The sequence below is a fragment of the Ascaphus truei genome, chromosome 2 (genome assembly GCF_040206685.1).
Source record: "Ascaphus truei isolate aAscTru1 chromosome 2, aAscTru1.hap1, whole genome shotgun sequence".
Classification (NCBI taxonomy): Eukaryota; Metazoa; Chordata; class Amphibia; order Anura; family Ascaphidae; genus Ascaphus; species Ascaphus truei.
In genome coordinates, this window is record NC_134484.1 from 80842843 (window position 1) to 80914931 (window position 72089).

Here is a 72089-nt window from a genome sequence, read left to right on the forward strand (position 1 = left end):
AGATATATTTTAAACTGATATGGGTAAAATCCTTTGATATGATGACCAAAACATAGAAGGAGAACAAAAGACCACTAACAAAAGAAACAATCAAAAAAACTATTCAGAGAGTGCGTTTTCCATAAAAAATATCTGATTATTTATTATTAGTCATGAAGATAAAAAACGGAGGTGTCACCCCACCTACGCGTTTCACGCCGGGGCGCTTTATCAAGGTGTCATTGATATGATGACCCGCCTGAACAAACATTGTTTGTGGAGATAATCACAGAAAGTAACTCTTTTCTTCTCCAAGGCCTCATTTGCCATCCAAAATGAGGGGGCGTGCAACATACTAAAAGGGAAAAATTGTTAGAAACTGCTGACAATTTGAATAAAGAAAAAAATATTTATTATGCAATGATGTGGATAAAGAAAAGTAGCACAACGTTTCGGGGTTAGCCTTCATCAGGTTAAAGAAAAAAAATGACACAGAGCAGTGTCCTTAAAAACCTTCACCTTACATGTGCTAATGTGTCAACTGGAATTCAATTTGCTACTGTACATAAAGGATGTTTGTACAAATGTAAGTGAGCTGTGTATGTTACGTTGTTTTGATTTTTCACAAAACACTACCATGTTACTGATGGGTCCCGCCACCATAGTCACATACAGGCCACCGACAGGGGAGGGGGGCAATCGGAACAAGTGACCAAGGCCTGCGGCAACAGGAGGGGGGAAGGGGGGGCGGCGGCCATGGGTATATTAACATATCTGCCGCACTTAGGCACTTGCCTGTGTCTGCCGCCTGCTCCTGCCGCCCTGCTTCTCCTTCAGAATCCAGAGTCAAATGAGGCCGTGGACACTACTCATTACCATGGTAACGCAACGTCATGACATCATTTGATGTCTCTATGTCATGGTTGCCATGGCAACGAGGCACCGTGTGACATTGGTTGTGACTTCTGCTGCGTCATTTGACACTCGATTTTGAAGAAGAAGCAGGGCGGCAGAACCGAGGTGGCCGGTACAGATAAATAAGTCCCTTCCCTTTACTATAGGTCCATAGGCTGCCCCAAAATGTTGCTGCCATATGCCCGGGCCTAATGGTAAATCTGACACAGGGCCAAACTGTCCGGCGCTGGAAGTTGGGCAGGGGTCTGCATCTGGCCGCTGGGCCCCTGGTTGCCACTGGGCCCCGGCTCTCCCTAGCTCCTGTGGCATCTCTTTTTTGCTGGTGCAAATCAGCTTCCGGCACACACCGGCAGGAGAGAGAGGCCCAGCGTTGGGGAGAAAGGCAGGCCCAGCAGGAGGCCCAGCATGGGAGAGAGGCCAATAGCAGCTGGAGAGAGTTGGGGCACCAGAGGCCCAAGACCACCAGAAAAGTGGTATTTTGTGTGTGGGGGAGTATTGTATTTTGTGAGTGAAGGGGGGGCATTATATTTATGGGATGGGGGGATTGAGGGAGGGGGATTGAGTGAGAGGAGGGTAATTAAGTGAGTGGAGTGGGGAAGAGTGAAAGGAGAAAGGGAGTGGAAGAGGGAGGTGGGGGAGTGTGAGAGTGGAAAAGGGGAAATTGGGGGAGAGTGAGTGAGAAGGAGAGGGGGGACGAGTGACAGAAATACATGGGAAAAGGAGGAGAATAGAGGAGGTGGCTCGCAAGGGCTTGCAAGGTCGCTGACACAGGAGAAGGAGGAGAGTGGTTGAAACTCTAATCCTGGCCTCCAGGAAATCTGTTGGCAGCCCTGATTATATACCCATTAGAATGTATTACTCACAAAACTACATTGAAGATGTATTTAACAAAACTATTACTGTGAAGCAAGTTACTATCTATATGAGGTGATAATGTCATGGTTATGCTAATAAGGTATGATGTCACAAATACATTACTTTTTGAGCCTTTTGTGATAGGTTGGAGGAATTTCACCTGCAGGGTGAAAGTTTTTATGGACACTGTTTACACACCTGATGAAGGCTAACTGTGAATTCTTATTTGATATTTACAGCATATAAAATTTAGCAACGTACAGATACTGTAGACATATAAAACAATCAGAGTAGAGTTTATACTTTAGAGTGTATTATACATTTCAATCTACAACATTATACACAGCTAGGCTACATTTTCTGAGATACACAACAGAAAAGCACAATAGTTATTGTACATTACTGAAATGTATTTTTTTTAAAAAGCAACTCCCAATATTGTACATGGGGTGCGGGAGTCTTGCATACAATCAGGAACCTTTCCCAATTATTCCCCCTCCAACACAGAATGGCAGATCTTCACTCTGCCTCATACTGACAATAATCACAGTAAAACCCTTCTCAGACAGACATGTATAATACAGGAACTGGGTTTTTCTATTCTTATTCATTTTGTTCCTGAAGAGAGATTTGCATACATTCTGCTGACATTACATTAGTCGTGCCTGTATGCCGACACAAGATCCACTGATACTTATTGAATACAGGCATACCCCGCATTAACGTACGCAATGGGACCGGAGCATGTATGTAAAGCGAAAATGTACTTAAAGTGAAGCACTACCTTTTCCCACTTATCGATGCTTGTACTGTACTGCAATTGTCATATATGTGCATAACTGATGTAAATAACGCATGTGTAACAGGCTCTATAGTCTCCCCGCTTGCGCACAGCTTCGGTACAGGTAGGGAGCCGGTATTGCTGTTCAGGACGTGCTGGCAGGCGCATGCGTGAGCTGCCATTTGCCTATTGGGCGATATGTACCCTACTCGCGAGTGTACTTAAAGTGAGTGTACTTAAAGCGGGGTATGCCTGTACATGTGTTTGCCAAACTTCAAAATGGAGTTATATGGTTCAGACATAATGCCTCAAATTTTAATTATTGAAATGGTTGTTGCAGTTGTAATTATCAATATAGATTATAGAAATAATAAGTGTGACAATTTATTTATTACATCAGTGGACTGTAAACGTTTCCTTGAGTCATGTTAGATGTATTTCATGTATCCGCATTGTTTGCTCCGTCCCATGTGGCAAACGTATCTGGAACAGAATGCATTAGCGAGGAGAAGATGGCTACCAGAAGTAGGCACCTGAAGCGAAAGAGAGAAAGTGCACAAGGACATGTATGTATATAAATCTATACTATTAACTCATTCAAACTCTCGTCTTGCACTGATAATATTGGTTGTGACAAAGAAAAGTTGGCAGTAACACTAAGAACATTAGTTACTTGCACATGATATAAAAATAGCCAAGATGGGAACAGAAAAATTGCTGTACTCAGTAATTCTATTTTCTGAGTGAATGCATTAAAGTCTGCACTCAGTATAACATTTCTTTGAAAGTCAATTAATAACTGCCGGAGGGTAAGAAATGTGTGCTTTTTTTACATGCTTTAAGAAAAGAGGGGGACAAATAAATGGTAGATTAGTACATTAGCTAGCCAGAGGCTGCAAGCAAACACAGAGAAGAACAGTAACAAGCAGCAAAGGACAATTGCAGTGAATCAGATACACATAGTTACTAAAGTGGGAACGTAGCATGACATTAGGACTGTATTATGGTCCAAACGTGACAGAATGGAATCCTGAGAATGCTGCTTCTATTAGATGGTACGCAGTGCATTGTCTTTGTTCATACAAGAAATAGTCAAAACACTGAGGAATGATGAATAATGGGTGAAAAGACCATCATGATAAACATTTATGATTTTAAAAGGAATGATGCAAAATGTGTACATGGCCATATGCTACAAACATTATTTATTAACAAAAAAAAATGATATAATACAAAATGTGGCAGCCGAACTTATCAAGGAATTTCTCCTGAACCCCTTCGCTGAGAGTTTCTCCTGAACCCCTTTGCCTGCAATGCATTGCAAATCGGTGGCAGTGCAGGGATTAAATGGCAGATGCGTCAAAGCAGGGTGGTCAAAAGAAAGACGCTCTAACTTTGCGGTCCTTGACTGGCTGTGCGGGGCGGTGATTTGTCTGCATGCAGCAGGACTCCACTCCTTCTGCCCCAGTGGTGCTCAGAAGACTGCGAAACTTGGCGAGCTAAGTAAAGAAAGAAAATATTGTCAGTTTTTTTTTTTTTTTAAATGCATTGGAAAATAAAAAAAATATTTAGTTGCTCTGGATTTATTGTTTTCTGTAATATCTGGTTACTGATATAATTGCAATAACCTTCACCTCTAATAGTATGTAGTGCCTATTTTCATTGGATGGCAAACAGTTAGCCAGTAAATCACAATCCGGTCAGATTAAAGTATTCCCATTGGCCATTAGCGGAGATGGCTGTGAGTCATTAGAACATTCAATCACTAAAGTGTGAAAAATAGAAGGTAGGAAAGCCGGAGTTAAGAAGTTTTATGGTTCACAAGCCATGAGTGTGGAGTTCCATAATATAAAAATGGCAATAACATTTAATCCATGTTGCCATTTAGAATTGGTTAGATTTTATCATGTACAGTATAACTTAACCAAGAACTACTGTAGAACGTTTGAAAAAGTAAGAAAAAAGTTAAATGTATTGCTTTTAATTTAATTACATTTAATGCCCTCCTACTGTCTCTGCACGTTCTTCCTACCTACCAATTAGATTGTAAGCTCTTCAGAGCAGGGACTCCTCTTCCGAAATGTTACTTTTATGTCTGAAGCACTTATTCCCATGACCTGTTATTTGTATTATTTGTTATTTATATGATTGTCACGTGTATAACTACTGTGAAGTGCTATGTAAATTAATGGCGCTATATAAATAAAGACATACATACATGTCCCTTTTAATAGAAAATGAAAATATGTCATCTCCAAAGGTAGAATATTATGTTTTAATTGCACCTACCTGTTCGGAGCTGACAGAAATTGGCTCCTTTAGGACAATCCATATCACACTCTCAAAAAGTGGTGGGACAGTGAGTGACCCGGGATAGGTCCAGAAATCCAAGCAGTCGGGAAACAAACATGAAGGATCAAAGTCTGTAAAAGATGACTGCTTGCCCTATAAATATACAAAATGCAGTTACTATCTAGAAGACACTGGTGGTGCCATTCCTTATAGCCCATTGACTAGGCCATAAAGTGTCTTCTGGTGTCGGAAGGTGAAATTCTAATTTTTATTAAGGTGCGTGGCCTAAAAATCATACATAATATGATGAGAATCACATAGCAGTGAATAGTGAATACGTGTGATTGCTTTCATAGATCTCATTGTAACATGTTTTTCATTCTGCTGTTTCCTTGCATGTGAAAGTCACGATAAATTCTAAATTGAAGCAAAGCCTACTTAGATTATTTATTGTTAAAGCAGTAATACTACATTCCTCTCCCCCCCCCCCCTTTTTTTTTTCTTTTCTTTCTTTAAATGTAAAGCATGTGGCAATGTATAATTCTACATTCTTACCTATGCTGGCAATCGTTTGGTGCTCCTGTATCCATGTGTAAAAATCCTGATGGCGTGACTAACATAATGTCTGCTTCAGGCAGTGTAACTCAGCAGCTACAATGTATCCTTATTTTACTAAGGTAACATTATCGATTGTAACAATTTACAGCTCAAACGGCTGGGAATATTGGCAACCCATTATTACAAACAGGAAAGTGTTTAAAAAATCTTACACTGCTTAGGAGGTGGGCTAAAACCTGCTATAGAAAACATAGGATGCTTTAAAACTAATTAAAAAATGGCATTAAGATTTGAATAATATTTTTTTAAATGCAGAAAGTATTACCTAATACTACTGAACTGATTTATTTGAAGGAAAAAAAAAAGATATACGATTTCACATGTTTTGCTGCCTAAAGCCTTTAGACTCCTAAAAAAACCTAGTGCACTAGGTGTGTCAGCATCCAAATTGGCAATAGATTGATTATAATAGAAAAGAGTATCCATCTTCGACAGTACATACCTTCTGAATATTTTGGAAATAAATGGAGTAGCTCTACTGGTTTCAATACAAAGCACAAATATAATACAGTATAACATCACAGCCTATTCTTCTCCTATGCTACCTTCGATTTAATGGCATCCAATGCATCTGTAATTCTCGCAATATTTGTATTATGTTCACCAATCTAAAAATGAATAGATATAGAAATTACATTTTTACTCAAGAAATAAGACATCTGGATGCTTTCAATAAGGTTCCATTCAAAGGAAATGCATGCATATTTAAAATGTTATGTCTTTTGAAATGTAAGAAAAAACAAATGCATGCCTGCTAAATGTCTTATGGGTGAAATTAATCTTAGTTTGTAAAAAATATCAATATTTTGGAGAAAAAAAACTTAACATTGTCATTTTTATCTTCCTTAAACATATGTAATCATACAGAGAAAAAGCAAAAATGTAGGTGTTTTGGTTTCTTTGGACATTTAAAAGTATTGTATTTTCATATGGGGATTGAGGAGTGCCTGTCAATCAAGTGTGGACTCAACCTCAAGTCCACCTTGCACCTGTCAGAGGACCAATAATGATTACAGGGAAGGAGAGTGATTTCTCATAAAAAGGCAGTAGCTAAAGTAAATCACTACCTTCCATGTCTCTGCTCCCCATATTAATAAGCTAAATTAAAAACAAAATACTTAAATCTTAGAAGGGAATGCCCCTTTACTTGAGTAATACACAATGTATTGGGAGACCAATCCAGGTGTAGCCAGGTATCCCCTGGGCTACTAATCTGCCCTGCCTAACACAAGCCCTGGTACCAGCGTAGGCAGTGTTAGGGTTAAATCCATGCTCCTTGCTGCTGCAGTAAACAACTCCCTTGAATGACAGGGGGTGGGCCTAAGGCCTGGGTACGGCCCTATCAGGGGCTCAGTCCCAGGACCCTTCCCTGGGTACAAAAGGGTCTGTAGCCTAAATTTAGTCTGGCTGTGCAGAGTTGGAAGTGTGGAGCCAGGGCTCTGGTTCACCTTCCTTCTCCTCCTTCAGGGGAGTGGGATCAGCTACCCCACATTCCCCCAGGGAGTGTGGGAGTCAGAGATAGACCTTTGGGGCCTCAAGCCCTGGGGGTTGAGTTCAGGGACCAAAGTAAAGAGTATGCTGATATTTATGCTGTGTACGGCTGTACTTTCTGCAATAAAGAACTGTTCCTGTTTTTATACTCCTGCCTGAGGCTGCAGTTTCTTCAGGGAGGGAGTGAGTGTTTTCCACAGGGGATAGCGCCTATTCTTATAGGCCCTGTGGGAATGGAGGCACTGCAACACCGAGCAAGAAGCTGTAAAGATCCCTAAAAGCCTGTCCTGATTATCGCCAAACAACACAGGCGGATGCTCAGAGCCTCCTGTGAACCACACAGGTAGCACCATCACCAGGTAACTGCAGGAAAGCTTCCTTAGGTTGAGGGAACATGGGTTACACAGGTAAAACTACTAAATGTCCTGATTTACCATCCTGGTTTGAAAAAGTCTTGACAAAAGTACAAAATATAGTGGAAAATATAGAGTGAAGGATGGAAGAGTTAGAGAGAAGGGTGCGAAAGTTAGAGAGAAGGGTGGGAGAGTTAGAGAGGAGGTGTGGGTAGAGTTACAGAGGAGGGGGAGAGAGTGTAGGTGGGCCATTAAACAATGTTTGCAAGGGTCCCAAAAATTGTAGTTATGCCACTCAACAGAATATGCCCTTAAAAGTGAGGAGGAGAATTTTGTGAGTAAACGAGATTTAATAGGAAGCCAGGAGAGGGTTTTCAGCCGCAAATATGCTGAGACAGATTTAGGAGAGAGTAAAAGGATTCTAGCAGCAGCATTTAGGATAGATTATAGCAGCGACAGGTGAGAGGCAGGAAAGCTGGACATTAGTAGGTTACAATAGTCAAGATGGGAGAGAATGAGGTCCTGCATTAAAATTTAAGCAGTAGAGCGACAGAGGAAAGGGCAAATCTTTGCAATATTACGTAGGAAAAAAATGGCATATATGTCAAGAAGCTTGTAACATATTTTGAAGAGAGGAGCTACAGTGCATAAAGATCCAATAAGAGTGAGAAATTGCAGACCAACGTCTAAGAACATAAACCCAGGGAGGAATTTAAAGGGATTAGAGCTACCAAGGGAATCTACAGTATTTATACAGTTTATGGCAAGTAGCCAAAAGGCTTAGCCATTCTGTCAGATGTTGTCTAGAATATGGATAAAGAATAGATCAAAATTCTAGCTTAATCTAAGACTCTACCCTGAGTATCAACCAACTGCACACCCTCATAAGTGCAGTGCGATACTGAGAAGTTTGGGGGCCCAAGTGACCCTTGGTGGGTGAAGTTGGGTTTTGATTTATGAAGATTTTTTAGGACTATATTTTTGTGATTTTCCCAATAAAGACTTTGTTTTAGTTTTTTAAATAAAAGTCCCTGGTTCCCTTTTGAACTTTACCAATCCTCCCCTGCTCGCCTCCCTGCCCAATAATCTCTGTAGTCATTTATGTTCCAAAGACCAGTCAGTCTCGCAGGCACTAACCACTAGACCACCCTGTGAGTTGCTCAGCATTGACCAAATCCCCCTGGCTGGGTGGTCTACAGAAGATTGGCATCAGGCAGGGTATAATGCTACATGTAGAGTGTACAGAGGGTAACTGGGCATAAGAGGGAAGTAGTCAAATAGATTAAAGAGCAGAAGGGGGAAACTGAGAAGGCGAGACAATGGGGCACGAAGGGAGAAATGGAATATGAAAAACCTTGAGGAGAATATTACATAGAGCGTTGAATACTAATCCAGGATCTGTGTCGGTCACATGGAACCAAGCTTTCAAGATTTGTTTCAACATAAAATGCTGTTATGTACAAGTATAAAAATTGCTGAAACCTCACTGAGCCTAGTTAGTAAGAATCTTGCTACAACAGGGATTAGTGAGCAGGGTCCTATTTAAATCAGTCATTCACCAATGCTGTAAATTCAGTAGTCTCTAGGACTTGCTGGCAGTTTTTGTTTCTACAAGGAAAGGTACCTTTAGTTCTCACCTTCAAAAATACTCCCAGTACACCAAGTCCATCTGGCTGATGAGCGGCCTCCACAAAACTGGAATACTTTTCTGAATTCCAATGAACAATATGCAACTGGAAGGGACACAAAGTCACTTGTATTGAAACACCTACAGTATGTCTTGACATATATGCTAAATACACATTGGGGCAAAATAAATAATGTATTATCATTGATTCATAATTGTTTTAGAATGATATGGTGGCTGAGGAGTGTATTGAGCTAAACGCCAAGTCTCACAGGCCAACTCTATGACCGATAAGAGCTTTTTTTATGATGACTGTGATTGCATTTACAGCTAACCCATTTTGTATCTAACAATCTACGAAAATACTACACTGTATGCTGTACGCTACTGTCTTTGTTTCCATTTACAATCAGATATTGGCAGGATACAAAAACACATAAAATTAAGACACGAACCTGAAGATGATATTCACTTTTTAGAAGTTCCCATACTTACCTTTTTTCCAAAAGTACTACACTATAGTATATATTTTGTTTTTTTTTGTTTGCAAATATAGTATGGTTACACTACAATTCCTTGAAGAAGACTTTCTGAACTGAATGTGTGGTTATTTTGATTGAAAACAGTTTACAGTAGCGAGAAAAAGTTTGTGAACCCCAATGATAATTACGGAAATGTCATAGTTTTTCCATAATAACCAATCAAAATCAGTCTTTTCTTAAATATCCAAAAGACAATTCCCTGTATTTTGACACAAAATGATATATGAATTAGAGAAACAATGAGTAATTAAGAGTCAGGGTATGTGCAAAAGTTAGTGAAACCCTAGTTTTTTCAGCTAAATTAAAGGGAATAATTAGAATCAGGTGTTTAAATAATTATGTCAAACTTCAGGTTTGAGATTAGGAGGCCCCACCCTATTTAAAGAGCAGAAACTTTGCGAGTTGTCTTCACCATACAGGTGTGTTGAAACATGTCATGCCAAGATCAAAATAAATCATATCTGAGGACCTCAGAAAAGCAATTATTGATGCTCATCAGTCTAGAAAGGGTTACCAAACTATTTCTAAGGATATGGGGCTCCACCAATCCTCTGTCAGAAATATAGTCTACAAATGGACAGAAATAGAAGAAATTGGTCTAAAGAAAGACCAAAATATCCGGAGCTCTAAAAACAGTAATAGTGGTATCACGCTGGAATCAAATGCTGTAATAAAAAGACATATGTCCAGTACTTGAAGGGTCTATGATGAAAGTCTGCAAGTGCGTGGTTTGTAAGTGCTTTTTTCATGTGCTTTTTTCAATGTCTCAAGCAAAATGGCAATAAAGGGTTAAATTCAATAACCACTCGTGTACAGCAGGCAATGGTTGCTTTACTCACGCAACTTCAGACCGGTAAGACCCAATCAAACCGGAGCCTCGATCCTTCACATTTGGTGGCGGTTCCCCTGCGAAGATCCTGGAGGTAGGTAAGCGCGGCGTCACTCGTGGTAGTATTCACCGGGTGTTGGTCAGGCGATCACGCTGACTCCATGTCACCCTGTGTGATGTTGTCGCCGTCCATATGCGTGTCCTCCTCAGCTCAGGAATCACCGAAATCCTCCAATGGGTAGGATGACGTGCACCAAAGCAGCTGGAGTGGGGTGTGAACAATAAGGCTAAGGCCCTGTTGCACGCGTCCGCACGGCTGTCTTGCTTGCCGGCGGCGCGTGCAACTCACTGCACCGCGATCTGCGGTCTGCAGGCAACTTTTTTCGGAGCGGGGGGGCGTGACCAAACGGGTCGGGTGGGCGGGGTCATGACGAGGGGGGGCGCGGCCATGACGTGTGTCTGTGTGCTTGAGTGACATATCTCCAGTTTAATCGGGTGCTGTAAAGTCCCTTCCCGTCCACCGCCCCCTCCTCTCCCCCTCAGTTTGCCCTGAAGCGGGGCCCCGTCCCCCAGGCCCTGCATGTAAATGAGTGTGAGGACAGTGTAAATACATGTGTCCCGCTCCCCACAGCCTCCCTGCTCCCCGAAGCCTCCCCTCCTCCTCCTCTCCTCATTGCCAGGGGTTCCCCCGTGCATCTGCTTACACTGCAGAGAGTCAAAAAAGCCAGCAAAAAAAAAAGAACAGGCCGCCTCCCTACGAGCTCCTTCCCTGCTCACCTCCTCATTGGCTCGTACGCGCACCACGTGACGCGTCAACGCTCCAGAACACCTTCTTCTGGTAGCACTGGCCGGCTGACGCGTCACAGCACGTAGTGAGCCACGGATGAGGAGGCAGCGGGGACCAATGGATTGCAGGTAAGGGGCTGGTGGCGCACGCGCACGCGGCCGCACGCACCACCGGACGCAGCGGGACCGAGCCCTAAGGCAGGAAAAGCCTCTGAACAGCGTATCCAGACTGGCGTGCATCCAAGCAGGTAATCAGCAAGAGAGTATATCCACATGGGAGCCGAAGCACAGTCACACCAATGGAGAATAGGACACGAAAGTTCTTTCAAGAATTTATTAGCTAAAAAGGCATAAGGACAGACATCCTAATAGCACTCTGACCTGTTTCACGCACAGGGCACTTTGATAAAGCGCCCTGTGCGTGAAACATGTCAGAGTGCTATTAGGATGTCTGTCCTTATGCCTTATGCCTTTTTAGCTAATAAATTCTTGAAAGAACTTTCGTGTCCTATTCTCCATTGGTGTGGCTGTGCTTCGGCTCCTCTGTGGATATGCTCTCTTACAAATGGACAGAGTTCACGACCACAGTCACTCTACCCAGGAGCAGCCGTCCTACCAAAATCTCTCCAAGAAAAAACTGGAAAATCATCCAGGATGTCACAAAGAACCCCAGAGTAACATCCAAAGATCTGTAGGACACTCTCACCTTGGCTAATATGAGTGTTCATGACTCAACTATCAGAAAAAGACTTAACAAGAATGGTGTTCATTGAAGGATAGCCAGGAGGAAACCACTACTCTCTAAAAAGAACATTGCTGTCCGTCTGAGGTTCGCCAAAGAGCACACAGATAATCAACAGGACTTCTGGAGCAATTTTCTCTGGACAGATGAGTCAAAGGTAAAACTTTTTGGCCTGAATGAGAAACATTATATTTGCCGAAAACCAAATACTGCGTTCGAACAGAAGAACCTCATCCCAACCGCCAAGCATGGTGTTGGGAGTGTGGTGGTTTGGGGCTGCTTTGCTGCATTGTATCTATATTCTAGAGGAAAATATCAGGCCATCCATCTGCGAGCTGCATCTGAAGTGAAAGTGGGTCATGCAGCATTACAATGATCATAAACATACAAAATAATGGCTGCAGAAGAAGATATTCCACGTTTTAGAATGGCCTCATCCAAGTCCAGACCTAAACCCCTTCAAAATGTTGTGGCAGGAATGAAGCGAGCTGTCCATGCAAGGATGCCCTCAAATGTTACTGAGTTGACGCAGTTCTGTAAGGAAAAATGGGTCAAAATTCCTGAAAAATGATGTGAGAGACTGACCAGCAGTTACAGCAAACGCTTAGTTTAAGTCATAGCTGCTCAAGTTGGTGCCACAGGGTACTGCAACAAAAGGTTCATATACTTTCTCACACATGGATATTGAACGTTGAATCATTTGTGAATAAATAAATGTTGGAAAAGGATCATGTTTTTGTGTAATCTGATTTGGTTATCTTTATCTATTATTAGGACTCAGGTTAAGATCTAATAATATTTTATGCTTGAAATATGTGAAAATCCAAAGGGGTTCACAAACTTTTGCTCGCCACTGTAATTGGTTTTTTTGGGTTTAATTTTGGTTAATACACATATATACATACATACATACATACATACATACATACAGTACATACATACATACATACATACAGGAATCTGTACCATGTTAGCCATACTGCACAGGGGGGAGGTGTAGGCTTCACCCACAGATAACATTCCAATTGCCTTGTTTCTAATAGAGTTTTTTTGGCTTAATCAATTGTAACATCACCCGAAGAAGAGATCAGTGTATCTCGAAAGCTCGCACAAATAAAAGCATTTCTTTAGCCACAGAATGGTATTGACTATTTGTATTTGATTATATGTATGTATGTATATATATATATATATATATATATATATATATATATATATATATATATATATATATATATATATACAGTATATTGTGATATTGTCCTCTAGGTGCTGGAATAGGGCAGTTATGGGACTTTTCCAACGCACAGGAAGTTGATTTCTCCTGAATGAGCTACCCTAAGGTGCAGCTAATCAGCCTGGTCTGAATGAGCAAGGAAGAGAGAGAGAGAGAGAGAGAGAGAGAGAGAGAGAGACTGTTTTTCCCAGAGAAGAGAGGAGATAGAAAGTGCTCCCCAGCTAAAAGAAGAGGCAGGCACAGTTCGTTAGACCCACTAAATGCTGGTCGCGGAGTCTGCTGGGACTGCCTGGGTTTCCAACCCAGAGGGAAGAATGAAGGACGTGAGACCGTGCTAAAGCAGGGATGTCCTATCCATAGCACTGGAATTACAGAGAAGGGATTCTCTGAACTCTCGCAGAGTCCAGAGGGAACTACCTGGAGCCCAACAGAAAGAGAAGAGCTAAGTAACATATGAATGTACTGAGCACTATATTGCTATGTGCAGAGACTGTCTATATTTAAATATAATACTACCTATTTTGGGGTAGGAACCAGCTTAGCTGGCCATCCAGTTCGTAAGGGATAACGCTACGGTGTAGTCAGTTTTCCCTAAAGGGAATAGGTGTTATTTTTAATGTTATATTTTGACTTAAAGGGACGACGGGCCTGGTTGGTGTATGATTTAATCCTGTAAATAAACCCCCTGTATAGAGAAATACCATGTTTCCGGCCTTAATCTGGGACTAAAAGAGACTTTAAAGTGGTGTGGGCGTCACTATATATATATATATATATATATATACACACATTTTGAACATTTGAAACCTATGTTATGGGTATATTCACTTTCACTCTGTGGGAGCAGCCACAGTCTTTTTACACTTGTTACCACTATATGCAGACATACAGAGAATACATTTAAGAAATTGTCAAATCTGCTTTAAAGACATTTATTAAAGCGGCCACCAACAATTATGCCTCCCCTTTTTTAGCTAGTAAGTAATAAAGAAAAAAATGTTCTATACCTCAGCTGCATAGTTTAGGCCATCCACCTTGTGCTCAGATCCATGGTCATCAAAACATCCCCAGTGGAAGTGGAACTGACGCAACCTGTACCTTCCGCAAAGTGGTCCACCTCTGACCACTAAAAGATAACAACGGAAGGTAGAAAACTTTCTTAACCAATTAAAAACATATGTATGCACAACACTGTAACTTGGCAATACTGTTAGCTATGTAAAAAGCACACCATCAAGATATGTGAGATTTGGGAAGACACATTACTTGCATGTACAGGAGTGATACCAGGTAATGTTTGAATAGCGACTTTGCTAGAGGGCAGAGAGCGGTAATACAGAGCCATATTTACAAAGTGGTTGCTAAACCATAAGATACCTTAAGGCTAATTCAAGTGGATGATCCGTAAAATGTCTTAGGACTTAGCACCCCTTATTAAATATGGCCCATAAGCTTTTGAAAATAAAAAGAAAAGAGTACGACAAGTTAATTGTAGTGTTAAAAAGTTAAACATCTATTGGAAGAGTCAACTCTTCAGTGTTTTAAAATCACCAAGAATTAAAAATAATCTTGAGGACACAAAGAATCCTGAGACAAAAACCTAAAATTCCCAAAATTCCCAAAATAAGAAATGGGTTAATTCTGTGTTGCTGTACATACATTTATGAACAAAAACAGAAATTGATGAAGGACAGAATAGTAAAACATTAGCATGCTACACGGTGCTACTGCAATGGGATGTTTGGAGTTAGTGCTTGCCTTGTGTAGCTCAGGAAACATCTGCTAATGACCTTATAGGTCAAGTATGCCTGCTGCTCTGGGACTTCTTATGACCTTCCCCAACCTTTCAGAGCTCATATCACTTCAAACCTCTTCCATAGGGTGCCTTATTATCTTCAGTTGACTACTGTTTGGGGCTGGACCTCCTGGAGCCAGCCCAAAGATTTCTTCCCGCTTGACTGTTGGTGTCCTTATTATATGGGAAGTTTGGTCTGTCACTACATGGATACATTCAAAACAGTGTTAGTTTTATCCATGATGTGCCCATTGCTTGTGCACACTTCATTTATAACTTTCAAAAAGTTATGGTATGCCTTGTTCCTTATTGAAACAAGTCTTGAGAAAAAGCCAAAATAGGATTGGCAGATCGCTTATTTGGGGAGGTAACCTTGATATTTGCAGGATTTTTTAGTTTTGTGTCTTGATAAACAAGGTGATCTATACATAGCATTACAGTAACTTATACTGTGATATATACTGTATAATTTCCACAAAAGTTAATTTATTGCCTAATATTTTTTTAATATACAAAAACAGAGTAACTAGTCGCTCACCTAGTAGTACACTGGTTGCAGCGCTCTATGCTGTGCTATATACGCTAGCAGAGTATACAGCCATTACTCTGTATAGTTCTATACTGATGTGAATTTCCCTGCAGTGTACAGTTTACCTACCTCCGCATATATCGTTGTACTATTCCTATACATGTGTATCTACATATGTGCATGTCATTAGCTATTAGCCCACCACCGTTACTTCCGAGAGGATTTTAATATCCCATGTGTGTGTATTTATATGTTCCCTATAGTTGTTTAGTTGCGTCGGTCATTGATTTATTTAATAACATTTTATTATTTTTTCTGTTTTTATCTGCTGCCTGTAGGTTTGTGGCAGGAGGCTATATACCTCCTACTTTTGGTTCTAGTGATTACACCTATTTCTCCAGCACATCATACTCACTCATGTATGGTGACTTCTGAGTGCTATCATTAGGGCTTATAGTGACCCTCTTAGTCACTGATTCAAGTGTTTCCTAATATTTTTTTAAGTAGGGATGCATGTAACATTATTTTTGCCTTCTGAGGAATTGTAAAGATTTCCAAAATTATTAATATTTAGTTTAGATTATACTACGATTTATTGTACAGCATTTCTTGCTTTGTTTGCAGATTCTGGATAACAGCACACTGTTCTCCACAGAAGTATTCACTCTTTGGATGTATCATATTCAAGCTACTACATATTTTTTATTAAAACACAAACGCTTGCCTTTTGATGCTTTTTGCAAATTTACTAATGGTATCTCCTACATTTTCACATAGTTACATTCCATATGTGATGCCAAGATTCATAGATCTACTGTATGCAAATACTGTAATAGTAAATGAAACATTTTATTAGAAACATACTGACTTCAAAGAATATTTTGTTCCTGGTACGAAATTATTGACCCTTAAATTGAGACTGATTAATACTCTAAGATGGGGGTCTGTAGACAGCACTCAACACTTGCCGATTTGAATGGTGTACTTGAATGAGAGGGCGCACATGGAACAGAGGATCACCACCAGGATCTGTATTGCTCATATCTATGGGAGAAGGAGCGTGGTTGACAGGGCAACCAAAAAAGAAACCTATGTGCACTCTCTATGACCATTTGAGGGCTGGGAAATATTCAATCCTAGTGGAAACTACTATATTGCCACTCACTAATATTGTGAGTGACAATATAGGGGTTCCACATAGGATTGAATATTTCCCAGCCCTCAATTGGTCAGAGAGTGCACATAGGTTTCTTTTTTGGTTGCCCTGTCAACCACCCTCCTTCTCTGGTATTCCTTATTCCTGTATGCACCCGACTGACTAGCACCATAAATAATACAATAGGAGAGTGGTAGTACTGTAAATCCTTTTTTGCATTGCTCATATCTATTGAAGAAAAGTTGTCTGTAGAACCTCTGATGCCAGGGACACCAGAAGACACCTCTACCTGACTGCTACCATATAGCATCCGTTAACATAGCAACCATCACTTCTGCTAATGACAGCATCTAACAGGCCCCTACACTTGATTACTAATGTTTAGCATCTGTTCACCTAGCAACTGCCACTCCTGTTAATGACTACTGTAGTTTGACATGGACAGGTTGTGATGCAAAAGACAAACATTACAAATTAAAATGGTTGGATGGGCGAACTGTAACAGTAAGACTGCCGCTGCCATATTTGTCAATGAAAATTCCCTATTATTTTAAAAAAAAGTTGGTGTAATTGCAGTTCTCAAGTTAGACGTAGCACTAGGCCTTTTTGTCTTGACCCCTCCTCCCCGTTTCAAAGCTCAATCATTTCACCTTTTTAATTGCAGTTCTTGCAAAGCCCCTGTTAGTGACCAGTCTATCAAATACAGCTCTCCCACCATTAGAGGTTAGGAGAGCTTTTTGCAGGTGCAGCAGGAATAGGATCTACAGATGGGCCATGCCGTGAAATGGTTGTAGGCTTAAAATTATTTTGATAAAAAAATTGAACTAAATAACCCTTGCTTATGTAGCCTGGTCTTCCCCTTGGTCTTCCCCTTGCTCCATTACCTCCGCTAAAGTGGGGGAACACAGCGGGGAGGTGTGAGTGGTGACGGCTCGTCGGAGGCTCCGGCGGCTCCCGGTAAAGGGCGCCGCCATGTGGGGAGTGCAGGCGCATGTGCGGAGGTTCGCACATGCGCAGAAGGAGTCGCGGCAGCCATTAAAGTGAGCGCATGCGCAGTATGCTAGGCGCACGCGGCGGCTATGGGAATATGCTCTGCGGGCACTACAAATCCCAGCAGCCACTGGGGCTGCAAGAACACATGGTCTGACATAGCCAATGGGGCTGCAGCAGTCCCCTGCGGCCAGATAGTTACATTTCACAATTATTGCCAATTACACCTACTAGGTTGCTAGAAGAAATGAATTCAGATTGCCTACATGCACACCTTGGCAGTTTAAACACTCAAATGTCCTCACATTGTTTTAACCACGTCTGCTCACGGCAGCTGTTTTTATTCTTTAGTTCAAATTAATAGTTTTAACCTATGGGTCATGAAAATTGTTTTACACAGAAGTTATTTATTAGCAGCACTTCATAATTCCAGTGCCTGCTACCATTTCATTGTCAGGTCTCACAATTTGGTACTAACCCTTATTAGCCAAATGTTGCTATTGGTGAGGCTTTAACTCTAGATATACTTATTATCGGCCTCCTTGGACCACCAATATGGGTTTCTTCTAATTTGATGTTGTTGGTCTATATGGCCACCTTCCTTATGTTTTAGATTGTCCAACGACAAAGATGGTCCCTGTTCTCTCACTCTACCTATTCCCTAGATCAGCGGTGCGCAAACTGTGGGGCGCGACCCCCAGGGGGGGCGCGACACTGCCGACGGGGGGCGCGGGGTTTACAGAGGCCCCTCGCGCTTCCCGAAGGCACTTAAATTAAGTGCCGGGGGAGCTGCAGGGCCTCTGTAAACCTTACTTACCGTGGCTTCGGCGGCTTCCTCCCTGCATCGCCATGGCAACGCGGCGTCAAAATGACGCTGCGAGGTCATGTGACGTCACGTTGCTATGGCAACGTGACGTCATTACGCCGGAGCGTGGGTAAGTTGGGGTTGGGGGGGGGCGCGGGAATGAGGGGACAGCCGGCAGGGGGGCGCAGGGAAAAAAGTTTGTGCCCCCCTGCCCTAGATAATTGCATTTTGATCCTCAGGTGGCACCTGGATTAAATTCTACAAAGTTTTACACTACATTCATAGTTAGAGCAAAGCATCCCTCCTCCCACTTCCATTTTCAGCTGTTAAATATATATATTATATTGGAGTTAACATGTACTGATTCACTGAAAAATTCAATATATGTTAACAAAATTACAAATCCAATTATGAATAGCAGCCATGGAATTTTGCAACATAGATACTCCAGGTTATTCTATGGGATATTGTTACGGCAACCTGATATTCTACTTAAAATAATAGGCTACGTTTCTTAGATTAATATCTGAAAGGCTCATGTGGAACAGATTAGCATGAGCTAGCAATTCTTGTATATTGAAAATAGAGTTGGGGGTCAACTCTAAAATGTAATATATATTATTTCTGTGTGTCTCTGTAAGAAACTAGTCAATTATGTTTATTACTTGATACAGATCTATTAGCCAGTGGTTTTAACCCTCTCTTCAGACAGGGACGTTTGCTTTTATAATTGAGTAATACGTTAACAACCATAACATTTTACTTGGTTTACATACTGTGTGCATGTAATAGTAGTTGATTATCTAGAAAATATGGACCTGTTGTTGATAAAGGATTATGCATAAAGTTTTCAAATGTTGTCCCATCGTTGGGTTGTGAGAAGAATCTGATGTCCACCCGCAGTTTCCCTAATCTGCTTCTCACCTAAGAACCCTCTACTGCCCATCCATAGCAAAAGTTCATTTTCAGTTTCAGGATTTGAGTAATGGACCGGCCTTAGAGCAAGGCCGCATTGGGCCATGTACCTTCGAAGGCCCTGCTCTCCCTCCTCCTGTCAGCACTGGGATCCAACTTCCACCTGACCGGAGGGGGGAGATGAAGTTGGGAGATTTGGGGTCCACCTCCCCCAACTCCCCCTTCTGGTCGGGCAGATGTTAGATCCCGGTGCCAACAGGAGGAGGGAGAAGAGGGAGAGGAGGAAGTGCGGGACCCTCGGACAGGCAGAGAGAGGTGTGTGTGTTTTAACTTTTTCAGAACAGACTGCCCCCTGTAGTGTCATGTTGCCATGGTGACCGACCTCAAATGATGCCACAATGCCATGGCAACGTGCCGTCACATGCCGCCGTGATGTCATGACACCGGGATGCTGCTAGAGAGCCGCTCATCAAGGTAAGTCCTCGTAACTGTTTTTGTTTTTCACAGGTGGGGGCCCGCTGCCAGCATGCCACCTTGGGCCCCACAAAGCCTAATGCCAGCCCATTTAAAAAATGCCAAGAATTAAAAACAGCATTAGCCTTAAACGTGGCAGGGGAAATTGGGTGACCAATGTTGGAGACAGCACATTGCCTTATGTACCTCAAAAGAGATTAGCCTATACTTCATGTACAGAGATAACTGTAAATACTGTATATTTGAACACACCAGAGATACATCTCTCCCCCTCCCTCTTTTCTGCTCTCGCCCCTTATCTATAACCATCTCCTTAGCAAACACCTTAAATAATGTCACATTACATAAAGATAATTATCCTTAAAAAACGCAACGTTTACCCTATTCTAATTAGCTCAATATTTTTGCATATCATTACTTTACTGAATGAAAAAAACGAGAATGTCCACAGCACTCCTTGTTGCATTTGAAAAATGTCTTACACATCTTTCTGTATTCAAGCCTTCATAAAATATAAGCATCAGCAACATTTTAGGATACTCGTGGCTTGAGAAAGGGCGAGTATTCTGAAATATTGCAGTGAGCTGTGACATTATCTTTTTTCATGATATTACACGCTAGGTAGTGATGCTAATCAGCTGTTTTGTCGGCACCCATTTGCTACCATTATCAATATACAGATGCAGCTGCCGTTATTCAAACTTTTACCAGGGTAAATTTTGTGTTGTGCCGCAAGTTTTCACAAGTTTTTCCGGGACAGACATAATGGCCCATCAGATTAACACACCTGCTGTGTGAGTCCTACCGGGGTCCGCCTGTCTGTAATAGACATGCAGTAAGAGATAGGCTGAATCAGTCACTCTAACTGCGCACCTCTCACAGGCTTTCGCGGGGGTTTTATTTAATTTTAAACATTACAGTAATGTAGCAGGGGGTCTCCTGAGCTGAATCGCATTGATTTCACGCCAGGGACCCCCTACTTCCCAAGATACAGGCACCGTTATGGGGTGCCGGGATCTCCTATGCATTGAAATGTCCTCAGGTGATCCCCATGGGTGTTTGGGGGTACTCGGGTGGTCCCTGTGGGCATCCTGAGGTGGTCACCGCTGGCCTGCAGTGTCACAAGAGAACAGAATTTATATATAATAACCGGGCCAGATTGAACAAGATTAGGATATAGTAAACTGAATGAGTTTATTTCTTATGAGCAGAACAGACAATACATTAAGCAAATAACATTACAGAAATATTTACACTTACTGGGGTTGGATAATGAGATATTCAGTCGAATAGCAACTCATTAGTTGTTACAGTCACAACAAGCACAGGAATAAGGGGTGCAAGCAATTATATAGATGCAGGACCCAATTCCTAACATGCAGTTCAGTTATTGGTGAACAATTACCTTGTCCCAATCACAGGTTGACAGGTAACGTGAGAAGCAGGGTTTACCCAGCCCCTCATTAGTATACCCCTCCCCTGGTCCTACTTGGCCAGCCCATTTATAAAAAAAATATGACAAGAGGTCTGGGTGCCATTATGTCTAGTAAAATGGTTATTGGGGCAGAAACCTTTCCTGTAGGGGTGTTACATTTAACAAGTGAAGTGATTATCACCTAGTTGTGAGACCAGGTCTGCATATTCAAGGGGGTGAGTCATAGCCCCTTTGATCAGCATATGGCCTCACCTCTGGTGTTACTTAGCCAAAGGGGTCGGGAAGTATAGGACATCTCAAAGGACTTTTAATTATTTCTTCCTTGGCTACACTTAGTATATCAAAGCCCCATTTGCTGAGTTCTGCTCTGCCTTATCACATATAGCAGAAAAATAGACACGTTCTAAAATATAACTTCTGGTGGAGGAATATGTTAAAAAATGCATGTGCAACCTTGTCTATATGTGTACTGTGATCTCTCCAAAAATTAGCTGGCTAGCTTGTTATACATCCATAGTAATTACCACACAGACTGTAGGAGTTTGCAGCCTTATCTTGGAACAAAACAGATAGGTTAGGGGAATGCAGATCAACATATACACAGATCCCATTAACCCTTCATATCCCGATCATGATAACAGGATATATATAATAACACACAGTACTGCTGGGGAAATACATCTAAGACCTGGGACAATTCTGCTGAAGCAGGGGAATGCAGATCAACATATTCACAGATCCCATTAACCCCTCGTGTCCCACAAGATTGCAGGGACTGCCGGCTGGGTGTGACCCCTTTATTACAAGCCTCGCAGCCGCTATCATGACATGCAGTACGATTCCTGTATTTTAAAAAAAATAAACATGGCCTACAGTTCAATAAATACACCCCTGTGCCCCAATATAAAACCAATATTTCTTTTTATAGACACAGAATTAATACTACAGACCAGAGGGGGTCCCCGGGTGGTCCACACAGGTGTCCACAGGCCCCACAGTGCACCCCGGGGGGTTCCCATGGGTGTCTGGGGGCCCTCGGGTGGTCCCTGCTAGGCTCCGTGGGCCTCCAGGTAGTCCCTGTGAGCCCCAATGGGGTCCCTGGGTCATCCCCATGGGTGTCTGGGGGCTCTCGGGTGGTCCCCGTGGGTCTCCGGGGGTCCCACAGCTATGGGCCCCCCGGTTTTTCCTGCAGATGACCGTGGGTCCTCAGGTGGTCCCCGTGGGCGTCCGGGGATCCCCGTTTGCCTGCGGTACCATTCCTGTATTTAAAAAAAAGAAACATGGCCTGCATATCAATAAATACACCCCCCACCACCACCAAACACATACAGTAGAGTAATGGACAAAATAACTATTATCCAGATATGAATAATAGATTATTTGACCATTATTAAACACAACATTAGCCATGTAGCATGAATAAAGTAAATACAAACCGTTCTACTTACCCCTACCAATGTGTCCTCGTCAGCATACTGCAGGTCCATGTCCCCCGTTGCCAGAGAGCATACATAGCAAAATACAATCTAATGGCTCCTAGTCCCTTAATCACCTTAGTGGTTAATAACCGCTATAGTAATTAAGGGGTTAACCCACCCTGCCCAGCTACCCACCCGGGAGGCCTAACCACCCACCCCGGACCACACCCACAGGGACCACCTGAGGACCCACGGACACCTGCGGGGAGGAACTGGGGACCCGCAGGGACAAACCGAGGGCACCCAGACCCCTGTGGGAACCACTTGATTGCCCCCAGACATCTGTGGGGATGACCTGGGACCCCTAGAAACCCGCGGGGACCACCCCTGTATCCATTGGGGCCCGCAGAGACCCGGTTGGACCACCTGGAGGCCCACAGAGCCTAGCGGGAACCCCCCAAGGGCCCCCAGACACCGTGGTTACCCCCCAGGGTGCACTATGGGGCCTGCGGACACCCGTCTGGACCACCCGAGGACCCCCGCTGGCCTGTGGTATTAATCATGTGTGTAAAAAAAAAATATATGGTTTTATGGGGGTGGGTTGTGGGTTGCGTTTTGCTGGTTAGTACATATTTTTATTAATATGTTATTACTAATGTATTGTAGCAGGGGGTCTCTGGAGCAGGACCTTGTTGATTGAAATCTCCCGATCACGTGACGCAAGACATTTACATGCATAGGAGATACCGGCACCCCATCACAGGTCCTGTTTTTCGGGAAGCACGGGGTCCTCGGACCTGAAATAAATGTGGTTAAGCTCCGGAGACCCATTGCTACATTACTGTAATGTTCCAAATTAAATAAAACCACCGTGATCGCCTGTGAGAGGCGCGCAGTTAGAGTGATTGATTCAGCCTATCTCTTACTGCACATCTATTACATACAGGCAGACCCCGGTAGGACTCACACAGCAGGGATCTCTGCTGTGTTAATCCGATGGGCCATTATAGTCTGCGCCGGCAAAACTTGTGAGGATCACGGACAAATCTCGAATCCATTTAGAGATTTGTTCGAATAACGGCCGCTGCATCTGTATATGAAGGGCATGTGCTGTCCATAATTTGTATTACTTTACCCTGAATGAATGCCTTATTCCCTAATGTCCCGTTGTTTGTCCTGATTTAACAGGTTACGAACTCATGGAAGGGGAAGGGGGAAGGGGGAAGGGAACCCTCGCTACTGCTAGATGTAGTGATATGGTGCTACTATCTGGGGTGATAAGATGAGAAGACACAGAGAGAACAGAACCCCAATGGAGAGCACTCAATCACAAATCACAGAACAATGAAAATGGATATAGGAATGGAATTTATGTAGTGGTGAGGAGTGAGTGGGTTAAAATTACTTTAATGGGAGTAAATACTCAACTAAAATAAATACAACACTTAAATAACAGGTATAATTAGACTCAAAAATTAGCCAAAAAAGCGCAGCGAAGTAAAATGGGCCGGATACTAGGCGTAAAGTGAGTACTGCCCTCCTGGTAGTTATACAGGATGCAGGTAGGTAAGTATATATATATACCGAGGTCACCTATAGCATATACATGTGATGAGAGTCCAGCCACTAGTATAGGCTATTGTAGCGACTATTGTAGGTAAGTATACTCTCACACAGATAGGTATTAGTGAATCAACCTACTCACATGCTGATATGGCCAAACGGTCAAACAATAAAGCCGGAGAGAACACAGCAAGTGTCAGTATCAATCTGGCTATATGTATAGACTGTGATCGTAATTCAGTCAGTCATGACCAGTCCAGAGTCTCAGAGAGACCTCAGCCTCTGCAGTGTGTATCGGAATACACACACTGAGTGTGCCACTGTGGCTGGAGCACCCGCAGGCTAGGGAGGGCTGGTGAGGTCAATAAATGGCCAAAGGTAGGTAGGTATGAACTTAGAACAGTAGTACACATGTAGTGTCTACTTACAACTCGGTAAGTGAACCAGGTATCCAGCAGGTTTACAGCAGACCCCGATGTAGCGCTTAATAGCTGCGCACCTTCTTGCTAATACTGGGTGCTCACAGGGATAATCAAGGGTACTGCTGTAGATTTAAAATAATATTGCTTAATGCATAGACATAGCTCCGGACAGCGAGCTAGTTGAGGCGGCCGCGCTCCGATCACGAGCGCTAGTCCCGCCCCTCTGACGTGATGACGTCACTGCGACGTACGTTTCACAAGGCATGCTTTCTCAAGGCTGGATGGGAGCGTGTGTACAGCCTCCAGTATTTAACAGAGAACGTGAGCTCTGATTGGCTAGTAAGCATCCTATTCAAGGACTGGAGTTAAGTAAGTTGAGTAGGTAATGTTCGTATGTTTATATACTCACAGCGCTACATGTGGAACACCTAATGTATGCAGCTAGTATTGAGAGCAAGTTAACCTGAGCTGAAGCATGGGGATACAAAATGGAAATAGCAAGAGGTCACAGAGACCCACTGTGTGTGAGTCTAATGCACTAAATGGCAAGATGGAACATGGCTATATAAAGGGGCTAAAGACAAAACCCTCATTCAGACATTTAGGGGATAGGGTTTGGAGTGTATAAATTCAACGTGACTCGATTTTCAGTAATTCCTGATCCCAGTTCCCCTTTCTAATGCCCATTGAGAGCTGGTCTATGCCTTTGAAGGTGAGTACAGTATGATCTCCCTGGTGGTTGTCGTTAACATGCCTGGCTACCGGAGTGTCCAGGCCATTTCTAATGCTGCCAAGATGTTCAAGGACGCGTATCCTGAAAGGGCGTCTCGTCTTCCTTATATACTTCTTGGTGCAAACGCATTCTGCCATATATATAAAGCCTGAAGTTTTGCAGTTAATAAACTTTCGTATATCAAACGTGCGTGTGTTGTCCCAGTTATTGAAAGTTTTGGCGTTAATTATGACAGAGCACGCTTTGCAATTGTGGCAGCTGAAGCAGCCTGTCTGTTTATTAGGAAGCCAGGTTTTGTTGACATTAGCCTCAAAATGGCTCCTCACCAAACGGTCACGTAGGTTCTTGGACCTATGGCTGGTCATCTCGGGGTACGGCCTTAGTACTTCCTTCAGGTCCTCATCGGCTCTAAGGATATGCCAATGTTTATTGAAGGCATGCTTAGCTTGGTGCCATTGTTCGTAGTAAGTACCGATAAACCTAATCGTGTTAGTAGGCCCATTATCTACTCTCTCATTGAGAAGATCTATCCTCGGGGTGTTGTTTGCTCTCTTATAAGCCTTATGAACCATATTTCTGCTGTAACCTCGTGCCAGAAATCTATCCCTCATTAACAAGGCCTGTTTCTCGAACTCTAGGTCGTTGGTACAGTTTTGCTTAATTCGCAGAAACTGGCCTACAGGGATGCCTTTGATGAGATTAGGTGGATGGTGGCTTGTTGCCCTAAGGATGCTGTTAGTTGCAGTACTCTTCCTATAGATGGTGGTACTGATCATCCCAGTAGGTTCTTTTTGGATTGTGAGATCGAGAAAGTTAATCTTATCAGGACCAATCTCGTATGTGAGTCTTAAGTTATTGGAGATTTTGTTCAGTCCATCGATGAATGTTTTGAGGAGGTCAGGAGGTCCCCTCCACATCAGAAACACATCATCGATGAATCTGTACCACATTTCGATGTGGTCCATGTATGCCTCATTGCCCTCACCAAAAACCACTTCCGCCTCCCACCAGCCCAGGTACAGATTGGCGTGTGCCCCATCGTACGCCAATCTGTACCTGGGCTGGAGCTCCTGACCTCCTCAAAACATTCATCGATGAACTTAACAAAAACTCCAATAACTTAAGACTCACATACGAGATTGTTCCTGATAAGATTAACTTTCTCGATCTCACAATCCAAAAAGAACCTACTGGGATGATCAGTACCACCATCTATAGGAAGAGTACTGCAACTAACAGCATCCTTAGGGCAACAAGCCACCATCCACCTAATCTCATCAAAGGCATCCCTGTAGGCCAGTTTCTGCGAATTAAGCAAAACTGTACCAACGACCTAAAGTTCGAGAAACAGGCCTTGTTAATGAGGAATGGATTTCTGGCATGAGGTTACAGCAGAAATATGGTTCATAAGGCTTATAAGAGAGCAAAGAACACCCCGAGGATAGATCTACTCAAAGAGAGAGTAGATAATGGACCTACTAACACGATTAGGTTTATCGGTACTTACAACGAACAATGGCACCAAGCTAAGCATGCCTTCAATAAACATTGGCATATCCTTAGAGCCGATGAGGACCTGAAGGAAGTACTAAGGCCGTACCCCGAGATGACCAGCCATAGGTCCAAGAACCTACGTGACCATTTGGTGAGGAGCCATTTTGAGGCTAATTTCAACAAAACCTGGCTTCCTAATAAACCGCCAGGCTACTTCAGCTGCCACAATTGCAAAGCGTGCTCTGTCATAATTAACGCCAAAACTTTCAATAACTGGGACAACACACGCACGTTTGATATACGAATGTTTATTAGCTGCAAAACTTCAGGCTTTATATATATGGCAAAATGCGTTTGCACCAAGAAGTAAATAGGGAAGACGAGACGCCCTTTCAGGATACGCGTCCTTGAACATCTTGGCAGCATTAGAAATGGCCTGGACACTCCGGTAGCCAGGCATGTTAACGACAACCACCAGGGAGATCATACTGTACTCACCTTCAAAGGCATAGACCAGCTCTCAATGGGCATTAGAAAGGGGAACTGGGATCAGGAATTACTGAAAATCGAGTCACGTTGAATTTATACACTCCAAACCCTATCCCCTAAATGTCTGAATGAGGGTTTTGTCTTTAGCCCCTTTATATAGCCATGTTCCATCTTGCCATTTAGTGCATTAGACTCACACACAGTGGGTCTCTGTGACCTCTTGCTATTTCCTTTTTGTATCCCCATGCTTCAGCTCAGGTTAACTTGCTGTCAATACTAGCTGCATACATCAGGTGTTCCACATGTAGCGCTGTGAGTATATAAACATACGAACATTACCTACTCCACTTACTTAACTCCAGTCCTTGAATAGGACGCTTACTAGCCAATCAGAGCTCACGTTCTCTGTTAAATACTGGAGGCTGTACACACGCTCCCATCCAGCCTTGAGAAAGCATGCCTTGTGAAACGTACGTCGCAGTGACGTCATCACGTCAGAGGGGCGGGACTAGCGCTCATGATCGGAGCGCGGCCGCCTCAACTAGCTCGCTGTCCGGAGCTATGTCTATGCATTAAGCAATCTTATTTTAAATCTACAGCAGTACCCTTGATTATCCCTGTGAGCACCCAGCATTAGCAAGAAGGTGCGCAGCTATTAAGAGCTACATCGGGGTCTGCTGTAAACCTGCTGGATACCTGGTTCACTTACCGAGTTGTAAGTAGACACTACATGTGTACTACTGTTCTAAGTTCATACCTACCTACTTTTGGCCATTTATTGACCTCACCAGCCCTCCCTAGCCTGCGGGTGCTCCAGCCACAGTGGCACACTCAGTGTGTGTATTCCGATACACACTGCAGAGGCTGAGGTCTCTCTGAGACTCTGGACTGGTCATAACTGACTGAATTACGATCACAGTCTATACATATAGCCAGATTGATACTGACACTTGCTGTGTTCTCTCCGGCTTTATTGTTTGACCGTTTGGCCATATCAGCATGTGAGTAGGTTGATTCACTACTACCTATCTGTGTGAGAGTATACTTACCTACAATAGTCGCTACAATAGCCTATACTAGTGGCTGGACTCTCATCACATGTATATGCTATAGGTGACCTCGGTATATATACTGTATACTTATCTACCTGCATCCTGTATAACTACCAGGAGGGCAGTACTCACTTTACGCCTAGTATCCGGCCCATTTTACTTCGCTGCGCTTTTTTGGCTCATTTTTGAGTCTAATTATACCTGTTATTTAAGTGTTGTATTTATTTTAGTTGAGTATTTACTCCCATTAAAGTAATTTTAACCCACTCACTCCTCACCACTACATACATTCCATTCCTATATCCATTTTCATTGTTCTGTGATTTGTGATTGAGTGCTCTCCATTGGGGTTCTGTTTTCTCTGTGTCCTCTGATTTAACAGGTGCTGATATTAATGGGTATCAGCTCTGAAGACCCCAGGCATCAATCCGATGCAGGAAAAAAGCATTTTTTGTTCTAAGTGCCGCCTCGCCGCTTCTCGGCAGCTTCTCCCCACCTTCTTGCCAACTTTTTCTGGCGAGGCGATTCGGAGAAGAAATCTCAATTCTACAGCGGCGGTCAGACTCGATAAGCTGATCGGGGCTACTAGAATTGAGCGAGTTTTAGAAACTGACGATAAGTGGAGAAAAGTGGTTTATCGCCGCGCGTTTGATGAGTTATTTCTTTTTTCCGTAAAAAATTTTTGACGAAAATGTCTAGTATCGCCAACATATTGGAGCTTACAGAATAACAGTAGGCTTTTTTGACGATAAGCTGCCGATAACTGACTTATCGGACCTTTCTGCATAAGTCCCTAAGTCTGTATCTCTTCACTCTAGTTGAGCTCTTCAACTCATACAGTATTCTGTTCTTTGCATATTATTCTATGTTGTGGAATTCTGCAAATCATATAACTTACCTCTATTTGGTTTCATACATGCTTAAAAAAAAAAAACAAAGCTCTCTTTGTATCCACATTCCGCATTCTTATCTTATCTGTAATTGCGGTCAACTAATTCCAAAGTCTCTGATAAATACTTGCATTTTTATGATGTCTCATGAGATAAGAAGTACCTTTAACCCCTACTGATATAGAGACAGAGCCTATTATTCTGCTCCATGTTGAACAGTAATGCAGTTATTGCAACGCCAGGCTGGCACATTTGAAAATATAGCAATTTTTTTTAATGTCGAGCCAAAGGTGCGCAATTTACGACAGACATGGTTGTCAGATGTTCATTGGCCTTTTTTTGTCTGTTTATTTCGGTATTAGTATAAACATATCAATAACACAAGCAAGTTATCCAGTAAGAATTTAGCAAACGACATATGTAGCGAGACTTAACATCTTCGGTGCCTCGACCACACTGGTCGCGGCACAGAAGGATTAAAATTGCGAGGGTCCCGTTCAGAAGCCTAGACCCCCAGCAGCACGATCGTAGCAGACACTGTCCCAGCACCCCAGATTTTTGCCTGTTCATCCACGGCGCTGAGGACTTATGACTTCTGTTAATCAAAGGATATATATTTTGTTAAACCTCAATTTCTATGCAGATATGTTACTCTGCGTATATATGTTCCAATGGGGCGCCAAAGGTTGATGCTTGCTGGGATCTATACAATACATTTTACACCTTTTGGCATGTAGTTTACCTGTATATTAAATGTATTTATGTCCTACAGGTGCATCAGCCGGTATTGAAACACTTCACGAGGTGTATACCTCGGAATACCAATGTCATGGCGCGGGATTTCTTCCAATCTTACTGCCTTTAGACGCGAGTGCAGGCAAGTGCAGAAAATGGCATTTTAGTGTTCTGGTTTTTAAACACCTGAAATTGACACAGTAGCACAGTACTGTACAGATTACAATTCATTCACTTCATTGCATTTAATTGCATTTAATTGCACACAATCCATGAAATTCAAACAAAGCAACCACGATAAACATGTGTGCCTGGGGCGATTGGCGGCATTAATGCAGCGTGGAGTACAGCAGCGCACACAAAAACGGCGCCGTGATTTGTTCGAATAACGCCAGCTGCATCTGTATATGGAAATATGGTCTCCATCCACAACAGAATACAGTACTCTAGGCGATGTTTTGCCAATGATTTATAACGTGGCCTCACTACATCTCTCTTTCTGCTGCTCATCCTCTTTGCTTGGTTACATTGCTTGGCTACGGTTAAATCAGCTGAAATAATGACTCTGTGGCCCCTTTCCTCTATAGTAGTTGACATTGGGCCATTAATGCATAATTCTGAACTTTTTTCACAGCTCTAACTTCCTCTCTGGCCAGGTTATTAGCTCATAGGTGGACAATGATCTCTACATGTCTTTCTGCCTTAACAATTTTCAGAATGTGCCTGAGCTGTATATCCCTATAGGCACTTTACCTCCCTCTTCTCCTCCCTACCTGCTCACAAATCGCTGCTTCCGCCCCACCCCCCCCCCGCACCCCTCACCTCCCATTGGAGATTTGCCCTGCTACCGCTGTATGGTGATGTGCTTTACCTGTTGGTTCGCAGGAGGTGTCGGGACAACAGGACAGGCTTTTGATGTAGATGCTTCAGTTCAGTCTCTGCACTGCTAGCGCCTCCATCCACCACAGGCTCCAGGAGTGCTGGAGGGAGTCCCTATAGTAGAATCCTTCCATACTCCTCTTGATTGACTGCAACCCAGGCCAGATTATATTGAAACAGGATCTCTTTATTTAGCATACACTGCATACAGTCTAGTCAGACAGCGAATACTCTTCTTAGTCCCAAACACGGATGGTCCCTGTGTTAGATCTTGCTTTAGGCCTTATTCACAGTCCCCTTGTGGGACTGAGCATCTAGTCCCAGCCTGCAGAGCGAGACACAGCTTACAACTCCCAGTACTAGAATCAGAGCAGCACACTCCTCAGGGAACAACTCCTACTAACTTTGGTGTGCTTTTTCCTTAGAGTAGGACGTGAGGGCACAAGGTCTGCCCCCAGGATTGGGTAACACACAAACCAAGTCCCACCTCCACTCCTGCCACTCAAGGAAGCTGCAGAGGGGAGGGGTAAACCCAATATGGGCATAACACTGCCTGCATCTACTAGGACTTACATGTTAGGGAAGACAGATGAGTAGCCAGAACAAGCCATGGCTACACTCTCCCTCTGGTGAATCCAATGGTCCCCACTTGTAACCAATTTAGTAGGACCATCCTTAAGCATAGGACCTGTAATATAGCAAACACGAACACATTAGACACTACCAATGCAGTACATTAACATTGATAGTATGAATTCATACGCTGACTACAGTGATTAAAAAAAAACATCTGCACCATTTCCAACGGGAAGAAGTCTATAAATGTACATATAAAACTTAGGGTCAGGCGTTTTAAGTACCCGCCCATTGAAGTTTGTGGCCCAGACGAAGTGTACCTTAGGGGACCACTCTTGTGATTAAGTACTATATGATCTTTGTATATACTGCGGCCCACGCACCATTCCCTCATGATCTCACATATCTTAGATTCAGTGCAGAACTCGTGGTGGCTGGTTTTGGATTGAAGATAGTACAGCACAGCTTGCCGTAGTCAAGTGTACCTATTGTCCTCTATCTCTTGTATAATTTGCTCGGTTACATAAGGGTACCCATACCCATGAGATTGTCGGTAGCGATGAACAATGGCTCTATCAGCCCTACTTAACATCATCAACGTACGGCTACCAGCCTTGCCTGGCAAGACCCAAAATTTAGGCTCTTGAGGGGCCACCTCTCGGTAGAGAATAGTTGGACCCATGGGTTTCACTACATCCAAACGAATTTCCTCCACCCTTTTTCGTAGAGCTTCTGCCATTTCCTCTGGGGAGAATTCCCCTTCTTCCCACCAAGGGTCTATGGTGGGACCATTGACTAAAAAGAACTGGGTTTTCTGCATAGTGGGAGCGTACTCCCCGGGGAGTCTATAGTTTAAGGGCTACTCGACCAAGTGTCCATCCTAGATGACACCCCAGAAGTCTAAGATTGTTGTGACAGTAAGGACCCTCAAAATGATTTAAAAGAGCTATGGGATCCCCCTTGAGGTATCCGACTAGAGGCAGGTATTTCCTCCTCAGAATCTTCATCAGACCCACCCTTATAATCCCCAAAGTCCCAGTCTCTTAGATCGGTAGAAAAGGCAGGGGGCTTACTATAGCCTCCACTCCTTGGAGAGGCATATTTTGGGTCATCAGCTGCAGAAAAAGCACCAGCAGTGCAGGCTGATGATATAGGCCTGAGAGCACTGTCCTGAATAGGAGAATCCTTAGCATGGACACAGGGGATGGGGCCCGGTGGTATAGGCTTGGCGAGGTCTGTCCCCCTTTCACTGGGTTTAGGCCTACCACGGCCCCTAAAGGTCTTTACTGGAGTGGAAACAGTGGTACAAATGTCCTTGGTGGGGGTACTGATACAGGGGATTAGGCCACACAATGTCCCGATCAATGTCCCTGATTTGTGGCTTGTCCTCATCCGTTCCCTTTGGTACAGAACTGATGGCAGTGGCTGCGATCCCGCAAGCTCTCCCCGTAACTTGGGCCAAGTACCTCCGCTGGTCAGCTGGGGACAAAGAGGTACTCACAGAGATAGGTTCCGCCCGGCGTCCATCGTTCTCGCCGGTCGCTGCGCCGATGATGTCATCTTTGTGGTCCGCTCTCGCGAGATTCAGGCGTTAGAGCTGGCCCCGCGCCGGAAGTTGAGCTAGATGCCTTCCACTCCAAAGAGGGCACTGCCCAGTGCCTTTTCAGCGAAGGCCTCTGCAGGAGCCAGGAAAATGTAAAGGGGTGGTGCCTCAATGCTCCGATGATCAGGATCTATTGCAGGTTCCTCTGCATCCACCCTCCTGGTAGGTGATGTTCCTTCCACAGGGGTGCTGGATCGTGGTTCTGTCGGCCACCATACCACAGACTCCCAGCTGCTTTCGTCGTCCTCGGATGAAGTCAGGGACACATCCTCAAGGGAACGGCCTTGGGGCACCCTGCTTTCCCGGGTGGCTAGTGACATGGAGCTCACCCACTCCCGCTCCACCAGGGTAAACGCACCCAACTCTCCCTGGGCAGTCTGCTTACCCTGTTGGTCTGTTGGCGAGTGTTCCGGTCCTGGAACCAACTCGAGCACCGCCGTTGGCTCTGGCTCGGGTACTGGGCCACTTGGGCCTCCTGGCGTGTTGGCTAGGGCACATGGGCCCACGATTGCTCTGGCGTCTTGGCAGTCTGGAGAGGCCGCAGCTATGGTTGTGATGGTCCAGTTTTCTTGCTGGATGTAGTCGGCTGGCACGGGGCTTTCAGGCCGCATGTAGTAGGCCCCACACTGCTGACAGGTGGCCGTACGGTTACTGTAGCTTCACCCCCGGGGAGCCAACACTGCGTACAGATGCACCGCAGATACTGTAGCACCGTCCATCCACCGCAACCACCAGGTAGCCTCCTGGTAGGTGGAAGGATGATATTTTAAGAGTAGACATTTCTTGCAGCAATTGGCGATAGCAGGCTTAGAGCAGAGGTACAAATGTAGCTCCTCTTAGTAGCTTAGCTCTTTGGAACTGAGGTGGGGCAGCCTGCTTCCAGCTCCTCCCTCAATAGTACAGTCTGCGGTGATTGGCTCCCACTGTACCCCCTCACTCTGGTGGAATTTAGAGTAGGGGAACAAAGGGACAGGCGTAACTTCAGCTCCACTGTGAGCTAGTCAAAGTAAAGTGGGCGCAATTCCAATCTTTGCCGCCGAACGCTCTTGCAACTCCTTTTTGAAGAAACAGGGCTTGCAACTTTTTCAGGCAACCCCCTTGAGGTCCCGTTTTTGTCAGGAACAGCCATTTTAGATTTCACAATCCATGTGCGCTCCCCTTGCCAGGAGCCACCATTTTCGAGTGAAATAAAGTACCTGCGGTATTATGTGGGTAACCACGCTCCATGATGAAGCCACAGAGAACGCCCCAACATATTCTTCTGTACTTATGTGGGTAACCACACTCCATGGCGAAGCCTCAGAGAATGCCCCAATGTAGTCTTAGTGGAAAGGTACCACGCTCCCTGGTGTAGCCTCAGAGAACGCTCCAACATATTATTAGTGTATCCTCTCGAATGGGTGTCCAGGGTCACTGGCGATGCCTATGGGGCCCGTCCTCAGTTTTAGTCTCTTAATAATGATGTAAGGCAACCAACTCCCTGGTGTAGCCTCAGGGAGCAATCCCCCTCCCTTTCTTTTCATCCTGCTGCTTTGGTGAAACCTGCCCTGTTACTGCATCTCAGCAGTGCCTCCAATTGTAGCGCTGCTTCCCCCCCCCCCCCCCTTTGGGAGATTTGCCCTGCTACTGGTGTATGGTGGTGTGCTTTACCTGTTGGTTCACAGGAGGGCTGAGGGCTTTTTTGGATCCAATTTTCCTGACAATGTACTTCCTATTAATATCAAAACCCCTAACCTCTTTCCCCACTGTAGTAGATGTTCCTGTGCAGTGCAGTTCTGCACTGGTAGTTCAGCACAGGAAATGTGCAGTGACATTGAATGTGGGCTGTACTGGCAATCTACAACTCTTACCCTCAGAGTCCATAGTAGACCAGACCTCCTACAATCCTCCTGGGAGGCCTCTAATATCTATCAGTGAAGTCATATATATATTAGAGGTAGACAAAAATATAGAAAACTTATGGGCCTGCCACAATGTTTAGGAGCCAGAAGTTTGCTGAGTGGAACTGGGTGGAGAATGGTTAAGGGAATTGTTGATTGGGGGGGGGTTATTAAGCAGGGGGAGGGAGTTTCACGGCAAGACGCAGTAACAGAGACACGCAACAGGGTTGAAATGTAGTCCCAGGGAGAGGAATGGATTAAAAGGATTCCCAGGAGGAGGTAGGAATTGAGGTAGAGGCATTATGGTCCTCTGGTCCTTGTCTGTGAAGGGAGAGAAGATCTGTATGCTTGTTGCAGCAGCTATACGTGTTCTCTCACGGAGCTGCCAGACTCTCTCCTCCTCCAGCCATAACTCTCTTCCTGTCGCTCTGATGCAGACAGAAGCGCATCTGGAAGAGCATGAGGAGGGAAGTTAGGCTGAGCTGAGACAGCAGCCAATGCGACGTTCACGCGCACGTCCGTCGCAAATTTGGGTGCAAATTCAAACTGAAAACTCCACCGGCGGCAAAGTGCAGCGTTGTCGCTGCGACATTTTGCCGGCACAACCCAAATTGAAATTTGGGGCTACAGTCGCGTGGCGTGAGCTGGTTCAGCCAATAAAGGCGAACCAGCTCCGTGACGCGCTCGTTACACGCCCCCTCCTTGCCCCCAAACGCCGCGATCGGCCTCCTGCAGTTTGAGCACAGATCGCTGTGTTGCAGGAGCGAGCGGCGGAGGGCGCGAATGCTAGCAAGCTTCCGTAGCAGCCTGTCTGAGCGAAACCTTAGAGAAGGGGGATCGTGTCTCATAGCTCCGTGAGAGACGCACACACACACTCCTCCCCCTTCTACCACAGTACAGCCGGCACGTACATTACAGCTTTAGGGCCAGAGGTAATATTTTAGGCACCCAGACGACCAGACACCTGGGGTTTGACCATGATGGAAATATATATATAAAAAAAACAAAAGGTCCACAGCACATTCAGTAGAAAAATGATAATTTAATATAAGTAAATCATCAGGCAATCAACATGCTCCGGAGCAGCGTATGTTTCAGACCACAAGGTCCTTTCGCAAGCTACTGAGTGTGCTGCGGACCTTTTGTTTTTGTATATCTACTGGACTGGCTGGTGTTCCCTGTCCGTCTGCGAGCACCTCGACTTCTGTTAAGTATATTTTCTATTTTTGGTCTACAGTCTTATGTTATGTATGTGTATATATATATATATATATACAGTGTTCGACAAACCTATACATTTGCTCGCCCCGGGCGAGTGGATTTAACATCGTGGCGAGCTCCTATTGGCCCAAGCAGCACATGTTTGGTACTAGGTGGCGAGTAGATTTTTTTGTGTGGCGAGTAGATTTTTTGGTGATTTGTCGACCACTGTATATATATATATATATATATATATATATATATATATATATATATATATATATATATATATACACACACATATATATTAGCAACTTTATCACTGTATATAAATTGTCACTATATAATGTGGCGGGTGTGTGTTTGTGTCCTTTGTGTTTGTGCAGAAAGTATTGATTGGTGTGATACAATAAAAAGGAGTGTGCTATAAAAAAAAAATGCAAAGCGTACCTGATTTGTCTTCTGCATCATCAAATTCAACACTGAATGTATGACCACTGTTGAGGATGACTTTTGCCGAGGCTGGATCATAATGGATATGAAGAGGCTGTAAAGTTGGGTCACATGTGACATCTTGCGTTATAATATTGATTGGAGATTGACGATCCCCATTTGCCAATGGAAACAATTCATGCCACCGTGCAGGACCTAGACATTATCAAATTAATACTAGATTACCAAAAAATAATGTTATAATGAATCAATGGTCATACTGTTTATTGGAGAGCACCAGAAACTTGATTTTTTGATTGATTTAAATAATTTTAAAGCCGCATTTTATTTGTATTTTTTTACACAAATAATTGAATTTTATTTTATGAACTAGTAATAATATACTGACACAAAATGTACTAATATACATTAATATACTGTGTTCCTAGCTAATTTGAATGATAGCATTTTTTTTCATTGCTGCGTTCCTCTTTGGAAGGGTTTTACTTTACTAGCGGAAAAGAAATAGAGATGTGCAGATGTCTTCAAATGTGCTTCGTGACATTTATTCCTAATTTCTCTGGTGTTTTGTTTCGCATAAATTCGCACTTGCTCAAAAATGTGTGAAAATAGAAAAAATAATGCTAAACATGGTCACATGACCAAAGTTGTCTTCTAAGGCAGAGGGGTGTGCAAACTGGAGGTGCGGCGCTTATAGAGGTCCCGTGATCTTCAACACAACCTTTAAATAAAATGTCGGAGGAGCGAGTAAGGCCTCTGTATGTCTCTTACCTGCTCTCTGGTGGCTTTTGACAACATGTCGCCATGACAACACAGAGTGAAATAGCAATGCGTTGCCATGGCAACGCGACGTCACATGACATCGTGACGTCAAATGACGCTGTCCATGCCAGAGAAAAAGAATGGGAAGGGGGCTCGAGCAGGAGGGGAGAGCAGGCAGGGGGTGCTAACAAAAAAAGGTTTGTGCACCCCTGTTCTAATGTGCTTGGCGAATGTTTTTACCAAAAAAATACACATTTTGCCTAGTTAGTGAACTTTAGCAAAAAATGTTACACATCTCTAAAAAGAAACAAAGTTTATATGAGGAAAGCAAAGAAAAGGGAAGAGAAGTAGTGAATTGCATGAGCACAAAAGAAAAAAAATGCATATACATGTTGACCTTAACAGGGACTAGGCCAATGAACTGTAATCTAATCAATGCGTTAAAATTGATCATACAAATTATACATTATATTTTCTTCATTACATTACATGCTTATACTGTAATTACATATTGAACACTTTTATCAGATGAATGTGACTTTTGTATTTGTAGATTTTACAATTAAAGTAGAAATTGTTATGCATAGAAACAGAAGGAAAATGTATTTTAAGACTGAAGAATGTATATATATATATATATATATATATATATAAAATCTTCAGTCTTAAAATACATTTTCCTATATATATAAAAGAAAAAAAGAAGCGCAAGCTCCATAGCGTGATACCGTAATGAAATTTAATTAAAAATTAAAAATTGGAAAAAGGTCCCTTGGACATGCACTCACAAGAGATCCAATAATAACAGCATGGATGATTTAAATCTCAATGGTGGAATCATCACTGGTGAGGTGTGCAGCAATCCATTGATGTACAAGTAAAAGAGTCCCAATATGCTAATATTCCCTGGGACCTGGAACACAACTTGAAGCTGTACATACCAGAGGGAAGGGGATCTCCCACACACTGAACAGCAACAGGATCCTCTGAAGGTTGTATGTTAACCTGGACAGATGACTCCTGTCAAGATGTGTTCCAGGGCCCAGGGGTGGACGAAAGGCTTATAGAGATCTGTCTTACTGTAAGTGCATATCTCACCAAATTCTGGTATCTGTGGTTGGACATACTACCCTATGATATTTTTTCTCTCCCTCCCCTCTCTTTTTTCTCTCCACATGTTTTGCGCCTAGGTCATTCTTTGGACACTTCTCTATGTACGGTACTCGTGGAGCCGTGGACCTAATTGGCAGCAGGCTGTGTAGGGAAAGTTTATAGTAAGGTTATACAGCCCTCACTGTGTGGTATTCAATTGAAATCATATATTGTAGAAATTGTAGATAAGTGTTTTAAGTTGCGCTGTTTGTATTCTGTTTGATATATATATATATATTAGATTTAATTGATCATTAAATCATATAGAATGACCTTCCTGATAGCTTTTGATCATAACAGTAACTGAATCCAGGGATTTGCATATACTTTGCAACAACTAACAGTGAATATGAAAATTGTCATTGCAACATTACTATGAATGCAATGAAAATGAGTAATAAGCATACCGTGACTAGTTTAAATACATTATTATAGTAGTAAAAATGAAATGGTTAGTTATGACACTGTAATAAGGGTGGTCGGCAATATCTTGTAACAGTTTGAAGTGAATATGCTGCAAATTAGATAGCAATACACTTATCTTTGAGCAGCAGAGAAACCCAATGAGAGCTGTTGCATGTTGTGATAATGTACAGTTCAAGGACTGAAGGAATCGGTCAGTTACAGATTAACCTTTTCACTGTCAGCAGTGCCAAGAAACATGTCGCAAACTCTTTATGGAACATATCACAAGTGATAACGCTGTTTTACACTTTAAATACAAATGTGAACATATAAAGCTTGGGCACAAATTATAGCAATCTCATGTTAATGTAGCCCACTTCAAATGAATGACTAAACCCCTGATAAAATGAGAATAATCAGACTTGGAGGCTTCGATAAATTAACATCAGCAAGCATCAGCTACGGTACTGGTTAAGTAATATCTGAAACTCGTCTCACCTATTTAATGGTTGTTATTATTATTAACCCTTCACCACTGAAAAAATTACTACACTGACCTGTCCAGTGAAGTGAAGGGTTTAATACCTGTACTAAGTCGTCAGTTTAGTCCATCAGTGTTAAGTCAAAGCTGTCCATTACAGTATGTAGAATAGTTTACATCCTCAAGTCTCTCGAATTACCATTGTGATCATCATATCCCCAGCTGTGCATTCCCCTGTACGCTGCACCGCAGAGAAAGTGACAGGATGTCAGAAGAGGTCCTCTTTTGTTTGAAGCTGGAGTAGTGAACAGTACAGTATATATGATGACTTGATCTAGGAAATCTAGCAGTGACTCCTACTGGTTTGATCCTCTTTGTTGGTCTTCCTCTTACTAAATAATCAAATACCTACAGTAACAAAAGGGGACAGAGATGCCTGTACAAGTAGCTGTTGGTTTCTGTAAGCAGGCAGTGAAGTACCTCTAGTAGTTAGTGGGAAGTGGCTTGTATACTTCTCAGTAGCAGCCAAAAGTTCTGTAACTGTTTCCTGCCCACTGCTACTATTCCAGGCCAGCTCACAGGCTGGAGAGAGTACTGAGCAGCACAATTAGGGAAGAATGTCAGGAGCATTAGAAATTAAGCGATTTTTGTGGACTGCAGATAGGATGGAAAGTGACTAGGAAACAGGGACTATGTTGAATTCAGATTGTTTTCACTGTATGTATATAATTTAGGGTCCAAACAGTTACATTTAAAGCAGCAATACTACAGTCCCCCTTTTTTGCTTATTTTTATATGTAAAGCATTTGATAATGTATAATTCTACATTTGTACCTAAGCTGGCAATCGTTTGGTGCTACTGTTATAAATCCTGATAATGTGCCTAACATAATGGCCGCCATTCAGTTTCAATCAATCCTTCAGTCAGTGTAACTCAGCAGCTACAATTTATCCTTATATTTCTAAGGTAACATTATCTATTGTTACTGTTTACAGTTAAAACTGCTGGGAAACTTGGCAACAAATTATCACAAACAGGAAAGTGTTGCTTGGCTTGGGAGGTTGGCTAAAACCTGCTATACAAATCAAAGGATGCTTTAAAACGCAATAAAACAAACCTCACTGTTATCTAACACTACAGAACTGCTTTTATTTATATATATATATATATATATATATATATATATATACACACGTATATATATATATATATGTATATATATATATATATATATATATATATGTATATATATTGTGACAGAAACCAGGGGATGGTAATAAATTCCGTATATAGGGCTCCCAGGATACTAGACAGTTTCTATCCTGTTTGGCCTGGGAGTGCAGCCTTATAATACATACACTCCATCCCACAGTTTGGCAAGCGCTGGAACTGAGGGATGAGAGATCCAGACCAGAGTTTGTCTGCTGCCTGATTTCTGTCTCCTGTCATGCTAATTAGGAATCAGGTATGAAAGACTGATTTCCTGTTTGCTCTGGTCTCCCCACAAGAGCCAGGAGGCTGGAAGGCTGCTGAACTACAGAGGGGAGAAGCCTCTTCCCCAAACAGGTTCAATCTTTCTGTTCATTTGTGTAAGACTGCAAAAGTACCATGTTTTGATGTTGGAAGTGGAAAAGCCACTTCCAACCCTGAGTCAGGGATATCTAAGTTAAGTTATCGCTCAGGTGAGCAGCTTTTGTTTTGATCTGTTTTCTGTTGTATGCACTGTGGCAGTCTCAGTGCCTGGGACTGAATAAACCAGGCATAGCCTGTTTAAAGGAACAGTACGTGACGCCTCATCATTTAACCTACCCTAAAAGACCGTGTTCTAAACAGTCCCGGACAAACGACGGAGCCCCGGAGTAAGCCGTTTGTCACATATGGTGGAGAATGCGGGCAGAGCACTAGGGGGTCTGCGGGTTGAAGAACTTTGAAAAAAAAAAAAAAAGTTTTTTTCATCCTCTGCAAACAAGATGGAAGACGTGGTGGGTGCGCTGGTACGCAATGTCGCTGCCCAGAAAGACGCGAATGAAACCCAGCAACAGCTGTTAATAGCCCAGCAAGAAACTAATGCAAACCAGCAGCAGACGAATGCAGCCCATCAACAGCTGCTAATAGCCCAGCAAGAGATTAATGCCAACCAGCAACAGGCGAATGCCAACCAGCAACAGGCGAATGCAAACCAGCAACAGACGAATGAAGCCCTGCAAAACGCGAATGCAAACCAGCAAGAGACAAACCGCTTGCTGAGAGAGGAGCAACAGCGGTTCGCTCAGGGCTTACAGCAGGAACTCGAGATCCTGAGGGGGACTATCAGTAACCTTCCACTGGCAGCGGCAGCCCCAGTTCCGAAAATGACCAGGGCAAGCCACTACCTTCAGAAGATGGGACCCTCGGATGATGTGGAAGCCTATCTTCTCACGTTTGAACGCACGGCACAGAGAGAGGGATGGCCAGAAGCTGAGTGGGCTGGTCTAATCGCACCCTTCCTAAGCGGCGAACCCCAGAAGGCTTACTTTGATCTAGAGCCAGCCGAAGCTAACGTCTATGCAAAATTGAAGTTCGAGATCCTCGCCCGCCTCGGCGTAACCACGGCTGTTCGCGCCCAAAGGTTTCACGCATGGTCCTTCACGATGGATAAAGCCACCCGAAGCCAGATGTATGACCTCATCCACCTCGCCCGGAAGTGGCTACAACCCGAGATCAACTCAGCCAGCCACATCGTGGAACGGTTGGTCATGGACCAGTTCTTGAGGAAACTTCCCTCTGCCTTACGCCGTTGGGTCAGTCGGAGTGACCCCCACAATGCGGATGAGCTTGTGGCCCTCGTAGAAAGGTACAATGCAGCAGAAGAGCACCCGCAACCCACAGTCGTGGAGCAACCCCACTACCCGAGGTTCCAGGACTCTTCCAGAGACGGTAAAAGGGTACCGGGGTTAAGGGGCGCTGAAGAGCGGCGACCACCTTCACGCAGCACCAGCAACAGTGGTTCGCACACTAAGGGCAATAGCCAACATGGGGAGCCGGGAAAAGGCTCTAAGTGGGACACAGACTATGTACCTAAATGTGTAAATTGTCATGAGAGGGGCCACACAGCAAAAATCTGCCCACTAAATTATGAGCCCATGCAATGCAACAGCGTGGAACCTTATTCGCTGTTGTCCCAATGTATGGGCCCTAGCCCAGAGGACCCCTTGAATAACCATCTGTGGGCATTTGTAAAGGTTAATGGTAGGAGGGTTCGGGCACTTCTTGACTCTGGGAGCATGGTCACACTAGTGTCCGAATACCTCTTGCCCATTAAGAAGAAACAGGGAAACAGTTCACAAAGAGTGGCAATTTGTTGTATACATGGGGATAATCATGAATATTCCACTGTTGATGTTTTTTTTGAAACAGAGTTTGGTTCTTTAGATTTCAAGGTGGGTATTGTACCCAAACTGGCACATGATGTGTTAATAGGGACCGACTTTCCCCATTTTCTAAAAATGTGGTCCCCCGCTCAGAATAGCGCCCAGAGTTCAATAGCGGACCATAACGAAGTATTAGAAGAAACAAATCCTTTCCCTTTTTCAGAAATGGAGGTTGACGAGGGCCCAAATAAGAAGGGGGAAAAGGAGGAGTGCTGTAAAATTCCCTTCCCCATCACTACTTTGGTAGGGAATACCCCAAATCAAGATGTTGAGCAGACACTTACCACCCCAGAACCGGATAAGACCCTCGCTGACCTAGAGGTCAGTCCTGGGAGTTTTAAGAAGGCCCAGTGGGAGGACCCCACATTAGCGGTAGCAAGGGGACATCAGCATATATTGGTAATATTAGATTATGCCACCCGATATCCGGAGGCAGTTCCCCTACGTAGCACCTCAGCTAAAAACATAGCAAAAGAGTTAGTAGTTCTGTTTTCCCGGGTCGGGATTCCTAAAGAGATTCTATCTGACCAGGGAACACCATTTATGTCCCAAGTAACGAAAGAGCTATGTAAACTCCTAAAAATCAAGCATCTCAGAACCTCAGTCTATCATCCACAAACAGATGGTTTAGTGGAAAGGTTCAATAAAACCTTAAAGAGCATGTTACGGCGGGCGGTTGATAAAGATGGGAAAAACTGGGATTGTTTGTTACCGTACCTGTTATTTGCCATTAGGGAAGTTCCCCAATCATCCACAGGCTTCTCCCCGTTTGAACTATTGTATGGCCGACACCCAAGGGGCTTACTGGATATAGCCAAAGAGACTTGGGAACACGAGGTTACCCCTTACAGAAGTGTAATAGAGCATGTTGCCCAGATGCAGGACCGCATTGCTGCAGTCCTACCCATAGTGAGGGAACACATGGAGAAAGCTCAAGAAGCACAGAGGAATACATATAATAAGGGTGCTAGGGTCAGAATTTTTTCTCCAGGTGATAGGGTACTAGTTCTGGTTCCCACCGTGGAGAGTAAATTCCTTGCTAAATGGCATGGGCCATATGAGGTCTTGGAAAGAGTGGGAGAAGTAAATTATAAGGTAAGACAGCCAGGTAGGAGGAAACCTGAGCAAATTTACCATATAAACCTACTCAAGCCCTGGAAAGATAGAGAAGTCTTGTTAACCCTAGTACCCCCAGGTCCGTCAGAGAATCAAGAAACTGACCCAGAGGTTAGCATAGCTGAAACACTGTCTGTTCATCAGAAACGAGAGGTTCAGAATTTAGTGAAAAGAAACAAAGAAATCTTCTCTATACGGCCAGGTAGAACTAGCGTAATTGAACATGACCTAGTCTCTGCACCGGGGGTCCGAGTTAACCTTAAACCGTACCGAATCCCAGAGGCCAAAAGAAAGGCTATAAGTTTAGAGGTTAAAAAAATGCTAAAACTAGGTGTAATTGAGGAATCCCAAAGTGGGTGGAACAGCCCTATAGTCTTAGTCCCAAAGCCAGATGGTACAACAAGGTTTTGTAATGACTACCGGAAACTAAACGCGGTGTCAAAATTTGATACTTATCCTATGCCCAGGGTAGATGAACTTGTAGAGAGACTGGGCAAAGCCCGATATCTCACAACCCTAGACCTAACAAAAGGGTACTGGCAGGTTCCCCTCACAGAAAGGGCAAAAGAAAAGACAGCCTTCTCAACCCCAGACGGCCTCTTTCAATATAAGGTGCTGCCTTTTGGCTTACATGGAGCTCCCGCCACATTCCAAAGAATGATGGATAAAATTTTAAAACCACATGCTCGGTATGCTGCCGCCTACCTGGATGATGTGGTAATCCATAGTGAAGATTGGCAATCCCACCTTCCAAAGGTCCAAGCTGTGCTTGACGCAGTCCGGTCTGCTGGACTAACTGCTAACCCCGCTAAATGCACTATTGGTCTGGAGGAGGCCAAGTATCTGGGATATTCTATTGGCAGAGGTTTACTCAAACCCCAAACACTCAAAGTGGAGGCGATACAAAATTGGCCAAGGCCAGTTACAAAAAAACAAGTAAGGACCTTTTTGGGCTTAATTGGGTACTATAGAAGGTTTATTCCCAATTTTGCAACTAAGGCAACCCCACTAACTGACCTCACAAAAGCAAGAGGACCGCTAATGGTAAAGTGGTCCCCCGAAACCGAACAGGCCTTTAGAAGCCTGAAAGAAGCTCTCTGTGCCCAACCAGTGTTGGTCACACCTGACTTCTCCAAAGAGTTCGTAGTCCAAACCGACGCATCTGAGGTAGGGCTGGGGGCGGTACTCTCCCAGGAGTCTCAAGGTGAGGAGCACCCCATCCTGTATTTAAGTAGGAAACTAAATCCCCAGGAGAAAAATTACTCCATAGTAGAGAAAGAGTGTCTCGCAATAAAGTGGGCTGTAGAGACGCTCAAATACTACCTGTTGGGGAGAAAATTCCGGTTGGTCACAGATCATGCACCCCTTACCTGGATGTGTCAAAACAGGGAAAAGAATGCTAGAGTGACCAGGTGGTTCCTAAGCCTACAACCCTTTAAATTTTCTGTGGAACACAGGTCAGGGCACAAACATGGCAATGCTGACGGGTTGTCAAGGATGCACTCCCTAATATCCATGGTCGCTCATCCCTCGAGGTCTGAGCTGGGGGGGAGGATATGTGACAGAAACCAGGGGATGGTAATAAATTCCGTATATAGGGCTCCCAGGATACTAGACAGTTTCTATCCTGTTTGGCCTGGGAGTGCAGCCTTATAATACATACACTCCATCCCACAGTTTGGCAAGCGCTGGAACTGAGGGATGAGAGATCCAGACCAGAGTTTGTCTGCTGCCTGATTTCTGTCTCCTGTCATGCTAATTAGGAATCAGGTATGAAAGACTGATTTCCTGTTTGCTCTGGTCTCCCCACAAGAGCCAGGAGGCTGGAAGGCTGCTGAACTACAGAGGGGAGAAGCCTCTTCCCCAAACAGGTTCAATCTTTCTGTTCATTTGTGTAAGACTGCAAAAGTACCATGTTTTGATGTTGGAAGTGGAAAAGCCACTTCCAACCCTGAGTCAGGGATATCTAAGTTAAGTTATCGCTCAGGTGAGCAGCTTTTGTTTTGATCTGTTTTCTGTTGTATGCACTGTGGCAGTCTCAGTGCCTGGGACTGAATAAACCAGGCATAGCCTGTTTAAAGGAACAGTACGTGACGCCTCATCATTTAACCTACCCTAAAAGACCGTGTTCTAAACAGTCCCGGACAAACGACGGAGCCCCGGAGTAAGCCGTTTGTCACAATATATATATATATATATATATATATATGTATATATATATATGTATATATATATATATATATATATATATATATATATATATATATATATATATATATATATATATATATATATATATATATATATATATGAGAGAGAAAAAAGAAAAGAGGAGAGAGCGCACGCCCCATAGCGTACAATAGTAACAATTTATTGGGGGGGATGGGAGAGGGAGAGGGATAAGAATCGCACTAACAAGATATCAAATATAAATGCACGATTGTGAATAAATATCACCGCCAAGTTGAATAATCACCGCAGTCCATGGATAGTGTCCACCGGAAAGATGATAATCTGTACTTGTAGTCAGTCAGACTTGTAAACCACCTGCTCGGCTGGATGTCTCACTCAGTGCAGAGGAACAGAAGGTCTATGCAAACAACCTGCGCGACCCGAAAAGATCGCGCTCTTCCGTATTGACGCAGTGTCGTGACGTAGTAACGTAGTGACGTCCCTGACGTGTTTCGTCGCAACGGCGACTTTCTCAAAGGGTGATAAGTTCAGAGTTCACATGGAGGAATATATAAACCCAATAGTTACTTCGCAACCCTCGGAAATGAGTCGTCATAGGTGCAAATAGTAAATTGAATCCTAATTAGCATATCAATAAATTTACTCTAGGGCTGGTAAGATTACATGTTAAATGTTAAATGCAATTTGGGGACTGATATATAAAAACATCAAACAGAGATGAAATAAAAAATACATGAATAATATACAGAAAAATAAGCTACACAAAATACAACTATGCATAATAAATGAACTTATTAGGTTCAGAAATGCAACAATATACCCAGTTAAAAAACTATAAAAAGAAATATATATATTGTATCAAAACCTTATAGATAATATTCTAAATTAATAAAAAATGAAATTTACAATGAAAATGAAAAATAAAAACATAAAAAGGTATACATATGTTGAATTATAACAGATTCATGAGTATATCTTTTGACACAATCATAGTCTCTAATAGCAGTCAATATTTAAAGAGACTCAGAAAACTATATATATATCAATAGTTTTTCAGTGACATAACTAATGTAGATATAAATGATTACACATAGACACAAAACATTTATACAATAGATGATCTATTATAAGTATATGATCTCAATAAGAGGCAGGAGAAGAAAAACACAGAAAAAGGAACATAATCTAAATGGATGCTACTAGCAGGGAGGATTGTTGGAAGAGGGAACTACACCAGGGTACTTGTGTCCAGACACTCATTAAGTCCACCAGGAGACAATGTGCCTAACTGGTGGATCCAAAATGTCTCCTGGCGACATAGAATCTTAAAGCGGTCGCCACCCAGAGCAAGAGGAGAGATGTATTCAAGACCCATAATGGTAAGGGTTCTGGGATCCCCACTGTGCACCAGTTTGAAATGTCTGGATACACTATGGGCATTGATACCATTTATTACATTTCTCCTATGCTCCAGGAAGCGAGTGCTCAAAGGGCGTGTCGTACGACCCACATACTGTAGGTCACAGCCACATTGTAGCACATATACTACAAAGGTACTTAAACAATTTATGTGGCCCCTAATTTGGTGTGTAATGCCCCTAGGAATGGAGACAAAGCTGGACTTAATACTGAGGTGTTTGCAAGTGAAACATGTAATCTTACCAGCCCTAGAGTAAATTTATTGATATGCTAATTAGGATTCAATTTACTATTTGCACCTATGAGGACTCATTTCCGAGGGTTGCTAAGCAACTATTGGGTTTATATATTCCTCCATGTGAACTCTGAACTTATCCCCCTTTGAGAAAGTCGCCGTTGCGACGAAACACGTCAGGAAAGTCACTACGTCACGACACTGCGTCAATACAGAAGTGCGTGGGTCGCGCAGGTTGTTTGCATAGACCTTCTGTTCCTCTGCACTGAGTGAGACATCCAGCCGAGCAGGAGAAAACAAACGGAAAGGCTACACCAGGTGGTTTACAAGTCTGACTGACTACAAGTACAGATTATCATCTTTGCGGTGGACACTATCCATGGACTGCGGTGATTATTCAACTTGGCGGTGATATTTATTCACAATCGTGCATTTATTTTTGATATCTTGTGAGTGCGATTCTTATCCCTCTCCCTCTCCCATCCCCCCCAATAAATTGTTACTATTTTACGCTATTGGGCGTGCGCTCTCTCCTCTTTTCTTTTCTACAGGTTCCACGTGATGTGGTTCATCCGTTGGAGAGCAGCCTGAAGTTCCCCTTCTATTGGATTTTATTCTATATATCCTTTGGACTTTTAATTGGGACTGGTTTTTATATATTTCAATTATCACAATTTATTTTGTTACATTAATGTGTTATATTTCAGTTGTTTCTTTCATTGGATGTTTGAACTAGTCATTTTGTGATCATTAAGTATTTATTTGCACATTTATACATATTTTTGTGATTATCACTTTATTTTACATAATATATATATATATTATATATATATTACATAATTTTAAATGTTCACATTATAGCACAGTATCACTATTAATTGGCGCTACTTTTTTGTTTATTTTATATATATATATATATATACATACATACATAATACATACATACATACATTAGATTGCACATGTTTTGCTGCTTTAAAGCCTCATTTCCATTTGGACAGTAATTTGTCATATTTCAGCTCTAGCAGGCAATCAGTGGTTGTAATGCTGCCCTTTATAGCAATGTGTCCTTGTTGGAAACATGAGATGGGTGGCAGAAAATGTGAATGACTAGATTTGGCAGGCACTGTAATTGGGGGTTCATATCTGATAAATGAGTAATCCCTTGTGAGGCCCTGCTCTAAACTGCCTTAGTTCAGGTTAACCACTTTCATGCTGGTGGGATTTGTAACACATTGTAATAAGTTGCTGGGTTCCCCTGGTAGCAAAGGGTTAATATAAAACTTACCAGGGGACACTGCTGTTTTAACATGCCCATAGTAAAAGCAAGATGTCTGGCACATGCTATAAATCTTAAACTATGAAACAATAACAAGAGCACAATATTACATAATCGAGTACTTTATCTGCTTAACATTTTTAAACACAATTTGTCTATAATGTGTTAGTCAAGATTATTTGCATATTATTATATTAAGGGGGGGATTTACTAAGCAGTGGTCCAGACCACACCAATTATTCCAGTGCTATAAGATATCCTCCAGCTACCACCATATCTACTAAGCGTCTGGAAGACATCAAGTGGCCATATTATGGGAGACTGTATCCGTCTTTTAACCTGTCACCTGAAGTGTGGGTGCTGGAGCATGGTATCCTGCTGCCACCAACTTTTCCTTTTAATCTTGACATCGGTCCAGTGCTGTTCAGATGCCTAAAATGTTCCTATTTCATAACCGTCCTGCGAAGAGAGAGCAAGGCTAAAGGTGCAAGTTTTTTTTTTAATTAGACACACTGAACTTTGTAGGACAAATTTGTGAAAAGTCGAACTTGCGAAGAAACACAATTTTTGCTGTTGATTGTAACTTTGTCAATCTGTACTAGTGACAGCAATAGAAGGGCCAGCTTGCTGTTCTGGTAAATGCCATCTCTGATAGTGGTAAAATACGTATTTTCCAATTACAGCTCTAGACAGGCTCTTGGAAATAAAATAAAAAATAGATACACTTAAAGCAGCAGTCCAAGCTGACATTTTATTTTTACTTTATTTTTTTCAGTTTAATATGTGCATCATTACAATCCACACAATGATAAGTAATTCACTAAATTGCTGATCGATCCGTTCTCCTGTGATCGATCGGCAAAGATTCGACTCGGTGGTTAACTAAATGTCCGTCAGTGAAGCAGAAGAGGACTAAAGATGCAAAGTTCTGTGGGGAAGATCATGTTACCAGGCAGTCACTAGATACAATTGGTGCACTGCTAGAGAGAGGGAAGGGCTCAAAAAGGGCTGTGCCAGAGTCTGTTTCAGAAGAGGAAGGGGATGTGAATTTGTAAATGGTTGCTATAGAAACAAAAAATGCTTGTTACATCAAAATACATTAAAAATGTCATTCAGATCTTTTTTTTTTAATGCTACAAGTATTTTCTCATAGTACAGAACTGATTTATTTAAAAAAAGCACACATGTAGGATATTGCTTGGTCTGCAGCTTTAGTAGGAATATCTCTTTTAAAGAGTTCTTGCAAAAGGTGTCACCCGGAAAGGTGACATGGTACAGACATGGTGCAGTGGTTTAGGACATTTGTCTGCCGGCGTTTAGCCACCACTTACCACGCCGGGACATCTCTCCACTGGCTGCTTGCTACCAAAGTAAGCCCCTAAACCAACCCCTTGCTCTAAAAAACCCTAATCTTAAACCCTAATACTAACGCTACCCTCTACCCTAAAAACCTTAACTTCTTACCCAAGAACATTAGACTAAGGAATGAGTGCATTTATGAGGGACTTTCAGTGACCTCTCTTGGCCACGTTGTGTGTTCTTGTACATTTAATTTCCCTTTACACAGCCTTTATCCTCTTTGAGTGAGGTGAGCAAGGTGTTTCTTTGTGTCTTCTTACCCAAACCCCTACCTTTAAAATCTCTAATCCCTTAGTCTAAAACCCTTATCCATAACCACCTACTCTAACCGCTACTTTATTAAAGAAATAGAGCTCCAGGTTAGGAGCTAATTTGCACTTCCACATCCTGTTGGACTTGAACTAGCCAAGCTAGGCAGTCGGTTAGATAGTCTCACTAAAGGGGAGTAGGCTTGTGTTTTATCCCTTTTTTTCCATAAAGGGTCAGAGTCGGATATGTTTTTTATTGTTGTGGACAAATAAACCACCAAAGTATTATTTTACTGGAAGAATTGTGTCACCTAATCACGATCCACAGCCATCCTGTCACAGTGTGTACAGGGGGGGGGGGGGGGCTGCAGTGTGTGTGTCTGTGTCTATAAAGGAGGGATTGCAGTGTGTGCTTGTGTGTGTATTGTGGGGGCTATACAGTGTGTGTGTGTGTGTGTGTGTGTGTGTGTGTGTGTGTGTGTGTGTGTGTGTGTGTGTGTGTGTGTGTGTATAGAGAGGGACTGCAGTGTATCTACAACTTCATTTTAATAAACAAGTAAAAATCAATATGACTGTACCAAAGTGGTTAACCTATAATAGTAATAATCCACTCAGAACAGGGCATCATTGGCCAGTAATGTACTGTTCTTCAGGGATTATTACTTAAATAGTGATTGATCATGTGCAACCAGTGTACCCCTGAAACACTGACCTAATTGTATATATTCTCCCTTATACTATGAGTTGTTATGCACATACACCATACAGGAATTATTAGGATCAAGTGTGTGACCTTCCCATTGCTCCATTAGTCTTACACAAGATAACATGTCATATTGCTTATTGTTATTCATGCTACAGAGACTAAACCGATAGCTGCTTAATTATCAAGCCATTTAATTAACAAGCTGCAGTATTATCTGCAGACCAAATGCCTCCAGGCGTTTCATCCCACTTCTTGTTTGTGAAAATATGGATTCACAATCGTGCATTTATTTTTGATATCTTGTGAGTGCGATTCTTATCCCTCTCCCTCTCCCATCCCCCCCAATAAATTGTTACTATTTTACGCTATTGGGCGTGCGCTCTCTCCTCTTTTCTTTTCTACAGGTTCCACGTGATGTGGTTCATCCGTTGGAGAGCAGCCTGAAGTTCCCCTTCTATTGGATTTTATTCTATATATCCTTTGGACTTTTAATTGGGACTGGTTTTTATATATTTCAATTATCACAATTTATTTTGTTACATTAATGTGTTATATTTCAGTTGTTTCTTTCATTGGTTGTTTGAACTAGTCATTTTGTGATCATTAAGTATTTATTTGCACATTTATACATATTTTTGTGATTATCACTTTATTTTACATTATATATATATATATATATAGAATCCAATGCACAGCCGGCACACCATATGCAAGTAAATAAGTTTTGGTGCTTATCCCATAAAGCAATAACAGACCATACGATACCGGTTGCAACACGACATCAAGGGACAGCACGCAGGTAAGTAAATCAAAAATGTTCTATATTTGATAGAAGACACAAAAACCGACGTTTCGGTCCCCCAGTGGGACCTTTCTCAAGGTGGTGCGTGGTACTTTGTGTCTTCTATCAAATATAGAACATTTTTGATTTACTTACCTGCGTGCTGTCCCTTGATGTCGTGTTGCAACCGGTATCGTATGGTCTATATATATATATATATATATATATATATTTATTATATATATATATATTATATATATTACATACTTTTAAATGTTCACATTATAGCACAGTATCACTATTAATTGGTGCTACTTTTTTGTTTGTTTTTTTTATATATATATATATATATATATATATATATATATATATATACATACATACATACTACATACATACATACACACATACATACATACATTAGATTGAACATGTTTTGCTGCTTTAAAGCCTCATTTCCATTTGGACAGTAATTTATCATATTTCAGCTCTAGCAGGCAATCAGTGGTTGTAATGCTGCCCTTTATAGCAATGTGTCCTTGTTGGAAACATGAGATGGGTGGCAGAAAATGTGAATGACTAGATTTGGCAGGCACTGTAATTGGGGGTTCATATCTGATAAATGAGTAATCCCTTGTGAGGCCCTGCTCTAAACTGCCTTAGTTCAGGTTAACCACTTTCATGCTGGTGGGTTTTGTAACACATTGTAATAAGTTGCTGGGTTCCCCTGGTAGCAAAGGGTTAATATAAAACTTACCAGGGGACACTGCTGTTTTAACATGCCCATAGTAAAAGCAAGATGTCTGGCATATATAAATCTTAAACTATGAAACAATAACAAGAGCACAATATTACATAATCGAGTACTTTATCTGCTTAACATTTTTAAACACAATTTGTCTATAATGTGTTAGTCAAGATTATTTGCATATTATTATATTAAGGGGGGGATTTACTAAGCAGTGGTCCAGACCACACCAATTATTCCAGTGCTATAAGATATCCTCCAGCTACCACCATATCTACTAAGCGTCTGGAAGACATCAAGTGGCCATATTATGGGAGACTGTATCCGTCTTTTAACCTGTCACCTGAAGTGTGGGTGCTGGAGCATGGTATCCTGCTGCCACCAACTTTTCCTTTTAATCTTGACATCGGTCCAGTGCTGTTCAGATGCCTAAAATGTTTCTATTTCATAACCGTCCTGCGAAGAGAGAGCGAGGCTAAAGGTGCAAGTTTTTTTTTTAATTAGACACACTGAACTTTGTAGGACAAATTTGTGAAAAGTCGAACTTGCGAAGAAACACAATTTTTGCTGTTGATTGTAACTTTGTCAATCTGTACTAGTGACAGCAATAGAAGGGCCAGCTTGCTGTTCTGGTAAATGCCATCTCTGATAGTGGTAAAATACGTATTTTCCAATTACAGCTCTAGACAGGCTCTTGGAAATAAAATAAAAAATAGATACACTTAAAGCAGCAGTCCAAGCTGACATTTTATTTTTACTTTATTTTTTTCAGTTTAATATGTGCATCAATACAATCCACACAATGATAAGTAATTCACTAAATTGCTGATCGATCCGTTCTCCTGTGATCGATCGGCAAAGATTCGACTCGGTGGTTAACTAAATGGCCGTCAGTGAAGCAGAAGAGGACTAAAGATGCAAAGTTCTGTGGGGAAGATTATGTTACCAGGCAGTCACTAGATACAATTGGTGCACTGCTAGAGAGAGGGAAGGGCTCAAAAAGGGCTGTGCCAGAGTCTGTTTCAGAAGAGGAAGGGGATGTGAATTTGTAAATGGTTGCTATAGAAACAAAAAATGCTTGTTACATCAAAATACATTAAAAATGTCATTCAGATCTTTTTTTTTTTTTATGCTACAAGTATTTTCTCATAGTACTGAACTGATTTATTTAAAAAAGCACACATGTAGGATATTGCTTGGTCTGCAGCTTTAGTAGGAATATCTCTTTTAAAGAGTTCTTGCAAAAGGTGTCACCCGGAAAGGTGACATGGTACAGACATGGTGCAGTGGTTTAGGACATTTGTCTGCCGGCGTTTAGCCACCACTTACTACGCCGGGACATCTCTCCACTGGCTGCTTGCCACCAAAGTAAGCCCCTAAACCAACCCCTTGCTCTAAAAAACCCTAATCTTAAACCCTAATACTAACGCTACCCTCTACCCTAAAAACCTTAACTTCTTACCCAAGAACATTAGACTAAGGAATGAGTGCAATTATGAGGGACTTTCAGTGACCTCTCTTGGCCACTTTGTGTGTTCTTGTACATTTAATTTCCCTTTGCACCGCCTTTATCCTCTTTGAGTGAGGTGAGCAAGGTGTTTCTTTGTGTCTTCTTACCCAAACCCCTACCTTTAAAATCTCTAACCCCTTAGTCTAAAACCCTTATCCATAACTACCTACTCTAACCGCTACTTTATTAAAGAAATAGAGCTCCAGGTTAGGAGCTAATTTGTACTTCCACATCCTGTTGGACTTGGGACTAGCCAAGCTAGGCAGTCGGTTAGATAGTCTCACTAAAGGGGAGTAGGCTTGTGTTTTATGCCTTTTTTTCCTGAAAGGGTCAGAGTCGGATATTTTTTTTATTGTTGTGGACAAATAAACCACCAAAGTATTATTTTACTGGAAGAATTGTGTCATCTATTCACGATCCACAGCCATCCTGTCACAGTGTGTACAGGGGAGGGGGGGGGGGCTGCAGTGTGTGTGTCTGTGTCTATAAAGGAGGGATTGCAGTGTGTGCTTGTGTGTGTATTGTGGGGGCTATACAGTGTGTGTGTGTGTGTGTGCATGCGTGCGTGCGTGTGTGTGTGTGCGTGCGTGCGTGTGTGCGTGCGTGCGTGTGTGCGTGTGTGCGTGTGTGCGTGTGTGTGTGTGTGCGTGTGTGTGTGTGTGTGTGTGTATATAGAGAGGGACTGCAGTGTATCTACAACTTCATTTTAATAAACAAGTACAGTAAAAACATAAGAAAATGTAGAATATCATGTTGGTAAAAATCAATATGACTGTACCAAAGTGGTTAACCTATAATAGTAATAATCCACATAGAACAGGGCATCATTGGCCAGTAATGTACTGTTCTTCAGGGATTATTACTTAAATAGTGATTGATCATGTGCAACCAGTGTACCCCTGAAACACTGACCTAATTGTATATATTCTCCCTTATACTATGAGTTGTTATGCACATACACCATACAGGAATTATTAGGATCAAGTGTGTGACCTTCCCATAGCTCCATTAGTCTTACACAAGATAACATTTCATATTGCTTATTGTTATTCATGCTACAGAGACAAAACCGATAGCTGCTTAATTATCAAGCCATTTAATTAACAAGCTGCAGTATTATCTGCAGACCAAATGCCTCCAGGCGTTTCATCCCACTTCTTGTTTGTGAAAATTTGGATTCTCCTGCTCCAGAATTAGAGATTTGGAGGGACAAACCAGGATTGCTTAATAATATATATTTACCAACTATTGATATACTTTGATAATGAACAATACCTTTTTTTTATTGTGATTTTTCTGCCGGCCTGGTTAATCCTTGTTTAGTTTTTTCTTTAGTACATTGGACAATATCCTATATAAGTGTAAACATCAGATGATATACAGATGTAGCAAGACTTACTGTCTTGGGAGCCACGGCTGAAAAAGCTTAATGCCACAGCTCTGGAGATAGCGTTGCTGCGGTTGCGCTGCAGGGCGTCCATGCTTCCACGTCAGCTCCCCGCAGAGATAATCCTCCGGCATTGGGGCAGTGGCAGAGCCGTTCCTGTCGCCAAAAACATCTTGCTACATCTGTAGTAGAAATATACCACGGGGGGGGGAGGAAGAATATAAAGTAAGTATTAAAAACCTATTGGATTGTATTATTTGTTCACTGTGTATGTATGTATGTATGGATATAAAGTCAGTATGTATGTATAATTTTATTTATATAGCGCCACACTTTACATAATGCTTTTCAAAACTACAATACAAGGTAAATAAATCATAAACCATGGGGATAAGCATGACCGGTAAATGACAACAGAAGGCAAAAGGGAGGCCCTGCCCCTGAAAAGATTACAATCTAAGTATTATGTTGAGAGGTTTGCAGACACAGTAGAAGTAAAAGTGCATTGTTAAACATGCAGTCAGGGACGTCCAGGTTATCTGGACTCATTAGTAGAGGTGTAATAATTGAATAAGATGATTTAATGAGATGCTGCTTTTAAGACGTGAATTTTATTTTCAGCATAACATTGCATTATTTTCCAATAGCGTGATGTTATGCCTGTCTTTGAGTTACTGATCAAGACACTGAAATAGGCATTTTACTCAAGTTCAGAGGAGTACAGGGGAGAGGGAAATAATGCTGTCAGTGAACTCCTGCTTATCTGTGGTGTTACACACATCCAAATTATGTTAAACCCCTATTTCAGGATCTAGATGTAAGTAAAGTCAAGTTTAGGTATGAGCCAACTTACATGGCATTATGTCCCCGCGTTAACCTTAACTCACTTTTGTTGCTAGGCGCTGTTATGGAAACGCGTGATTTGCATGGGGTATTACTAAAAGACGTTATCTTTAACGCTATGCTCTTTACGAGAGAAAACATGACAACATTACAATATTGTCCTTTGAAGAAATTCAGTTAGGCTTTGAAATAACTGGCTATAAAATACTTGATTAAATAGTTGTTTAATAAGCGAGGATTTATTCAGCTAATAAAGCCTCACAGAATATATGCTGCACAGGAAGACATTAGGGGAATGAAAGACGAAAAACACTTTGAGAAAAGAGTGAAAAACATGAGGGGTAAAGAAGAGAAATACATGAAAGGAGGGGAAAAGTAGACAAGAGGAAAATATGAAGTGACAAAGAGCATTAGGTTGCGGCCAGGGTGGTGCTGAGCGGGCGGGCGCGCTCACGCTGGCCACGATGAAACACATTGCAGCAATGTGTGTGGCCAGCATGAGCAGGCGCCTGCACCTGCTCGGCGCTTAGCTGCATGCCGAAGTAAGCAAAATTGAATTTGTCTCTCGCGCGTCACGTCAGAGGTTCGCCCCAGCTCCGTGATGTCATGGCCGCGCCCCCCAAATCCACCGCTGCACGCGCACCTACCCGGGCACAAATCTCCTGGCCGAGCAGGGAGCGTGATGTCATCGCGCATGAGCGCCAGCATGCTCGCTCCTTGCCTGGCCGCATCCTAAGAGAAAGATACTAGAGGAAAAGGAGAGAGAAAAGAATGAGCAGAGGGGAAGAACAAAAAGACATGACAAGGCAAAGTAAATTAAGGTATAATTATATCGTAACATTTGTGGGGGCATTATTCTTCAAATTTGTCATTGGCCCCAAAAAATCTGTTTGCGGCTTTGCCTAAGTAATTTAACTGAGCTTAACAAAAACAAAATCCCATGTAAAACATTTTCCAATTCTATCTTGTAAGAGGAAAAACTGTAATGGTAAATAGATTTCTCCCTGGATCAATTCTTGTGATGGTTGGGGAAGCCTGGCTCAGTATATTAAAGAGGGGGGAAGCTGGTACAAATTACCGGGACCCGGTGGTCCGAAAGGGGGCTCGGAGCCTGACTACATATACATTTACCGTGCTCTCGGGCCTACCGGGCCTGATAGGAAGGTACTTATCTGTGGCTGTCTCCTCCTTGCTGCCGCCCTCCTTCTCCTTTTGAAACGTATCGTGAAATGATGCCGCGGACATCCCCAACAAGATGTCACACGACATCTCATTGCCATGGCAACGCGACGTCGCAGAGTCAAATGAAATCACAACATCTCATTACCATGGCAACGCGATGCCGTGCGACATCACGTTGGTGGCGTCCGAGGCATTATTTGATGCTGTGGTTCAGAAGAAGAAGGTGGGTGTCAGCAAGGCGGCAGCCACCACAGCTAAGTGTGGGAGAGAAAAGAGATGTGGGGGGGAGAGGGGAGGGAAAACATTTTTGGGCTTGAACCCTCTCTTGGCAGATCTGACCCTGCTTGCACCAGATCGGTAGCAGGACTGCTTAACACAGGGGCAGAAGTGACCCTTGACTGCCACCGATATGTTCCAGGCAGAAGATTTGTTGCCCAGCCAAGATATGCAGGTGAAGATGGCTGATGGAGCTCCCCATTGGATCCCAGTAACCGTATGTTCGTAGATTGGGGAGCAGGATGAGTATACAGGGAGGAAGCCATATTACCAGGACTTTACAGCAATGTGCTGTTGGGCAACGACCTAGGGAGGGTTATTTGTGACTTTGATTAAGGTTATGCTGCTCCCCTCACACAAAGCTAAGGTTGGGCTGATGTGAGCCAGGAGACGCTAGCCATCCCTTAAGATACAACAACGCTCTTGAATCCTTGGAGCAAATCCAGTTAGATTTCCCGGTGACCAGTGAGGTAAGCCAGGCAGAGCCAGACGTGACTAACCACCCCCCCCTCCATTCCTGACTGTGTGACATGAGATGTGAGTGAGGAGTACAGCCGAACCTTCCGAGAAGCCTTGCAGTTAGATCTGAGCTTAGAGGGCATTAGGTAACGTGCTGACGAGCCTGCCTCTGAGCCTGATTCCAAGCGGCTCCTGTGGCAACATGGGCTTTTTTACAGGGAGGCTCTGGAGTAAACTTGGTTAGGGAACAGCGAATTGATTGTTCCCACTGCATACCATGACAAGCCTCTGTGCTTGGTCCATGAGATCCCGGTACCTGAACATCAGGGGGTTATCTGCACAAAAGCCTTTTGACACAGAATTTCTTCTTGCTGGTGGTGGTACAGTTGGTGGCAATGTTCTTCCGCACCAGTGACACCTGCCAGTGAATAGGCAGACACAGAAATTGGGTGTAGATCTTCCTGGAACCATTATCAGTGATCGGCAAACCCTTCCAGTGGGTAGCAGTGGACATTGTAGAACCCTCATGATCCCATGTTGGTCCAGTAAGAGGTATATCTTGACCATGATGGACTTTCCCACAAGGTACCCTGAAGAGGTAGAGCTCTCTTAGATAGAGTCCAACAAGGTAGCGGCAGTGCTGATGGACATTTTTGCTAGGGTAGGTTTGCCTAGCTACATCCTGAATGATCATGGGACACATGTCTGAAGTGCTCCAATGTCTCCAAGCTAAGTTTCGGGTGAAACATCTTTGCACTGTTCCCTAACATCCTCAAATGAATGCACTGTGTGTGCGGTTCTATAGGACTATTAAGCAAATAGTGTGGGTGTTCATGGAAGCAAAAGATGGGGACTGCCATGACTAATATCTCGGTGGTGAACAACATAAAATATGTGGTAGCTCTGAGTAAAGATCAGACAAGGCAACAGACCTACCATATTAATATGCTGATGGCATATGTAGTGTGTGAGTCTGGGACAGTAGCTGCCACTGGGAGATCCAGTGAGTCAGGCTCTGTCGATTTCCTTGGGAAAGCCCGACAAGGAGGAACTGCAGATCAGGTGGGGATTGGAACTCAGTTCACTGCTCCCCAACAGGTACAGGTGAGAACGTTGCTAGGGAGATACCGGGTCTTGTTTACAGATAAGCCATGCGGGACTCGCCTAGCTGATCATATGGTCAATACCGCTGATCAGAGGCCCCTCTGCAAAATGCCTACCGAGGAAGTTAAGTAGCACATAGAGGGAGAGATAGAGAAAATGATGGCCCTCTGGGTCATCTCTCAGTCCCAAAGTCCCTGGGCCTTGCCAGTATTCCTGGTCCCCAAACAGGACAGAGCCACCCAGTTCTGTGTAGACTACAAGTAGCCATGATAGATATCTTTCCTATGTCCCAAATGGATGAGCTGCAAGATGAAATTGTGGGAGAAAAGTATCCATCTACCATGGATCTTAGCCGTGGTTATTGGCAGATTCCTTTAACCCCGGAGGCTTGGGAGAAGTTGGCCTTCATCACCCCAAATGGCTTGTACAAATTTTCAGTCATTCCATTTGGGATGAAAAATGAGCCTACCACTTCCAACGGTGTAGATACACAACCTTAGCGCTAAAACCCACATGCTTAAATGTGAAAAATTAAATGTCAAATGCAAATAGAAACACCTTAAGTGAAAGAAGTCCTGCAGACATGTCTGACACGTGCAAATACACCAGAAGTGGTTTTTGTCATTTCCTTCTTGTAGCTGTGATATAGAAAAAATCCTCCTTGGCGCTGGTCTTCAAAGTTGATGTGTATGACAATGATATGGAAAACAATCAGAAAATAAATCAGTGTAAGCACCAGTGGTATATCACTTGCATAATTTGTATTGGATTGCACTAATGGTGTTTTAATCTAACAGTAGATATCATCAGAAGCTTTACACTAATTTATTTTCTGATTGTTTTCCATATCACTGTCACACACATCAACTTTGAGGACCAGCACCAAGGAGGACTTTTCTATATGGTACAGTTAGGTCCGAAAATAATTGGACACTGACACAATTTTAATAATTTTGGCTCTGTACACCACCACAATGGATTTGAAATGAAACAACCGAGATGTAAAGAAGTGCAGACTTTCAGCTTTAATTCAAGGGGTTGAACAAAAATATCGTATGAAATGTTTAGAAATTGCAACCATTTTCATACACAGTCCCTTATTTCAGGGGCTCAAATGTAATTGGACAAATTAACACAATCATAAATAAAATGTTCATTTTTAATACTTTGTCGAGAATCCTTTGCAGGCAATGACTGCTTGTAGTCTGGAACGCATGGACATCACCAAACGCTGGGTTTCCTCCTTTGTGATGCTTTGCCAGGCCTTTACTGCAGCTGTCTTCAGTTGTTGTTTGTTCGTGGCTCTTTCTGCCTTAAGTTTTGTCTTCAGCAAGTGAAATGCATGCTCGATCGGGTTGAGATCAGGTGATTGACTCGGCCATTGCAGAATATTCCACTTCTTTGCCTTAAAAAACTCCTCGGTTGCTTTTGCAGTATGGTTTGGGTCATTGTCCATGTAAAGTGAAGCGCCGTCCAATCAACTTCACTGAATTTGGCTGAATCTGAGCAGACAATATATCCCTCCATATTGAACTATGGTAGTGTTATATAAGGCCTGTGATGTCACATTTTAGGGTTGCATGGTCCAGGTCCAATCCGATTGGGCTCTGAAAGGCTTTTGAAAAAAAAAATTAAGGATGTGACGTCATCTCCAATGGAGGTACGTCACATCCTTAAAACCACATGGCTGACATCACATGGTTAGCAGAAATCATTTTTTAGCATTAACGCTGTAGCATGTAACCTTTTTTTGCACTGACATCACATGGTACTACAGCCAATGGGATTGAAGACAATCCCATTGGTTCCTGTACCATGTGATATGTTCCATTTTTTAAAAGGATGTGGCATCACTTTAAGGGATGATGTCAAATCCTTTAAAACAAATGGAACATATCACATGGTACATCCACCCCCTCTGCCCCCAATAAACAGGCTATTGAAGTTGAACCCTTTCATTGCCTTAGCGGCTAGCTGCTAAGGTAATGAAGCTGTTTTAATAAAAATGTAAATACTAGTGTACGTGAGCAGGGGGTCTCTGGAGCAGAACCACATTGATTTTAGGTCCGAGGACCCCCTGCTTTCCAGGATACAGGCCCCGTTATGGGGTGCTGGTATCCCTATGTGTTTTAATGTCCCGCGTCACGTGACCAGGACATTTAAATGCATAGGAGATACCGGCACCCCATATCTCGGGAAGCAGGGGGTCACCGGACCTGAAAACAACGCGTTTCTGCTCCGGAGATCCCCTGCTCACAAACACTAGTATTTACATTTTTATTAAAACACTGCAATCGCTGGCAAGATATGCGCAGGGAGATGCGGCTGTCTCTGTGCAGCTTGCAGCCAGATCGCACAGAGACCTTTGAGTGAGGAAGAGATTAGTTTTTCTGCCTCACCGAGAGGTTTAGGCATTTTCCTGCCCCACGAGTGGGGAACAGATTCTTTCTGAATATCGTGATAACTCAACTGACAAACTGTTCGGTGAGAACCTTGCAATGTAGCAGCGAAATAATTGAGCCTACTAACATAGGCCCCATGGTGTGTCTGTGCCACTAAATCAGATATTAATCACATGTATATGGTCAAGCTCTAGCTCAACTTGATAAAATTAGTTTAGTTGCATATTGTGATGAAATACAAGTCCCATTTATGAGACATCGGTTGCAAAATGGGTAGAAAATTGTATCTAGTTATTGTGCTAAAAGTCAATAGGCTTCTTCATACTCTTTTTGCCAGTCTTTGTACCAGTGAATGTGAGATGTTATTAAAGTCTATTCATCATTCACTAGTAAGTATAGGCCTCATTTAATCTGCTGTCTTCTGCAATTATCCATAGCATTGTTAATACACCTGTATAGGGCAGTGTGGCAGGACGGCCTATAGCCGAGGTCAGGGAACAGTCCACACGTATAGTTTCAGGATAAATAAAAACGTTCAGTGGCTTTATTTCTCCATAGTAACATAACATGCGGGTACACTGTCCCTATAACAAAATAAATCCTGCTCCACTTTGGGAGAAAAACTGACTAATAACACAGCAGACCTATCTAGCAGGTTGGCTGGCTAAACCAGAACCAAACCATAAGGGTACTTTAAGCAGTCAGTAAACAAATGAATAATCCTTACTTTAGTTGAAGTAGTCTTTGGTGAAATCCCTCTGGCTAAGGGCTCACGCAGCAGTGTGCTTCTCTCTCTCTCTCTCTCTCTCTCTCTCTCTCTCTCTGGCAGCTACTGCCAGTCACATGATCCTTTATCTACCTTGCTGGCTCTCAGGTGTCAGCTAAAGAGTTCTGATTTCCTAACTTCTACCTGAGTTAACCCTTATGAGTGCTGGATGAAGCACTCAGACATATGTCTCCCAGGCGTAACTGATAGGTGTTGACTTCACTCTGTCACATACCTCCCCTGTTTGTGTGTGGCTAGTGTCCCACACGGCTGAAGCCCGACCCTCCACTCCTTCCCTTGACAAAAAATCAGCATTTCCATGGTCCTTTCCAGGTCTATGCTGAATATCAAAAGAGAAGGGTTGGAGGGCAATATACCACCTGGTCAACCTTGGATTTGTGTCCTTCATGGTGTTTAACCACTTCAAGGGCGCATGGTCAGTGACCAGGGTGAAGTGTACTCCGGCGACATAATGTCTCAAGGCCTCAATTGCCCATTTTACAGCGAGGCACTCCTTCTCAATAACGGAATACCTCACTTCCCTTGGGAACAGCTTCCGGCTGATGAACAGTATGGGGTGTTCAACACCATCAAATTGCTGAGACAGCACTGCTCCCAGTCCTACCTCTGAGGCATCCGTCTGGATGATGAAGGGCTCTTTAAAATCTGGGCTCCGAAGAGCGGGGCCCTCTGACAGGCACTTTTTTAGCATGTCAAAGGCGTCTTGGCACTCCCAAGACCATTTAACTTGGGTCGGGGCACTCTTTTTTTGTCAGATCTGTTAGGGGTGCAGATATTTCTGAAAAATTGGGGATAAACCGCCGGTAATACCCTGCTAACCCCAAAAGGGAGCGGACCTGTGTCTTTGTCTGTGGGGTGGGGACTTTCTTTATGGCGGCCACCTTGCTAGCTAGTGGCCTTACTATCCCTCCCTCAACGGCATAGCCCAAGTACTTTGTAGTGGATTTACCCAGGGCACATTTTTTTGGATTTGCAGTGAGCCCTGCTTCTCTTAAGGACGTTAGGACTGCCCTTAACCTTTTTATATGAGACTGCCAGTGTCTGCTATAGATGACAATGTCATCCAAGTAGGCCGCGGCATATGCCCTATGGGGTCGTAGTACCTTGTCCATTAACCTTTGGAACTTGGCTGGAGCCCCATGTAACCCAAATGGCATAGTGACGAATTGGTATAAACCGAGAGGGGTGGCGAAGGCAGTTTTGCATTTGGATTCTTCCGCTAGAGGTATCTGCCAATATCCTTTCGTGAGATCTAGGGTGGAGATATACTCTGCTTTACCAAGCGAATCAAGCAATTCATCCACCCTAGGCATTGGATATGCATCAAATCTGGATACAGCATTTACCTTTCGCAGATCCACGCAAAACCTCACCTTCCCATCTGGTTTAGGGACCAACACGATAGGGCTACACCATTCGCTGTGGGACTCCTCGATCACGCCCAATTCCAACATGTCTATTATCTCCCTCTCTACCAGGTCTTTTCGGCCCTCTGGCAATCTATAGGGACGGGACTGTATTTTTACGCCAGGTTCTGTCTCAATCCTATGGGACACTAAATCAGTCTGCCCTGGCAGCTCAGAAAAAACATCTGGGAACTGGTCACATACATCAAGTAGGTCTGACCTTTGTTCCGTTGTTAACTGCTCTCCCATGGGAACCTGATGGTCAGTGTACGTACTACCCTTTGGAAGCTTTGGACCCAAATCCGTCTCTCCTTCCCGAGGGTGAATGAACAGCGATCTCATCATTTTCCAGGGTTTCAGGAGGTTCGCGTGGTAGATTTGTTTACCCTTCCTGGACCCTGGTTGAGAGATCTCATAGTTCACCTCCCCGGTGCAGCGGAGAACTTGGAAAGGACCCTGCCACTTCGCAAGGAGTTTACTCTCTGATGTCAGTAGTAGTAGCATCACTTGGTCCCCAGGTTGGAAGACCCTCAAGCGAGCATTTTGTTGTACTGCCTCTCTTGACGTTCTTGAGCAGATTTGAGGTTTTCCTTCGCAAAACCGACCTATCATGTCTAGGCAGTTTCTAAGGTCTATGACATACTGATGGGTATTCTTGGAGGGGGAGGGCTCCTCCTCCCAGGATTCCTTCAGTAGGTCAAGAATACCCCGAGGTTGGCGTCCATATAGGAGCTCAAACGGGGAGAAGCCTGTGGATAATTGGGGAACTTCTCGTATTGCAAACAACAGGAAAGGGAGAAGTTCATCCCATGCTCGCTTTTCAGTGTCCACAAACTTCCTAAGCATAGTTTTTAAAGTACGGTTAAACCTCTCTACCAATCCATCAGTCTGAGGATGGTAGACCGAGGTTGTAAGAAATCCAATTTAGCAATAATTATATTGTAATGAATGAATCTGTTATCAAAGGCAGAATGTTAAAGTATACAGTATAATAGTCTGGACTTTCCTTCATATCTATATATTATCTGATTGTATATTCAGTTATTGTTACATGTGCAGTATTCTAAGTGAAAGGTCAGATCTATTCTGAGAGACAGAATTGACCCAAAAGGTCAATTCGTGGCCTCAAGTTGTTGAACAGCTGCAAGTCCTAACTGGGAAAAATGCTGCATAAGACTTTTCAATTCAGTAAGTTTGAAACTACTTATATGTTCAGAAGTAGTTCATATGACATCAGTAATGTAGGTGAATACCATGTTGGGATATAACATCTTAAAGGTTAAAATGGCTGACTGGGTGGGTCTTTATGGATAAATACAACAGTGAGCTTAGTAAGCATTAGGAAGGAAGGAAGGAAGGAAGGATGGAGAGAAGATAGGCCAGAGGAAGAAAGACCAGTCCAGATTGATAATACCATGAAGAGGAGAAAAGGACATGTTAATACCTGGATAGAATATTAACTGAAAGAAGGTTACTATGTGCAACTATTCTTAAGAATATCAATCTATTTGAAACATCACCATCGTCATTCTTACTATTTTTGTATGTAAGTAATTATTTTCAAAATAAACGTTTTGTTTTTGTGTGCAAACGACAAGAATGCTGAATTCTGTTATACTGATGTGAATCTACAGAAAAAGCGAATTTAAGGACATTTAACATTGGCGAGCCAGCCTTCATTCAGTTTTTTCGTCACATTTGGATTAGAGGGGGTGTTGTCGATACATCCTGGATCCAAGATTTGAGAAAAAATTGAAACGAACCGAAGAAAAAAGAAGTGTCAAGTTTTTGGTAGATTTGACTACAGTTGATTAACAGATCAGAGACAGAGAACCACGTTTCACGAATCTCCTAGAGGGAGACGGACTGTTCGGGGGTTGCCTTTGTCTGGTCAAGTTTCCCAAGGAAGAAGGTACATTTGCGGGACGTGCAGGGAGCATTGTCTGGAGCATTTGTATGCGCTGAATGGAATAGCGTGGAATTTCTTCAAAGAAACGTTGCGACGTTTGTGGGGGAACAATTCGAGTTTTTTCAGCACAAGTTTTCGGTGAAAGAAAATACTTAACAAAACGTAAGTAATGGAATTTATTAATTCATATGCAAATGACAGTAATATGATGTTAAATGTGTTACCTCATACATCTACTGACACTGAATTATGGAATTCTCTGTGGAATCAGGTGCAAATAGAAAATGAGAGAATAGATAAGAAAATACTAACTATGCATAAAGATAAGAAAAAATTAAGAAATGTCATGAAAATGATCAAAGTGTTTAATTTGATGGTTTTCAATGATGAGAATTCGCATAAAATTGAAGTTGTAAAAACTAATCAATGTTCAAATTGTAACATTTTACATAAACGCATACATGAGTTAGAAAAACAAATTGAAACATCCAATATCAAATTTGCATGCGCTGCTGGTAAAGACAAAAAGAAAAAAGATACTCAAGGGGCGTCTTTTATTCCTAGTTCTAGTGCAGACGTAGATATGACTGACATTAGCAGCACAGAACTGACAAGGAAAAAGTTCCATGACAAAGCAGCCACACTGAATTTAAAGATTCACGATCATTTAATGAAGGTATTAAAAGATATACCTGATTATGAGAATCACCTGGATGCATTTCATAATGCAGACATTTTTGAATCTTATACAGATCGATTTAATTTGACTGAGGAACAAAGAAATAAGATTTACAAACTGTGGTTACCAACTCACATGAGTCGAGGGTTAAAAATGCCTGTCAGCATGCCTCAAGAGGATGATAACGGTGATTTTATACAAGGGTCCTGCATTGACAGGCTTAGCCAATTAATTTACATTTCCACCGGACATGCCATTACCGTTGATATTTTGGAAGATCTTAAACCCAAAATTACAGAGGATACTTTTGAGTTTATGTTAAAATTCCAGACTGCATACAAATTACTGTTTTCTGATCAAGATTCTGAAGAGAAAATGATTAGAGCATTTGTAAAAAAATTTACATTTTTAGATCCAGTAACATTAGCAATTGCTTCTGAGAAAGAATCATTAGAAGTTGCTGCTCTTTTTATTGATAATATTAGACGTCAGCTTTTGCAGAATAATCCCAGACTTAAAATCTCAGAAGTTGTTAATGATAGAAATGCCTTTCATGCCACTCAAAAAAGTAACAGCTCTTGGAACAGTCAGAGTGACAGGAGTGACAACTGCAGAACAGACAAGCCTTTCCGGCTGCAAGGTTTTAAATGTTTTCATTGCGGAGAAATAGGGCATTATAGAAGAAACTGTGACAAATTCTTAGATCTACAAAAAAGTTTGCGGAAAGAGAATGTATTTGTTCAGCACACAGACACTAATGATCTCACACACAAACAGGTTTGTAACATAACTCACATAGACGAAAGACTTAATTCATCCTGACTAGACTATCTGAAACCACGTCCTCTTGAAGTATTAACTCCAGTAACTTTGGATAAAGAAGGAACCTTAGGGGGGTTTGATACAGAGTTTTTAATAGATACTGGGGCACAGTTAAGTGTAACAAAAGAAAAGTTACCAATGTTGTCAGGAACATCTCTTTGTAATATTGTGGATTTAGGCAATAAGGCAATTTGGAAAAATTCTAAAGGAAGAAAGCCTGTGTTAATTAATCCTTCTAAATATGGTAACGAGAGAAGTGTTTGTCCAATTAAAATGGTCACCAGTGAGTTTCAATTACCTGAAATCAGTGATAATTTTTGTGTCAAGCCAACACTTAAGAAAGATTTCCAAATAACACAAAAAACAGGACAGGATTTTCTCACTGAAGGAAATGCAATAGTTGATTCCTTGGCTAAGGAAGAGGTTTTAACAGAACAGAATGTAGTGCTTACAGAGACTAGTGCCACAGCGATAGTCAGACACAAAGATACGCAGCTCCTTTCCTTTACAGAGAAACAGGCAAAGGATACGTCCATTGCTATTTCCCGGGTTGATTTAAAGCCTTCTCGTGTCCATAAAGAAAAGGCCATAAATCATGAAAGTTTGGGTCACGTAGGACAAGAGACACTTTTGGAAAGTTTAAAAGGAAATCCTGGGCTCAAAAGGCAAAAACCACCTTTCCAATGTATTGCACCAGCAGATGGCCCATGGTCCACATTGCAAATTGATCACAATGGTTCCTTACCCTCAGGGAAGAATGGGTTAAAACATGCTTGGATTATGGGAGCTGTCTTTTCAAAATGGGCTGAGAGCATTCTGGTCAAGCAAAATGATGCAATTACTACAGCACGAGTTTTTTGGCATCATGTTTTTTCTAGATGGGGTTTTCCTCGCATTCTTGAGTCAGAGAGGGGTTCTCATTTCACAGGTTTAGTGATGAAAGTTTACATGTGAAATTTTAGGGATTAAATAAAGATTTAAAGTATCATCCATAATCAGTTGGTAGAATAGGATTTAAAATTTAGGAATTAAAATAGGTCTTCTGTATTTCCAAAATTTTAAAAAGGGGGGAAGTGAAGTAGATGACAATTATGATCATTTTTTTTATGAAAAAAAGTATTTGGTAAACAAATTGAGAAGGATCTTATGATATAATTAACATTATGATAAAGGTTATGTTTGTGATTTATTTACGTAATATGTCGATTGTAAGTGTATGGTCCAGATGGACTAAGGTTAAATATATTTACCAATATAATGATACTGCTATATTTTTACAGGTCATATGTAATTGTGTGATGAATAAAGAATACGATTGGATGATCGGAGTCAAGAAGAATGAGGAAAATCAACAAGAGTCATCACCTATGGGACTGAATATTTTTTAATTTTTTAGGAAAAAGGACAAAATTACTATTTTTTATTATATTTATTACTACTGGGACTATTGAAAGAAATAATCAATACTGAAAAAGTACAACGGGGAATTACATCTCTAGGAGTACAACAAAGTTTGCTAGAAGAATTGTTATTGGTTCAAAATTATACAGATTTATGGGTGCGATGTACAGTATGTACAAGTATTATTATTTTTTCTTTAAATGTTCGTATTAGGAAAAGAAAGAGTTTTATTTCCTATAACAGTACTAGAAATAGTGGTAATAATATTCAGTTATTATTTTATAGTCTCCAATATCCAGATTTTTATTTTTTACACAATTATAGCAAGACTTAACGGATAGATTTTTTACGCTTGTTTACATTTTTATTCTAAAATACTTTGTTTATTACGCCAGGTCAAGATTATTTATCATTCATGCTTACTTTGTATTGAAACCGTAAAAACATTTAATGTTTGAAGAATTAAATTGTATTGGAGGAAATCAGTAGGAATATATTTACACATTTTTGAGAGATGTAAATATGCTTCCATTACAATTTAATATAGCTCAAATAAATGAGTTTGAGTTCTCTTGAGAGAAATGGACTGAAGAACTTTAAAAAGATTAAGGTTTACTTCAGATGTTACAAAAACAATAAAAAGCAGAAATTGTTTTTCAACATGAAGAAGGTAAACTAAAAGAGATAGAACATGATGGGTAATTAAAGGCTTGATGGGCAAAAGTTTTTAAAGAAATCTGTTATAATGTATCAATATTGAGAAATAAGTGTTTCATTTATCTTCATCATTGTACATTGTTTTATGATGTATTGTTTTTCAACTCTTGGTAATATGTATTGTGAAGGCAGAGTAATTCAGAGTTATGCTGTATTCTGACATTCTGTTTGATAAGTTTTGAATGTGATATGTATGGTTGTTTGAAAGATTTATAGTGATTCTATTACAATCTAATTTAGGGGGGCTGTAAGAAATCCAATTTAGCAATAATTATATTGTAATGAATGAATCTGTTATCAAAGGCAGAATGTTAAAGTATACAGTATAATAGTCTGGACTTTCCTTCATATCTATATATTATCTGATTGTATATTCAGTTATTGTTACATGTGCAGTATTCTAAGTGAAAGGTCAGATCTATTCTGACAGACAGAATTGACCCAAAAGGTCAATTCGTGGCCTCAAGTTGTTGAACAGCTGCAAGTCCTAACTGGGAAAAATGCTGCATAAGACTTTTCAATTCAGTAAGTTTGAAACTACTTATATGTTCAGAAGTAGTTCATATGACATCAGTAATGTAGGTGAATACCATGTTGGGATATAACATCTTAAAGGTTAAAATGGCTGACTGGGTGGGTCTTTATGGATAAATACAACAGTGAGCTTAGTAAGCATTAGGAAGGAAGGAAGGAAGGATGGAGAGAAGATAGGCCAGAGGAAGAAAGACCAGTCCAGATTGATAATACCATGAAGAGGAGAAAAGGACATGTTAATACCTGGATAGAATATTAACTGAAAGAAGGTTACTATGTGCAACTATTCTTAAGAATATCAATCTATTTGAAACATCACCATCGTCATTCTTACTATTTTTGTATGTAAGTAATTATTTTCAAAATAAACGTTTTGTTTTTGTGTGCAAACGACAAGAATGCTGAATTCTGTTATACTGATGTGAATCTACAGAAAAAGCGAATTTAAGGACATTTAACAGAGGTCCGGACGGATTTTACCTCCAATAACTTCAGGACATCCTGCATTAACTTTGCCATGAAATTTGTTCCCTGGTCAGTTAACATTACTTGGGGAAGTCCTACCCTAGAAAACAGTTCTAACAGCCTGTGAGCAACCTGTTTAGCAGTGGCTGATCTCAGAGGGAAGGCCTCAGGATACCTGGTGGCATAATCAACAACAACGAGTATAAATTTATGTCCCTTCGCAGAGGGTTCTAAAGGTCCGACCAGATCTACCCCAATTCTCTCGAATGGGACGGCTACCTAGGGCAGAGGAACCAAAGGAGCGGGCTTCTGTCCTTTTTGGCTAGTTAACTGGCATTCAGGACATGTCTCACATAGTTTCAGGATGTCACCATGTATGCCTGGCCAGTAAAACCGGGACGAGATGCGGTCCGTGGTCTTATCTCTGCCAAATGACCACCCCATGGGAGAGTATGGGCTAGGGTAAACACTGTTTTAATCAACCCTTCAGGGACTAGAATCTGTCGAATGACCTCCCCTGTTTGTGTAACCTTATTCACACGATATAGTATGTCATTCAACAGTTCAAAATGTGGAAACACTTTTACACCTTGTTCATCTATTATCTTGTTGTTGACCTGTACCACCTTCTCATATTGTCTAGCCAGAGCTGGGTCCTCCCTCTGCCTCTGATGGAAGTCAGGAAGATCCAGGTCTGGCAACACTCCCGTATCTATCTGTTCCCCACCCTGGTCATCCCCGGCCAGGACCTGCAGTCCTTTGGGCTGACTAATGTTACCAAAAGTCCCAGCCTTTCTTAACCAGTCCTCTTTTTACGCACGTCTCTGTTTACGTGTCTTTGGGACATGGTGTCTACGGGGGAAAATCTCTGGGGAAAAAGGGAACAAGTCTCCGGGCTTCTCCGGTACTAGAGAAGTAGGCTCTGTAGGAGTAGGGGCCAACAATGTTTCGAGGTAGGGCCAGTCTCGGCCAAGTAGAACAGGAGCAGGTAGCCAGGGAGCAACTCCCACTAGTAGGCTAGCCTCTTGATCCTGGATACGCAGTGTAACGTTCGCCGTCGGGTATCTCTTTGTATCCCCATGGATACACTCGATATTCCAAGGAGAGTCATAAGATAGTCTATTGCTTGGAATTAGGCCCTCTAGGATCAGGGTTTTTCCAGAGCCCGAGTCCAGCATGGCGTTTACTTTTGTCCCCTCAAGAGATGCTGGGACTAACCACGGATTGTGGTCCCCTCGGAGACAAGCTGTGGCAGTGGTTCTGCCATATGAACAGTCCATTTCCTCATCTCCTGAGTCCGCAAACTCGGTCGTCCGCGGAAGCTCCCGACGGGGCTCGGTGTTTGGACCTCTCCGCTGTTGGATGGGGTCCTCCCTTC

At 42.4% G+C, this 72089-nt stretch overlaps 1 protein-coding gene across 3 annotated transcripts; it reads right to left on the minus strand.

Moving 5' to 3' along the window:
• Nucleotides 1-374: 374 nt before the first annotated feature.
• On the minus strand, nucleotides 375-39822 carry LOC142481961 (carbonic anhydrase 13-like). 3 transcript variants are annotated; one of them, XM_075582989.1, is made up of 7 exons: nucleotides 39533-39820; nucleotides 36531-36728; nucleotides 14055-14173; nucleotides 8922-9017; nucleotides 5986-6048; nucleotides 4820-4975; nucleotides 375-4029 (listed from the first exon to the last, which is right to left on the minus strand). In XM_075582989.1, the coding sequence occupies exons 1-7, from the start codon at nucleotides 39561-39563 to the stop codon at nucleotides 3904-3906; spliced, it is 789 nt and encodes a 262-aa protein (XP_075439104.1). In that variant the 5' UTR covers nucleotides 39564-39820; the 3' UTR covers nucleotides 375-3903. The 3 variants fall into 3 exon arrangements, with proteins under 3 accessions (XP_075439104.1, XP_075439105.1, XP_075439106.1); XM_075582990.1 differs by lacking the exon at nucleotides 14055-14173 and having other exon boundaries at nucleotides 39533-39822; XM_075582991.1 differs by lacking the exons at nucleotides 14055-14173; nucleotides 39533-39820 and adding an exon at nucleotides 38237-38616.
• Between the last annotated feature and the right edge of the window lie 32267 nt (nucleotides 39823-72089).

Excerpts from the sequence above, each read along its gene's own strand:
- LOC142481961 (XM_075582989.1), bottom strand. The coding sequence starts at position 39,563 with ATGCACAGCTGGGGATATGATGATCACAATG. Across the intron at positions 36,729-39,532 it reads GGGATATGATGATCACAATG|GTCCTGCACGGTGGCATGAA; the intron begins GTAATTCGAGAG and ends GATAATGTCTAG. Across the intron at positions 9,018-14,054 it reads GCCTAAACTATGCAGCTGAG|TTGCATATTGTTCATTGGAA; the intron begins GTATAGAACATT and ends TGTCCCTTCCAG.